The 71,686-nt window shown below is 45.9% G+C and overlaps 1 protein-coding gene across 12 annotated transcripts; it reads right to left on the reverse strand.

The window, feature by feature from the left end:
- Positions 1 to 718: 718 nt before the first annotated feature.
- NARS2 (asparaginyl-tRNA synthetase 2, mitochondrial) lies at positions 719 to 52,907 on the reverse strand. 12 transcript variants are annotated; one of them, XM_086481665.1, is made up of 15 exons: positions 52,776 to 52,907; positions 50,105 to 50,214; positions 49,075 to 49,195; positions 48,245 to 48,385; positions 44,608 to 44,700; positions 41,799 to 41,813; positions 35,036 to 35,103; positions 21,074 to 21,206; positions 14,479 to 14,577; positions 14,021 to 14,058; positions 12,178 to 12,244; positions 10,557 to 10,694; positions 9,310 to 9,407; positions 7,149 to 7,175; positions 719 to 1,039 (listed from the first exon to the last, which is right to left on the reverse strand). In XM_086481665.1, exons 1-15 carry the CDS (start codon positions 52,905 to 52,907, stop codon positions 895 to 897), a joined length of 1,425 nt encoding a protein of 474 aa, XP_086337791.1. In that variant the 3' UTR covers positions 719 to 894. The 12 variants fall into 12 exon arrangements, with proteins under 12 accessions (XP_086337791.1, XP_086337787.1, XP_086337790.1 ...); XM_086481661.1 differs by having other exon boundaries at positions 10,557 to 10,789; positions 12,171 to 12,244; XM_086481664.1 differs by lacking the exon at positions 41,799 to 41,813 and having other exon boundaries at positions 14,021 to 14,065; positions 14,480 to 14,577; positions 35,036 to 35,136; positions 44,620 to 44,700.
- Between the last annotated feature and the right edge of the window lie 18,779 nt (positions 52,908 to 71,686).

A 71,686-nucleotide genomic window follows, 5' to 3' on the forward strand; every position in this document is an offset into this window, starting at 1 on the left:
CCATAAACCACCAGTAAACTGCAAGTGGGCTCTGGAGACATGAGTGAACTCTCGTCTAACGGAACATTTCTTTCTGCTATGAACACGTGCTCTCTTGGAGACAGAAAACAGATTTCTCCTGCAGAAGTTGTGCAACTAATTTGGGTATACAGAAAAGGAAACATCTACCAAAGACGCTGAAGGAAACACTATGATGCGGAGTGCCACAGTTTTACAACAGAAGAAGAAACCATACAGAGTTACAAAACAACCCAGCGCACACCTTTATTGATGATTCACAAAAATCAAACATCATTCACCTGATTCACTCCAGCAGCTCCAGTACGGCCTCTTTCCATACTAGGTTTGGCTGATTTTTCCAAGGTAAAACAGTATTTGCTTTTAACCCGGGGTGGGGAAAATCATGCTTTACAGTTGCCATTTTGTAAGAGCAAACGCATCAGGGCCATCACAATACTTTGCAATTTTGTAACACTCAATCTTCAAAGCGCTGTGCAGGCATTTAATTAAAGCCTATTAAAGCCTCACAGCAGTGCTGCCTCCCAGTCCATTTTAGGTCACACCTCCTTATTAATATTTCACACAAAACCCCCTCTACCTCCCAACAATGCTCACTCAGTACATCCATGGCTTGTACTACTCTCACGAGAACCTTAACCCTTTTGTTAAGTGGGATTTATTAACACTCCTGAAGCGCACTGAAGACACGAGCTGCTTCCATAACCTCACCAGAACATGTATTTTTTTCAATAAGCCAGTAGTAAATTTACCAAGGGTTTCACAGATACAAAAATTATCTTGATTTCCCACTAAAACACACGTAGTCACACATCCTAGTACGTTATATACATATAGCCACACCGGCAGTTTTCTCTGCGTGAGTCAACTGCTGAGCTATAGGAGACAGGAGTGAGAAAACCTGGGGAAAGGAATAACATCTTTGATGTTGTCAACTCCCAAGATGTACTGCAGGTAGCGTTCAAACCCCATTCCGAAGCCTCCATGAGGAACTGAGCCGAATTTTCGGAGGTCTAGATACCTGTAATTTAAACAGACAGTTACATTTGCAGCACGGTTACGCTGATGTAATTAGAGAGAGCTTTTTATCCAGGGTTTTGCTTTCCATCTTTATTACTTCCCTTTGACTCTAACCACTGTGGATTTCTGCAAACACAGCCGGCGTTGGTCAGGGGTGTGAAGAGGGGCTGCTCCCTGGCAGGCAGCCTTGTATTAGCAGAAACTCCCAGTGCAAACGAATTTAAACCAGCACAGCTACGCTTTGCCAATACGCTAGAGCCCGTTTTGTTTAAGAGCGAGAACTTATTTGGGTATGAAGAACAGCTTGAACATCATAGCTCTGCTCGCACTGAGAGCATCTTTGTAACTTTTAGTATCTAAAATATTCCTAGCGGAGGCACAAGCTCAGGTTCCTACAGAATCACAAAACTTTTCCACTGTCGAGAGATGGAGTTGCCTGCTTGGGCTTGTTTAGCCCTTGTCACGCTGGTGCTGAAATCTGCCCTACAATAAATTCTTTCATTTTCTGTCTTCTTTTCAGTAGTCTCAAGTCATTTCATTTCCAGTAATTTCTTCAGAAGCCTAAACAGGTCTTGCTGTCTGATGAATATTCCTCCAGGTTTTTTCTTTTAAGGTAGTTACGATGGCTTTACGTTACTTTTCCCCCAATCACTCTTACGACCATTTATTTCCGCAGTAAGACAGCAAAAAAACCTTGGACATATCTTTTCCAAAAATGAGATCTGGAACAAGACATTTCATTTTGGGGAACAGCACCTGCTGTGCACACAAAACTCAGAAAATGTTTGGACGCCGATACTCCAAATATACGGGTGTCAACAAGATTGCGATGGTTCTCCTTTAGAGTTCCCAGTTCTCCAGCTGGACTGTAGCTGATGTGATACACAGGAACTATATTTGCAGCTATAAATTATCACCAACAGTTTTATTTTAATAGGAGTGAAAAACATCTCAGTGGTTCTATTGATTTATGGGGCCACTTCAGAGCTTGCTGAGGCCACAAAGTTATTCTTTATATGAATGTACTAGTAAGGGATCGAGCGACTCCAGATGTATTACATGCTTCTAATCTTTTATCATTCCAGTTTAAAAAATAAAATCAAGTACACTTAAATATAAATAGATATATATGTTTTACTACTTAGGCAGTAGAGCGGAGGGCAAAAAGCACTGCGAAAAAAATTTAAGATTGGATTGATTGTAATACATGGCTTCCCAAATTTTAACTACTGCTAATGAACCACAAGGAAGAAGTGTATTTTGCAATGTCTGTATATATATGCACACACATTTATGTATTTTTATATGTATGTTTATATCTATTTATATGTAAAATAGACACTATATATATTTAAGGGTACTTGCTTAAATATATATACGTGTACTTGCTTGGACTTCTTTCCATGTGCTTCAGAACCTTGTTGGCTTGAAGACTAGATTTTAACAAAAGCAAAGCCAAAGTAATGCCACTGATGACTTCTACTTGCAAAACAGAAGTACTCTCCAACAAATGCTACAGCTGCAAGAGACGGCCCTGGCAGACTCGGTTGGACAGTACGCCTTTTCTACCATGAAATATTATTTTTCCTTGCAGTTCATTAACAATATTTAAAATTCGGGAAGCCATTTATTACACTCAATCCAATCTTCAGGTTTTTTTTCCCCTCCACTCCACTGCCCAAGTAGTAAAACCAGAAGCAGAACCTCACAGAATCACAGAATTTCTTACCTCTTCCTACGAGCACTGACACACAAAGCGCAGTTACGCCTATACTGTGGGCTCCAGGTGGAACAAACCTTTTCTGACCCCTGCGACCCACGTGCTTTGTGCCCGTGCTGCTGGGTCTTAGCTTGGCTTGCTAAAGCCACACCTTGTGACAAAGGTTATGCTTAGGATACGAACACCTAGGCTGTGCTACAGCAGGGCGGTCTTCATCTCTATCCACCTCACACAAACTGCATTAATAAGACCTTGAGTTTCTGCTAATGCACTGGGAACTGCCCCTGGGAAGCTCCACTTTGCAGCTTTTCAAGGGTTTGCCAGGCAGATGATGGGCAGATCTGAATGCTGAGGGTGGTGACTTGTGAAATAGGAAAGACCTCGGAAATGTGGGGGATAGAGCTGCTGGCTGTGGCAGCTCACTCTGTACCAGCTCAGTAATTCTGGTGACAACTCCAGCTGCAACCAGTGCTATAAGTAACAGCACAAACACTTCTGATGACGTCCACCTCAGCCTGTGCAAAGACTGCTGAGACCAAGCCTAGCATCTTTTCTCTCCTTTTGCTGGCAAGAGGGTTTATAAAGTCACTGTGAGGAGATGAAATAACTCAGCTTCTTCCAGATGAACAATAATAGTAAATTCTACTCTTGCTTACCCAGGGCTTTCATCTGTAGATCTCAAAGCACTTTGAGAAGCCATTTTGGCAAAAGGAGAGAAACAAAACCCGTTAAAGTTAATGGAAAAAGTCCATTGAATTAAACGTGCTGAGGATTCAAGACTGTGAATCCTTTCTGATGAATGCGCTTCGAAAAAGCAAAGGAACTGAGAAATCTTCCATTCTTCCCAGATGAAAGAGAAAGTAACTGCCTGCAGACGAAGAGAAAATTCCCTTTAGGCTGGAAAATGCTCCCTGATGTTTTCCTTCATTCAATAGCCTCCAGACATTGGACATTTCTCACCTCAAAAACAGTCATGAACTGGTCTAGCTATTTCTCCTAGTAGCTCATACCTAAGAGGAGAGCTGAGCCCTCCATTGGCGACTGGGGGTCCGTGCAGCATTATTCCATGGGGGAAATAAGTTTCTGCAACCCCAGCTAGACCCTGAGTTCATGTTCTGGACCTGGAGGACTAGTAGTTCTTCAGAGATTTGAATCTGACTAAACTATGTGCTGCAACAACATCCCCCGGCAATGAATTCCAGGAGCTTGTTATGTGCCAAGTTGGAAGAGCATTTCCTTTCATCCTTTAAAAAAATCTATACTCTTTTAACATCATCATGAGCTCCTGTGTTGCATGGCAAGGCACTATGAAGATCAGTGCTCTGTAAGTGACCATTCATAAGCAGAATGTATTCTTTTCAGTCCCCTTTCAAAACAAATATAATCTTGATCTTTTATGTAACCCTCTCGTTATACTGAAGCCTCTGCAGCCAGTTTGAAAAATGTAAGGCTGAAAGAACAAAGATATTGCAGTCCATGAAGTTGAATGTTCTACTGGAAAAAAGAAAAAAAAAGGAAAAAAACAAGGGTAATGAAAAACTGCTAGTGAAACGACATTTGAAAGACCATTTTGTTCAATGTCTCAGGAAATAAACATGCAAAGCATTGCCAGGATCTGATGCTGAGTAAAATGCTGCCTTTGGTTTCAGGCAGCTTCTGCTCTGCTACCACTTTTTGGGAATCCACAAAAAAACCCCCAACATTCAGAGAGGTCAAACTAAACCAGTCCCATTGACACGAGCGGGGTTTGCGCACATGTTGGCTGGCTTCAGCACCGACTTTCTCCCTGCCTCTGGATGGCCCAGCACAGCGCTCCGGTTTCTCCCCAAAGCAGGAGTACTAGGACCATGCGCCTGCCAAGGAGAGCAAAGGGCTACCTTTTTTCGCTGGGCTCTGAAGGAGGTGAAAGGATGCCACGAATGCTGTCCCTGGCCACGGATTGCAAGTGGCTCACCTTGTGCTGCTGTTCCTTAAGCCCAACTCCTCCTCTCTACCTCACCGCGCAAGCGCCCAACAGAATACTCTGGCATTCAAGCTTCAATGAAAATTATAAATTAAAGAGCCCAACACAGCTCAATCTTCTCCATCCAGAGCAGGGGCAAGGCCAAGACAACACAGTAATAAACATTCTAAGACAGCAGCTAACACCTGCTCTGCCACTGTGTGCTTTCACCAGCGTTACACCAGCAGATCAGAAAGGTACCTGGACTGTAAAGGGGTCAGTATGAGGCCACCTTCTGCATTGATGCGTATGATGACGATCAGAGTGAAGAAATGGGTGCCCCGCATGTACAAAGACTGTCTGAAATGCTGCTCAAGCTGCTGGTAGCAGGAACACGTTGTTCATTACAAACTACCTGCTTTGTTATTGCTCATGCTAAGCTGGGCACTCGGAGGCTGCAAACAGGATCAGGTGCCCTGTTTACAAGGCAATATACTTAATACTCCCCGGTCACAGAGAAAGCAAGTGAATTCCCAGATGAACTCTGATCACCTGACTCTCCCACCTCACTTCCACAGACCTCTCTCAGTCTAGCCAAGATCACCATCTACAGCACCGAGCTCTTTTCTATCTACAGTTCATAGGAAGGAGTGGGAAAATAAGATAAAACAAAGTGTGCAAAATCAAGCCAAATACTTCTCCAATTCATACTCTCTATGGAAAGAAACCCGCACAACAGGAAAGATGTAGTAAACTGAAGATTCAGAGGACTTTGACCAAGCCCCTTTATCTACTTCTATTAAAAAGCTTTCTAAAAGGTGGGAAGGGGGAGAAGCAAAACAGTATTTCAGATCATCAGCTGCCTCTTTGCCCAGTGATTCTTCCACAAACAAAGCAGTCCTGAAGCTGTTCTAGAAGTAGTCAGCCCCCACAATGTCCTCATGCTTAGTGAGAGAGAGAAATACAGCAATATATAAGGGATTTCCAAAGGGACCACATCTCATACAGCTGCCCATTCTAAAGTCAGCAAATATTGGATTTCAAAAGGAATGACTCAACTGTTCTTCAAGGCATTTGAAAGCCACCTTTGGAGACTAAATTCAATCACTAAATTGGAGGAGATTAATTTCAGTCTCTCCTGCCACCTCCACTAAAAAGATGGATGCTGGCAAACCACCTCCCTGTTTTCTGGCAGATTCTGGACTGCAGATCAGAGGCATCCAGGATTAACTCCTATCCCGCACCTTCCTAGGGCACCAGAGCCTGCTACGGCAGGGGCTAACAACAGTTTTAATCTTCTCTGGGAAGTTACATCAGCTATGATGGAGTGGAGGGAATAGAGGAGGAAATAGTCTCCAAAACGAGATCACAGGAGGAAAGAATTCCCAGAATGTGATTGCTACATATCACATGGAAATGCAGATGGCTGACAGGCAACGTCTTAATCTTCCCTCTTGAGGGAAGCACGAGGCAGAGCTGAGCTCTCTTAGTAGCGCTGGAAGGCTCTGCTGCTGAACGCCAGACTTCCTCAGGCTGTATCTCAGCATCTAACCACACAACGGATCACCCTTGGTGAGGATAATCCTTCCTTCAGATGAAATGATAGGGTGTACTCTGGCCCATAAATGCAAACAATAAAGGAAGACATTTCATTCACCCTGTTTGCAAACGGATGATGTTAAGGTGTGCCATGCGCTGGGCTGTTCCTCAGTGATTTCACGTTGTGGGAAGAGGAGAGTGAAGAATCCTAAACTTACTCTGCTTTTTTTCAAGGCAGCCTCCCTAATGATCAATCCAAATACTGCAGAATGTACTCTTTTAAATTTAAAATTCTCTGCACTATCACCTCTCAGTAGCTATGACGAAGCACATACCAAGAAACACTTGCCAAGAGGAACCCTAAGATCCTTCTGTCATTTTAATGGGCTAAACCATTAATTCAAAGGTTGATCTGTCTCCTTAGCAGGACAGTTTTAATTGCTTCAACCGCTTTGTTAGGGAAGATTTTTCAACCCAATTGCCCTGTTAATTGCAAAGGGAGTTATTCATAGAGCTGTTAAAGGTCACAGATTGCTTATGGTTCTGCAGCCTGTTTATCTCATGCAATGGCAGTCAGAATCTATTCAACTTCGAACACAGCCTAACGATTTAATATCAAAAAACCAATTTAATATCAAAAATCATGATGGGTTGTAAATTAATCTGCTTCATGCAATCCTGAAAGGAATGACCTGTGCTGTGAGTGGACAAATTGGGAAGATAAACTAAGCAGCATTAGATTAAACTTTGCTTAAATGAACTGGCTGTTCCATTTAGACTGGCAGTGATGGCAGGGCAACTGGGCCAAGAAGTGTTCCCTTGAGAAGAGGATAACAAAAAAAAAATCAAATAGCTGTTTAAAGAATCAGAAAGGAAGAAATAGAGCTTGCAGACCGAGATATGTCTTACCATTGGTAGGCCTCTGCGAGTCCTAATCTGTGGAACAAGAAGAAAACCCTTTGTAAGTAAAGGAACCGAGGAGATGCACACATGCAGCACTTGCCTGGAAGTGAATGCTAGAAGAAAAGGGAGGGTCTGATGACTAAACTCAGTCCAAAAAGGAAAGGCAGAAAAGTACGGGAAGACATGATCAGTGACTGTCAGTTCTGGTAATTGGTAGATAATCTTGAACAACTCCCGACATGCTTCTTAAAATGCAAAGTTTGTTTTGTCAACACACAGGGTTGATCCCAGCGTCATGCAAAGACTCGTGTATATATTCTTAACTTTGAGCATATCAGTGAACTCTACTTGTGAATGTTCGGAGAGTACAGGCCTGAATATTAAATTTACAATGACATGCAGCCAAACCTTATATTTATGAGTCAGAATCTCTTCACATGTGTGGCTACGTGGCTCCCCTTCCACAGTGCACAAACGCACTGGAGTCCCATAGCTTTATTAAGGTGTGTCAACTTCTGTAAAACTACTAAATAAAATAGATCGTCTTCTAACTGCCACCAGTGCACCCTCTCTCCTGTTCCTGCCCTGGCAAGAACCACAGCAAAGTTGTTGGTTTTATTTTCCATTTCTCTGAACAGGAACAGAAAACTCTGTAGGCAAAGAGAGATCAGTTCTCTCATCTTCAGTGCATCGCAGCTGTCCCTGACTGGGACTTTGAGAGCTATTGTATTAAGTGTGTACGAGGAGACAAGAATCCCATTCTTTATCTCGCTCAGTTATGCTGGGTCTGCAGGAAGTAGAATTTGAAAGCTTTAACCAAGTATTTGGGCTCAGCAGATCAGATCCTGAGGACTCAAAATTGAGAAAAACATCTGAAAAGAGGTGTTATTTTTCCAGGTAATCTTCAATGCAGAGACGTACTTTAAGGTCACTGAAGAAACACCTCATTTGTAGCTTGAAATACTTCTGTGACTTTCCTGACAAACAAGAAAGTCTGGCTTCAACCTCCACACAGACCCCTCCTCCAGCCCCACACCCTGAGGGCTGCGGACTCTGGATCTCACTGGCAAAAAATTTCAAGTGAAGAAGTGCAGCAGGCAACACTGTGCTTCGCTTCAGCTGAAGCATGCCTGCTTCGGGAGAGCTCGCAGAGAGACTAACAGGAAGCACAGGGAATAAAATCATCCTACACCACAGATTGAGAACCAATGTTCTGGTGGATTTAATTGTCCTGTGCCTTTTGGATTCATTATGCTGAAATGGGTTTTGCTCTTCTCCACTGAGTAGATCTATCTCTGTGAGCATGTGGCTGATTTAAGCAACAAATTCATTCCCAATGTGCAAATGATGTTACTCTGAGATTAATCCTCCTCCAAAATTGCTTTGCACAAGTGTATGACTGCCCCAAATGGACTCGTCTGAGTTATGAAAGGTTCTCTGGAACAATCAGACAGGATCCAGGGAGTAATTGTCTATGGAGAATTACCTCATCTATAATGTCAATTATTGTTAACTAAACAGCAGCTTTGATGTTTGGACATGGAATTTAGCCTAAAATTATTCAAAGTCACATGATCCAGAATTAAGCACGAGGGAAAGAGCCATACGACTTAGTACGGGTCCCAGCCACTTCCAGTGAAGCTTCCCACCAAACTGTTAGCAAAGAACTGTATTCTCTTAAATGATGCCACTGAGGCCAGCTGCACCACAGCTAGCAAAGCTTCCGACCAAAACTGCAGTTCATCAGTTACACAATGTGATGACAAATGTATCTAAGCTCGGTCTATGTGACAACTTCCACCTTCGCAATCCACCCTCAGCCACAAAAGCCGCAAAGAAAAGGTTCGAGGATGAAGTGCCTCACATCGGATCCTGTTCCAGACAGTCCCAGCAGAGCTGAGGCATTCTGCTGCCCTGGCCTCCTAGCATAAAATAAACTCTTCCTCTCTGATGAGCTAAAACAGAGAGGCAGCTTCCATACCTACCAGAGAAGTACAAGAACTTCTTCACCAGTTTGCAATCACCTACTCAGATAAACAGATATCTCAAAGACAAAACCAGGCTTTTTAAACATAGCATTAGTTGCCCTTCCACTCCTTTGTCTTGCCAACTGCTGAGAGCTGCCAAAACAGTCTCTTGTCTCCTGGCACCTGTGGGTTTTCCGTACCTCTGCAAGCGTGATTCGAGGAAGGGCAGTCGCTCCTCTCTCAAGCTGCCTCCACACAACTCCCCTATTCCTGGTACGAGGAGATCCACAGCTGCAACCTTAAAAGAAAGAAATTTAACATAAGTCATGCCATGTAGCCATACAGTCTACATCAGAAGTACAGTCGACACTGGATGGCTGTAAAAAACTATCATAATTATTTTACTGAGTCCAGGATACTTAGGTAAGTATTTGCAAAAACTTGAAAAGTCCCTTCTTGACAAGAGAAGGCTGGGAGGGAACTTTACAGTTCAGTAAGCCTCCAAAAGACCTAAACAAGCGCCGTGGCGTTCCAGACTGAGGACATCTTACAGCAGGTGGTGTGAACCGAATCCCACCAGGTTACTCCGGTGACAACCTGTGCATGCCTGCAGGCAAGCCTGCGCAAGGTATAGAGAACCCAACAGCAGCTCACAAGGAGACACAGACACACGGGCAAGTTTCCTGAAGCCCTGGTGCCCTTAGAGTTTAAGCTGCTCTGATACTGGTAACTCGTGTTTACCCTGTCTGAACCCATTCCTTAAACCAGCTCTAGTGACGACGACACCGATGGATCAATGGCACTGACGTGCTGAAGAAGCGTTAGGATCCCACGTGTTCCCCTGTGCCGCGTTTGGGCTGGTTTTCTTCTCCGTTTTGTTTTGCAGAGTTACTTCTCTTACCCCATAGCTGAACTGTTGTCAGGATTAAAGCCAGTGAAGCGGCAGTGGCACACAGTGGGGTAGCCGCTCTTTCTAGGAGAAGCAATGATTCAGGTTGTCTCAGTTTAACTGGGAACCCACACCTTCAAAGCGTGAGACTTGTGGAGCAAGAGTTTACATCTTGTGTCCACCTGCTATTGGAGGATTACACAGATGGCAGATTTAGATGACAAGAGAATCACAGGCTGCTTGAGCCACACAATTCTAGGCATTTTCCCTAGCAGTCAAGTCTACCAGAAAAAGAAATAAACTATGGCAAATCTGTCTTAAAGGACTCCAGGGAAAACTTAACGCTACCCAACTCCTGAATACTTCTCCCATTTTTCCTGCTTTGGGGATTTCTTCTACAACAGGAAAATGACCGAACAGGATCACCAGATGGTCACTTCTTATCTTGGACTTCTTGACTGGAGGCCCAGCAGAAGATTGTCCTCATCTGTCTGTCTATCACTAGGCTAAGGCACATACCTAGCCAAAAAGAGGTGGAAGTGTGAGCTATGGACTCACTGTGTGTTGAGGTCCATCTTCGTTGTCCCTCATGTAGAAAGGTTTGAGGTCGTATGGGTAGTTAATCACAAACACGGGAACCTCCCCACAGTGCTTCACCAGGTGCTTTTCATGTTCTGTCTGGAAGTCACAGCCCCACTGTAAAGACAGCAAAAGGGACTTGGGATCCTGCTTTGGTGCATCCCGCCTGTGGCAAGAGCACAGCAAAATCCCTGCGTAGGAGAGACATGCAGCTCTGAATAGCGTGAAACCAAGCACAGCAACTCCTCACACAGGCCACTGGGAAAATGTGCTAAGCAAGAAGAGTTTCACGAGTTTTAAGGCAGAGCAAAGCAACGAAAAACAACGTGGTTTCACTTCCACAGAAAGGGCCAGATCATCCCTGCATCAAGCCCAAGCATCTGGTATCGAATCAGGAAAAAAACCCAAACAAACAAATAAAAACCCCAAACCCACACTCTGCATAGCTTAAGGGAAATAGGCACCTATCCAAAATCAGCTTACTCAACCCAGCAAACCAGCCTTATTTCGGTATTACCTTTGGTATATTACCCTTGCTAGGCTGACTGCTCTCTTCCCTGCTGTGTCCTGTTACATGCTACATTAATTCTCATTTAAGAAAACACAGTATCCTATCAATCAGTTCTTTGTTATCAGAAACCCTGGGCATTTGCAACATCCTTCTCCTTTCTTCCAGCAAAGTTGTAAATTCTCTGGCTTTTGACTAGAAGCCTGCAGTCCATTACAGGATGTGCAAAGCATATTGGGGGAGTGGATGGGGAAGAGGGGAACAGATACTCTTCAGACTCTCCTCATCCGAAAATATCCTGAGTTTGCTGTCTCGGATCAAGCTAGTACAGATACAGGATTTGAGGTTCTACACCCACTGGTACACAGAGATGAGACAGCTACCCAATTGGCTATGAAGGCAGCTTCAGCCAGAGGGTTATTTTCCTCAAAGCATCAGAACGAGATAAAGATTCATCAGTACACACGTGAGATGGGCACCACCATAAACACTCTCCCTGCTGGGGTGTGTGTGTTTGAAACTAGGCAATATACCATTTTCAGAAAACCATAATCTAACAGTCTTAGAAACACTAACATGTGATTCTTTTTCCAAGTCAACATGCATCCTTTGGAAAGACAACGGATTCCCTTTACCTACATCTATTACACGGTATTTTGACATGGTTTTGACTTACTAGTCCTTGTCAAACTTTTGATGCTGTCCTAATATCATGGCTTTATCCGAGAACTATTACAGCAATCCTCCTCAGATGACTGTTACTGAATCCACCACACACTTGGCACTACTTGCATACAGGAAAGAGAAGTGCTTTCGCCAAAGCCTTCGTCCTTCAACAGCAAACTCATCACTTCCTTCCCTGCAAACGCTACATGTTCTTCTGCCTCAGAACTCACTCCTTATATTGCTCCCATTTCACCCCAAAGGGCAAAAGTTATACCTGGGTTACGTCCGAGCAAACACCCCAGGAGGCAGATAACCTGTGCAAAGTAACAACTCTTGTGTTATCAGAAAGAGAAGTGACACCTACGAAGGTCAGGCTGGCCGTGTGCATGAACAGGCACAGGGACAAACCACCAGGCAACTACCTACCTCTGGCTTGAAAGTGAAAGTCTGAGAAGCTTGCTTCAAAATTTCCACTGCTTCATTGTAGGAAATTCTGCAAGAGGAAAACAAAAAAAAAAGTCTTTAAGATAACTACAAAAGGAATAACAAGAAAGTTTTCTGGCTAAGCGCCGCACTGGAAAATTAAGGAGGCATTTCCCCATCACCATGCCAACTTGTGCTGTGATGTCAGACTTCCCAGCAATGCTGCTTTGGACTGAAACCAAAACCGATTTTATATGGCAAGAACCCTATGTTTTCCTGTGCTTCAGCTACATGCAGGGCAGGAAGAGCTAAGCTCTCAAGACACATTATTGCAATGTTGCATTTCAGTCAGAAATGAGCTCTGCAGAAACCTGCTTCGTAGAAATCTGTGGATTTTTTTTAAGAAAACAATAAGCCCTCATCGGCACAGCCCAACAACATAGCTCCACTGTTCAGCATGGTGTTCGGCAAAAATCACAGCCCAGAGTGCAAAGGGCTTGTAACTCAAACACTGCCATTTTACTTTGCAAAAACTGTGATATTTATTTCCAGCAATGTTCCTCTACTCATCTGACAGATCTGAGAGCAGATTCTCCACCAACCTCCACCAGTACAAAACAGTATCATCATGGCAGAGCAAACAGAAAAAGTGCAGTGAAAGATGCTGCAGGTTTGAGAAACTGGAAATCAAGACTCAACGGAAGATACTTTTCAGACAAGTTTTCCACATACCAAGCAAATGTTGTGGACAGAGAGAAGAAAGAATAACCTGATCACAATAATTTCATCTCTCTGTACCATTGGCTAAATCCAATTAGAAACCAAACTCCCTAAAAAAGCCCAAGCTCTTTACACCCAGCTACAAGGTTTCACTAATACAGGGAAGGCTTCTGGAGGAAATACCTCAAGCAGGAACACATGGCTCCACGTGTTTGGGTTACGTGAGGCCATGGTCCAGATGAGGTATATCGCTGCACAGGTTCAACACATGTAACTGAGGTGTGTAAGCCAGGAATGCCCCAGATCTGCCAGCAGCTGAAGAGACAGTCAGATGGGCTGACTCCTTCTCTTTGTCCTTGGATCACGGGAGAAGCTGAGTGCAGCTCTGTCCTCTCAGGAATCTCAGTTAGGTCCAAAGAGAGAAGGACTGAAATGGGGAGACAGTGACTTCACTGAGGTCTCTCTTATGCAAGCACAAGGCACAGGGAGGATCTTTCATGATCCTGTTGCCCAAGCGTGGCTGTAGCTGCTTAACAGGAAAACCAGTTGGAGGCTGAGCAGTCCTACCACGTTCTGTGGGGTGAACGGAAAGCACTGCTATTTGAAGAGACAGGCAAGGGCAGAGGAGAGGAGGTATTCTTGGTGGCCAAGGAGGGAAACCAAAACTCTTCAGTTCTTGAGCACACAGAGAACTGGGAAAAGGAGTTGCACAAGCAATCGGGAATAGAAAACCAATCAGGATTTTTAAGTATCAAAAAATAGTTTCACAAAAAGGGAGCCACTGGAATGGAAGTCTGAAGGAAGGCAGAACATCAGAGCCAAAACCAAGCAATACATTGAGCAAACCACTGTGCAGGTACACGCTGGAAAGAGAGGACACCCTTACAGAAAGAGGATCTCGTCCAGGGAAGCAAAAGTCAAAGGCCATCAGATTCAGAGGTCAGCCTCATGCAGAGAGGAAAGGGCAACCGGCAAACAGTACAAAGGGAACTGCAATTCATGCTCTTCTGGAGACATTATGCTAACTCAGAAGACATTGAGTTGGGAAAGAAAAAGAACACGTACAAAATAGGAACTCTTTCCCCAAAAGCCCTCTTCCAGATCATTTTGAAATTGAAGTACTTACGTCACAAATTTGTTCTTCAGCATTTGTTCCAACCTATCCTTGGTCAAAACAAGAAAAAAATGAAAATGTAAAGCCGTTCTTAAGGGTTCAGGGGCCCAGAGGAAACTCAGCCAAGCTACCTCCCTCTATTTCAATTTGCAGACCCGCACTGTGATCTAGATATGGGTCAAAAGCCACTCCCGGCCATTCAGTGCTAAAAGGGTACCCGACTAACGGAACTGATGACTCAGAGGCTGCTAGACGATGTGACAGCCACCACACTTGGTACCAGCTACAGAAAGTTGTGTCCTCTCTCTGTTGGTCTGAACAATCACCTAAACTCAGGCTGGCTTTTAGCTCTTCACAGTTTGTTAACACAGGACAACACAGTAAAAAACAACGCTAAAAAAATCAACCCTCCCTACAGCCAAAAGCCCCAAAAATGCAGGATTGCAGCTCTTTCCTGTCACATTTATTACCTTCTGGGCAGGAGCTATGTATTTATGAAAAAGCTCTACATCACGAGGACATTTGGAGAGCACAGTACTTGTCACTGTCTTGAAAAGATCTTCCATAACCTAATAGAGAAAACAGGAGTGCATGAAAAATTAACACTGCTTAGATGTCCCAGACTATAAATAAAACACGGTACACATCAGCCAAAGGGTACAGAAGGAGCTGCTGTCCTTCTGCACGGTCAGACTGCATAAGGGGGTACCAGCTCGCTAATGCTCCTAATTAGCAGGCTTCCTCAGTAGCTGAAGAGGTCTGGAACCTGTATTTCTGCTATAGGTTTGTGGCTTCAGCATCTGCTGATGGGCTCATCATCTTCAGTCAGATATCTCCAGCGAATAAAGCACACCTAAAATATTCCAGCAGCAGAATATGGTCAGCCACAAACACACGCTACAACCCTTTGTGGTGACTGGTCTCAGATTAGTTATTAGTGAGTGTGTCTGTCCCATAATGAGCAATTCTGGTTTTCTGCTTTGTTGTTCGAAGAGGCAGAACTGAAGGGGAGGAGAATAAACATGTACTGTGTACAGCCAGCCCCTCAAACAGATCCCAGCCAGAGAAACCCTGTGCAGTAAGAGCAAAGCAAAGAGAACATGCACAGAGATGAGCAGAGAGCTAAAGCGGAGGACCCATCAATGCAGAGGTGTTTGAGAAACTAAAAAAAGATGTGGTTTCATTTCCCTAAACTAATGTGGATTAACTAAATGACATTATCATCCAATTTGGGTATACTTACCCAGTAAAATGGGCTTCACTTCATGAAGAAGTTAAAATGCCACTTTAGTTCTAAACAAAAAAGTCCCCACGTGGGATGCCACTGCATTTTGATCAACCTGTTTTAAGAGTAATTTTCTCTTTTGGTTAAGCAAAGCAGAGCATCCAAGACACTGGCTGTTGTGCAGATTAAGAGTTCCAAGACTACAAGACTCCTTGCAGTCTTACCTGCACAAAGCAAGCAGTCAGTACCTGTGTAGTACTGACGATTCCAATTCTTCTTCAAAATCATCCTCCTCATTCTCATTTCCTTTGTAAGGAACAGAGCAAGGCAGCTGGGCTGTACGTCATCTCAGCCTGGGATGGGACCAGGTTTTTCCCAACAAAAGGCACCTCTGAAAGTCCTGGCACATTCCCATTTTTTTCTGTGAGCATAACAACTGCTTCATGAATGGCAGAGTTGAAAGAAGCGAAGTATGCACCCACGACATCTAGGCGAGGAGCAGTCCCTAGACACCGCAAAGCCTGGGGGAGACTAACTGTGGAAAGATGAACCTGACATTCAGTCAGCAGATCTGAGGAAGAAACGGGTCTCTGCCTTGCAAGGAACCAGATCTTACAGGGTAAGAGGAACAAACGGCACAGAAAAGCAGCAGCTGGGCTGCTGACATAGCCAAGATGAGATTTGAGACACACGGTTCAAACTCTCACATTTAGGAGAACGTCCTTCATCACCTGTCCCAAACCGCTGACACGCTGCTCTGTGCTGACAAACAACCTCTTGCACCCCACCAGCCCAGGGAAGCTGGTAGCTCAGTCCACTTTGACTCCTCTGGAGCCAAACTCAGCCTCCAGACTGCTGCATCAATCTGGGCCCTCCTTTTTAAAAAGGGAAGATCCAAATAAAGGAATGACATTATCATCCGCAGATGAACAGTTCTACCCCTACTGGTACTCAAACCCAGAGGAAATGAAAAGCTAGCGATCCTGCTGCTGAGTGGCAAACAACCAAACATTCAGCTTTGAACTTTCTTCAAAGTAGCTAGAAAAAGGCTTATGCAAATGAAATTAGAAAACTTCTTGGCAATTCATCTGGTTTCACCAGGCAGAGACGAAGGGATTTTACATTAAGCTTCCTCTTTCTAGAAAATGAAAGTATCATCTGGTTTCAGAAAAGCATGTTGTTTAATTAGCACTTTTTTTCCCCCTCACTGTGCGATAAAGTAACAATTAGGTTCCCACAGCATTCAACATAAGCAGCTTCCTCTTGTGGAAAAAAAGATGTGGGTGGTATGGGAAAAACAATCTGAGAAATATTTCCAGGTTTGAGACTGAGGTTTTATCCTGGCAAAAAAAGACAGACGCATGGGTCATGCATTGCCCTCCTCACTGCTCTTATTCTTATTTATGCCAAACGCGTACTAGGCATGAACAGTGGAGGAAAAAAAGAAAAGGGGGGAAAAAAAATAAAGCTCTTGAACTGAGAAGTTACGGCTTTAAGCTGATAATATAATTAAGGACTGGAAAGTAGACTATATGAATTAGTGGAGAAGCATAACCACCTGCTTGCTGGAAAACATGAGCTGGAGACATGGGTGAAGTGATTGGTTTGAACGTACCCTAAAAGAAACATATTTGTTCAGAGACAAGGGAAGGAGCCATTGGAATCACAGCAAATAGCTCATCTCAGAGGTGGGACTCCTCAAGTCCAAAAGTCCATTAATTTGGTTGCTTCATAATGGAAACGTAGAAATTGTGCTGGCAGGAGGGCAGGTGAGGAGGACATGGGTCAAAGTTTTCCCTCTTCCCTCATCCCTCCCAGTCTCTGTCTTGATTTTCACCTTTCAAAGTAGCTCAGCGGTATCAGTCTTGGCCTTCCCCGATGTTGCTGTGGAACTTAATGGGTAACTGTCCAATTTTGATCAGGAGCAGCTCCCACCTGCATTGTTTAATTTTAACTTGGATCTTTTGATACTGCAACTTACCCTCTTCCCAAATACAGTTATGACCAGAGTTGAAACAGAGTAGTATCAACAAAAGAGCAGTAAGTGTCAGCTGCAGCAATGGAAGGTGCTGGGCACTACAAGAAGGGTTCAAATCACCATCTTTATTACATAAGACACTTTCAGAAAAATCACCAGAACTGCCAGTAGGATTTTTGTTTATGTATTTACCTGGGGCATGCATATGGATGCAGTGGAGAGCACAGGGTATTTGCATATGAAACATTCATCAAGCGGACCATTACTTCTTGCCTTCATGCTTGCTCACACACACCGTACGTGTGTGCACATATACACACACACACAGAGGGGAGATTCGCATCTGATCTTGGTCATAAAGTCTCCTCTCTCAGCTGTATAACCAACCTACTCTGGAGAGATGCTGCCTTATGAAAGGGAGGAGACTCTTGTCCGTCAGACCACTGCTTCACTGGCCATCGAAGCTGAACAATAAATGCTGAGGGAAGTCAGGAAACAGAAGGAGCCTCAGCTATAGGAGCTGGATGCCACTTCAAAGAAGGAACCTATAGCCCTGCAGATACCCCAGTGTCCCTAAAGGCCGCTGGAACACTTGGAACAAACCTTTCCCATGTGATTGTTTCCTTGAGACCGCAGTCAGATGTGCCCAACTGTCTCAGCCTTGGCACTGAAGACAAAGTACTCTGAGTGCAAACTCTTCTGGAAATCAAACCGTGCCCATGTTTCAGATCTAAGGTCCCTGAAAACTGACGTCCAAAATCAGTGCTACTGTTGATTTCGTTTCATGCCTGAATTCCCTTCTGTAAAACGGAGGTAACAACGCTGTATGTCACCGTGCTGTAATGACAGCAAATTAATTTTGACAAAGTACATAACCAGTGGAAGACAATACTTCTGCCCTCAGGACAGAGCTCAAATACTGTGTGTTAAATTGGATTCTCCGCCTTAACAAGATACATTCTCCAGCTCTTAAAGAGACAGTGGTGCTAGGATGCGATCTTGTTAACGAAGACTAACACTATGCATAAACTCCCAAAAATGCCCTCAGGAAAACCTCCTTCTGGCATTTCCTAACTTTATAACCCAAACAATGTCTTTTTTCAGCATGGTTTTGTATGTGTGTTTGATGAAATTAGATAATAACTGCATTGTACGGCCTCTTTTAGACCCCACTAGTGTCATGAGTGAAGTGGGATCCTTTAAATCCACTGCATTGCCAAGACAGTGGAACAAAACAAAAGATAATGACCTACAAATATGCCTACATGACACAGTACTGAAGAGAGGGAGAGGGTGGCAGCAGATATCTCAGAGGACAGGTGAGACTGGAGACCCTGGACCTCCAAATCAGGGACTGGAGGGACGATGGCTCCAGTGAATCCATACAAATTGGACCCCTTCCACCGTCTTACCTAACCTTCTTCTAACTCCCTCTTTCTCTCAGCCAGTTTGGAGGAAAAGCGCCTTGGGGCAACTTAACTCAACTTCATGACTAGACTTATGGGAAGAGGCCACAGAGGCCTCTCCTTAGATACACTGACAGATACCCTGTACACTAAAGTAGTAATACTATCACCCCGCCATGCAGCACAGAGTACTGCACTGAGCCCACGGGACTTTCCACTAACAGTATTGTGAAACCAGTATTGGAGGAGTTTAAGCTTCTTTGAAAAAACACATTTTGGCACAGAACAGGAATTCAGATTGCATGATCAAGATGAATGAGACTTCACAAGAACTGTGCTACAAATTTAGGCATCACTGAGCCCTACTCTATGCAATCACAATGGGGGAAGAAAGGCTGTTGCTCCAAGTTTTCAGGCCCTTTGCTCCCAAATACATGTAACTTCGTTATTACATCATCTTCTTCGTTTTGTAAGGAAAGCTGTGTTTCTTTTGGAGCTTTGGCTGAGAGAAAGACCTCAAGCCTCAGCAGTGAATGGCAAACGTGTACATTGTTGTAGAGAGGCTCTTCTTTAACAGTATCTAAACAAATATCTCAACATGTCCCTGAAGAAGCTGAGCACTCCCAGCAGACTAACTTGATGAATTGAGAGGTATTCAGTCCAAATGCTGAATACCAATTTCAAAAATAACTTTTAAACAATCCGGCTCTTTATAGGAGGACAGAGTTCAGATGCTAACGCTGGCCAAGAGCCCCCAAGGCTTTCAACTGGGCGTTTTGCACCGAACAAAGAACTTGCAGATGACGACAAACAGACAAATTGCCCAACAGGCAGATATATGAGAGAACACTGAATTTAGGTCAGTTATGCAGAGAAAAAGATACTTGGGCTTTAGAGCAGCTGTCAGTTCTTTTTTTTTTTTTTTTTTTTTTTTTTTTAAAGAGAGATTGCCCAAGGATTTAAAAATAAACAAAACAGGAACTCCACTTCTGCCAATGAGAACATCACAGAAGTAAGCATGTTGCAACGCAGGCTTGCTATGAGGAGTGCAAAACGATGGCTGCTAGGGGACTTGCTGTTATTTGGAAAGATGCTTGTCAAAGACTTTGGGACAGGGGGAAGAAGCGAAAGAAGAGAGCACAAGCTGAGACTTCCCAAGATGTTTAGCAACAACAAAAACCAAGCCAAGGCGGGGGGGTTGGGGGGAAGAGTTCCTCCTTTCTCTCCAAATAAAAGCCCTACACCTTCCAGAACAGTTCTGAAATCTAATTCTCTGAATTGTGTGTACTTCAGGAGCCAAGAAATTAGGGTTCGCAGCACAACAGTATAGGTATGTTCATGCTGTGTTCAAGGGCTCAAACACCACGTAACAGAAGACCTTGCTCATTATACCAGATAAAAGCAGTGAAGCTTTCCATCAGCTCCTGATTACCCAGGCAAACAGGGGGCTCAGGAAGTAAGGCATAAACATATACATGTGCTATGCTCAAAGTTGTTCTGAAGAAAAGGAGAGAGAAAAGAAACAGTGGGATGCCATTAATGATGGCTGCCATTAATGATGGCTGCCATTAATGATGGCTGCCATTAATGATGGAGCAGGTCAGGCCACACAGCCCAGTGCCATCCAGACATCCAGGACGCAGAAGCAGCACGCACACAACAGCCAGAGTATGCCAGCCCTGCTGTCAGGCCGTACTGACTCAGCAGGCTGGGTACGATCCGGGCTGAGGAAACCACCACCTGGATGTCATTTTATAAATCTGTAGCCAGTGCCTCAGGTCTTTTTCTTTTTCAGACTATTTCTCCAATAGCTTTCCAAGGAACTTATCTGATATATGACAGTGTGCCTAGATGTTTACTCACAAGGCCTACTGGGCATAAGCTGGCTTATGATGAGACTAGTAAGATGCATTAGCATCCACCATGTGGTTAAACTGCAACTGAGAGGTCAATCCTGAAAAATCAAAAGCTGGCTGACTAAGGATTTCTGTCAGTCTTCTGCTAAAGCCGCAGTGAATAGTGTAGGCCAGGAACTGCTGTTTCTACTCGAGATTTCAGTGCAGGTTTCAAGGAGCTCTTTACAGAGCACTCTGAGGGACCCACTGCATAAATACTACTCAGATTCACTGGAGAGATGCTGAAGGTTTTGAAGGGGACCATGCCACTTTCATTAGCATCAGACAAGCACATTTACACATTTCCTGGCAATACAGCAACTGTGCAGCCTCCCATTCAGATGAGGGCTGTGTTTGCACCTATACCTTCCCTTCCCAATCCCCTCCCCGTGGCCTCACCTCTGCTGAGCAAACCCTGATCCTCGGGAAGTCCCCACGCAACCTCTACCCAGCTCACCCAGGGCCAGAGGAGCTGCAACCTCAGTTGAGGGCAGGGAGAACAGCTCAGCAAGGAGGAAGAAGTTCTGGCACCGGTTCTGCATAGACATTCGGAGCGCTCACCTGCATGATGTCTTGGAGGCTTTCAGTGAAGGAGAGCTCAGCCTCCACCATATAGAACTCTGACAGGTGCCGGCGACTCTGCGAGTTTTCCGCTCGGAAGGTCGGGCCGAAGGTGAACACGTGGGTAAAAGCCCTGCAAGGTGACAAGAAACAGGTAGGTCAGGCCCAGGACACAAGCGTGTCTGTTAACACTTAAAGCCCCCACTTTTCTCCCAGGATCTAGAAGCATGTTTCCATTCCTTCTTTGACCAGTTTAATGGCGCTGCTGGGTATGCTGCCGTTAGATTCCTTCATCCAGGCATGGAGAGGGGTTATTCACACCTCTCCACGACTCAGGGTGGCTGCACAACCCCTCTTCAGCTTTCACTGAACATCATTCGTGCTCAGGACACTTTTTGTAACTGCGTGGGAATAAAAAGTGACATTCTGCAGAAACAGATCACTGGAGAAGCATCCGGACATCGCACGAGTCAGGCTCCCCTCGTCCACGTCCCTTCCCACTTGTTTGGCTGCAAGGTCTGATCTTTATGGGTGCTGTGACACCCCAGAGCTCAACAGAGCAGGCAGGGGTCCTGCTGCTGGAGTTGCTGGGCTGGTGTTAGCACTGAGAGGCGGCTGGCGAAGCCCGGCAGGATGGACTCACGGTGTGCGGCTTGCAGTCCCCCTCTAGTGGCAAGACCAAAGTTTATTGCCAAAAGAGCCTCCACGATAGAGAGCTGGGCTCCTTCCACGCAGCTAAAAAATGGTTCAGCTAAAAGGGGTCCCTACTGCACAGAACACGTCTGGGATATCATTTTATGCCAAAGCAACCAATGCATTTCCTATTGTGAAGCTATTTCTCCAGCAACCTTCTGGGGAGTCTATTTAAATACATCCTCTCTTGTTCTGCAGTCACGTCATGCTGTGTTACACAGGATACAAAAGCCTTCTTGATTCTCCACTTCCATCATAAGAAACCAAACAGCAACCCACCTTTAAAAGTTTTATTTCTACTGTAGCAAAGCTGCGCTCCAAGCAATACATTTTACGCTGTGGGCCACGAGCAGTTGGGCTCCTGGACATCCACAAGCCGGCGAGAGCTGCTCAAACAGATGCCGTGACAGCTGTGTTTCCTCTCATGCTACATGGGAAGCAAACCACGATCGGGGAGATAGCAAGCTGCTTCAGAAAAACCATGGACTGGGCATCTGTTATCTTTGGTACATCTTTAACTTGACATTATTTTTAGCTGTAGCAGATGTAGGAGAAAGAACCTGATCGGTAGAGATTAAGCACAGTTTAACACTCATGAAAGGAAGCGTGCTAATTGCTGGGGTTGGCATTTGACTTGCATCTTGCCCTGCAAGCTTTCAACATAAAGAGGATGTTCACTGCAGTTTCTGCACACGCTAACTTTGTTAAACTGGAGTTTAAATAAGCAACGCCACAAAAAGCAGCGTTTTTCCTTTGCCCCTTATGGAGGCATCTGCACCGCAAATAAAGGAACACACATATTCTGCTTCACTCATCTGTTCCCCCACGTCACATGATGGTTAAAGGTTACGATCCAAAGAAACAGCACTTTCTTTCTCCTTGAGCTGCTGTAGTAAACACCCCAGAAGAAAGTTCCAGGTCAAGTCTCCGAATACATAGCCTGTCTTTTCCCCGCGGGCTCTGCTTTCCCTGCTCCTCCAAACACGCTTCCTGCCTCTGCTTTGCTCCCGTACTTGCACTTTCTCATGCACGACCACAGCATCTATGATGCCAACCAGATTTTGCAGCAAACATCTTTCCTCAAGCATCATTTTCAGCAGGCATCTTTTCCCTCCGCTGCCTTTCTTGCTTGCTGCAATGTTACTGTAAACTTCTGCCCTCGCCTGGATCATCCTCCTTCAAACTGCCCTTTGCTATAGTGTCTATAAAACCTCAGCAATGTTTAGATAAGTGATGTACCAAGACTATTACTCACTGCACAGGTCAGTATTATCTCATCAGTTCCTTGTGCTCCCCCATCTGTAGCCATCTGTTGTCTTGGGTTATACAGAAACGCATGTTCTTGCTCACAAGGCCTTTTTGTCGTTTGTTTGGTTTTTGGTTTTGTTTTTGTTTCCCCCCCCCCCCCCGTTCCTACAACACCTGGCACAACAAGGTCTTGGATCCAAAGCTCAAGAGCCTCAATTGCTATAGCAATACAAACAACAAACGCGAAACAATGAGTCACTTGGCCAAAATTGTTCAATGTTTAAGGCAGAGCTGGTCAAAAACTTTTGCTTGCCAGGCCATGGAGCTTGGCCTGCAGCGGGGAACAGGAGACGCAGGTTCCTGTGCTACCTGTGCCCATGTTTCAGGCTATTGCCAAAATATTTCACTTTGGGGCTCTTCAGTTAAAGAAAGAATTTTCCCTAAATAAATGAGCTGAGTCACAAGTTCAGATCGTGACTGGGCCAGGACTGGACACAAGACGAAAATATTTTGCAAAGCTTGTAGTTGCTGAAGCACCTGCTCAGGTCTGCTTGATCTGATGTGCAGCCTCCCATTTCTCCCTGACATGAAGTCCTCAAAGTAACACTTAAAACTACAGCGTGATACCAGCTGCCTAGCAGGAGATCCTGTCCCCGAGAGCAACAGTCTGGCTCCAGTGAGAGACCTATTTCTCAGCAGCTGTCCAGGCACAGGCACTGACACTTCAGCTACTGTAGGTTACCGTGGCAGATGACAGTCTCCAGCAACGCAGGCTACTAGGAGCGCTTTGAACTGGACTTATTTCCTACTGAATGGCAGCCCAAGCATGACGACTAGTTAGTTATCTTCCCAGGGGCTCGCTGGCTGTAAAATACCTAAAAATAGTAAAAAAAAAAAAACCCTGCTCCAAGATGTCAACGGTGGTCAAACACATCACAGTCACAGATTGATTTTGTGCTGCAAGAATAAAGCCTTTCTGTGCCTGAGACTGAGCTTTTGGGGAGGACAAGTGCAGAACAACTCCCATGGGAACTAACATCGGTCTTTTCTCCGCTCTAGGAATGCTGTCAGGACCAATCTTTTCTAACCTGTACACCAAGCACCACCTACGTTTACAAAACGAACCGTTAGCACTGCAACTTCATGGCCTATCTCAAGGTGGTCAGCAACAGCAGGGGTAAGGGCTTTGTGGCAGCCTGTAGAGAACCTAGCATCACGGGTGGAGGGCTGAACTTACCTGCCTGTCCCTTGGAAGAAGGGGCGGGGGGGGGAGAACCAAAACCAAAGCCACATCTGCAGGGAGGGGAGGAATCATTCATTTCTCAGGCTAATTGTACAGGGGAAAAAAGATAGATACAAATAACTGTGAGAACTTCACCAGAATCCCGGGACCTTGGCGAAGGGAAACTAGCCAGATGTCACGCTGGCAAAGCGATCAAAGGAGCGCAGTAAATGCAAGTCCTCTGGTAATGGCAATGCAGCCCTGACCAGAGGCCCGGACATACAGAGAAACACAGCTAAAAATACATCGTCACTGGTATCAACTCCAAGCGTGAACAACTATTTTTCATCCAGGCATTCATATACTGCTTACTGTGCTCCGCCATTCAAGACACTAAGCAAACGCACACTACACAAATCCGACCTTTATTTCTTCATCTGCTATTAAAAAAACATATCTGGGATTTGATACACTGCTGTAATCACATCGAGCACATCTAAATACATTAGAAATGAGGGATGGGCGCTGACTCCGCTCCGACTTCATGGTACCGAGGGCAAAACCAGTCATTTTGTTCTGTGTGCATTCAGCACCTAGCACAATGGAGCCTCAGTCCAGGGCTGTGACTCCTATGCTCTACGATGCAAATAATCAATCATTTAACATTCCCAGACTTCAGCAAGACTTCCAGCATTTAAAAATAACTTGGAAAATTCTGGCAAAGTCTCCAAAAGTGCCTAGGTCAGCTGGGGTTGTGGGCACTCAAGGGTCTTAAAAAAAAATAAAAATCAGTAGTGCTCATTCCTCATCTCCGACAAAAGCACACACACAGGAGGGGAAAAGAAAAAAACAGGCAAGCCCAATAATCTGTCGAGCCCTTTCCCTTAGCCAGTACAGGCAGAGCAGTAACGTCTGCCACGCTGTCCTTGTACGTGCTACCAAAGAACACAAGAGAGGCTTTGAAACGGGTCCCTTTGCAGTCAGCTTCACCCAGCTCAGAGCTCTGGACTGCAAGCCCAAGCGCATTTATGCAGTTTCGCAGGCGTTGCTGGGGTCAACACCAGAAGGCGGCACAGAGCTGCTTAATTAATTGCTCCCTTTCTGGGACTGCATTTCGCTCTGCCCAGTTCTCTGGGAAAATCTGAGAGCTTAACGTGGAGACCAAGAGAATACCCACAGCACTCCCCCCACGACACACCGAAATGCTGCAAAAGCCAGGGCCCCATCCTGGAAAATGCTGAGCTTGCCCGCCCCAGGCCAGCGAAGGGCTTCGCCACTTCTAGGTACAGACTCACAAGAGTCCCTTTGGAGACAGGGAGCGGCACTTGGACGCGTTGCTGGAGCACAGGTGTCCTCTGCACGGCCAGCCGCTTGGTGGAGGCTCATTCTTGCATAGGTTGCACTTGTGATCTCCACCCTGTGAACACACAGGAAGGGAGAAACTTCCCCCTTTTCACCCTTTTTTTTACATACTACTAAAACCCTCTTCAGAAGCAGCTACCTCTCCCCCTTGGAGAGCTTTATGCCATGCAGAATGAAAGCTCATTTCATTTGAACTCGTTGACAATTCATTACTGAGGCAGTGATGGAAACCAATAGAGAAGTATACAGTATCTGTGCCCAAAGCTGCTTAAAATCCTCCTTTTAATTAAACCCACGCAATGTTTGTAGGCCTGAGTGTCTCTGCCTTACTGGCAATTTTTACACTGCAATCCAAATATAACTAATGGTGCTGAGGGCTCCCAAGCCAGGAACGGGTTGTGCTCCTTTCCTGAGCCAGGACTCCACGCTGCTACCAGGGTAATGAAGACTCATTTGTGCTGTCGAACCAAGGGGATCTAACTCTGAGCAAGGCTATTAATCAAGAAGCTGCAATCCCTGCACAGTCAGCTCAAAGCCTGCGCCAAGGTCACACCACACGGTAGTGACACAGCCGGAGGCAGAAGCTGGTTGTTGTGACTCAGGGCTAAGGACGAAACCACGCCAGCACACACAGCTATTCGGTTGTACGGTGCTCTCCTCCTCACCCCAAAACGCTGCAGGTGTCCGCATAAACACAAACACAGGGATTACTCTGACCAGGTCTGCAGTGAAGAGTTAAGCTGAAAGGTGATTTGTGTCAAATCTTACCTTAGGTCATGCTAAACGAACGCAGCACGTGACCCTTCAACACAGTACGTTCCCCTGCATCATCGTCCACCAACACCCCCCACCCCCAAATCCAGATTGCAAGAAAATCTAGAAACAACGGCTTCTAACCCAAGGACAAACCAACACACGATGTCAGCAGAAGAGGAAAGCAGAGCAAGGTGACCCTAAAGCCCAGGAGCTTCGCTTTGTCAGCCACACTGTCCTTTCCCTTAGGAAGGGAAGAAATTAATAAAGCGAGCCATCTGATTTAATTCCAGTCTGTTCCAGCATGACCATATTCATTTTGAGCATGGAGGACCTGCCTGCTCCACTGAAATAAGCAGATGACTTTGCTTCGCTCCCAGGAGAGACCAGTTGGCTGCAGTGCTTGACCCAAGCACGACTGGGATTGTTCAAGGATGCTGAAATTCGTAGGTTGAAAGATGTTTTGTCCCGGCACATGAAACCACATGCACGCACACAACCCACCATTCAAACATACCGATCCAATGCCTCCAGGGTCCAGTTTTTAGAGGAGCTGGAAACCCAGGGCTCCTCATGATGCCAGTGCCCAGCAGTTTAGAGAAGACAGAGAATATTTTACATGCTTGAGCTGGATAGACTGTTAAAATAAAAACCTCAGAGTTGGACAGAAATACCTATTTTAACCTCAATGTAAAAATAATACTCCCATTACTATTTTTTGGTGGTTTGGATTTTGCACAATGAAAATGCACATGTTTCTTTGAAAAGGCGGCAAGGGGGACTGAATTTTATCCAGAAAAAAAAAAAACAAAAAGGGCAGAAAAACGAGTTTTAAAAGATTCCTCATAGAACACGCCACTTCTGTCTGCCCTCTGAGGAAGCGCAGACGAGAAAAGCTGCATCTTGACAAGGGCTTTTATAGTCGTTCGTGAGGCTTAGGCCTGGGCAGCAGAGCTGGTGTGCTGAGTGCTAAGGTTTCAATTCATGCTGCAATGAGATGGGACTGTACTTCCTTTTGTAAGCAGCCAAAAATAAATACATAAATTATAAAAAAAATGCTGTCTAAGTTCCCAGACAGCGACTGGGAAGTGCCAACTTCCCCCCCCCCCAGCCACTCAGACTGAAGCAACGCAGCAGTTTCCCTCGCTGCAACCTCCAAACGGCAGAGTCCTACTATGCCTGCAAGGTCGTGTGTGCACCAGCACGCTCCAGCCACGCTCCAGGATAAGCTCTCCCCCGTCACGTCCTCTGCTCCGGCTTCAGCAGCAAGAAAAGGTGATGATGGGACAAGATGCCTCCCCAGGTCAGCCACCTCTGCTTGAAAATGATCCAGGCACACTTGAGTAGTTAACAACATGACCCATATACCCTAATTATTTGGTAAAGCACCCAGCATTTTGTTTATTAAACCTCACGGCACACCTAGACACTGTCTTGTTAGTTTACACATGGCAGAATAGGGGAAAATCGAGACAAAGGAAATAGAGTTACTCAGAGCCACACGATGTCTTCGGCTCCAGGCTCAGAGATCTCACCAGCCTGGGTCCTCTGCCCCTTTTATGCAACACTGTTGTATTCTCAGTGGAGTCTTGTTTTTTTTCTATTTTTGATACTATTATTTCTAATTAAAAATGATTTATTAGCAACGATAACTCAAGCTGGGTTGATGAAAGCCACCAGAGTAGTTAAGCATTTATTCAAATAACCATTTCCTATGCCCCAGCTAACAGATCTTCTACAAAGCAGTGATACAAAATGCTTCAAAGATTTAAATAAAACAGGGACCAGAGATAGTTTTTGAAACTTAATCATCCCAGTGACTCCTACTTTAAGCCATAAAAATACATTATCAGCATGGAGGGGGGAGCAATTGGGTTAAATGTTTTTCCTTTCAGAGGGGAAAAAAAGGTATGTTCTCCAGAAACTATTATAATAGCTATGAAGAGAAAAATATTTTTCAATCTTTCTTCCTTTTTTTTTTTTTTTTTTTTTCTCCTCTACATGGACACCGGTTCTACAAACTCCAGAAATACGAATCACAGCAAGAAACGGCATTGGTGCATTACTGCACAAAGGGAGTCATGGTTTAGGCCACTTTGCAAAGTTTGGGTGTAGCTATTTAAAATCTCCAAGGCCTCAAATTCTACATTAACTCAACAAAATAAATAACTGCACAAAAAAAAAATATTACTAAGAGCTATATTAAGTGCAACACATTCCAGCTGACAGTGACACATATCTATATCCATATTCTACTTCAGTGTAACGACAGCAAACCCTTGAAGAAACTCGGGGCACATGCTATTGGATCGGCACATCTATTTTAAGGAAAGCTGTGGGAGCTGCCTGAACATCTCACACTGGAGCCCTTCTTGGGGCATAAAGGCCCCCTGAGAAGCAGGAGCTGAGTCTGCCGTGGTGTTGTAAGCCGCCAGCGGTCAGCTGAGCTGCAGGAACAGCCCGCCCGCAGGCTTCCCGCTTGCCTCGGCCCTAAAGCGCCATCAGTTCGCAGAAGCCACCGTGAATGTGGCTCCTGTGGTAGGGGGAACACGCGGGCAGCGGGCTGAAACAGCCCCATTGTCACTCACAAAGCCACCGTTTCTGAACCCCCTGCAACTGTCACAGTTTTGTCTGGGCACACGTGGGAAACTGAGCTGCAAGGGCCTACACAAACCCGGATGGTGGGATCTTCTGACATGGATCTATCTTCTGACACGGATCCTACAGCACCCACTACTGCTTCAAACAGGGATGACAAGACATTCAGAGAAGGAAAAGGAACCACGCAGTGGATTCTAAGACAGAAACGTAATGGTTTACCTCAGCTTACTTGTAGAAGGAGGACCTAGAATCTCAGCTGATGACACCTTTCACCAGATGAGCGTAAAACCTGTTCTTCTGTTGCTACCTGCACTCGACTTTTACAGTCAGGAGCTAAAATAAGGAGCACATGGTCCAATATGCTGCTGGGATTGCGCTCAGCCCTTCATGCATGGATCCCAGGCACACGGCCGAACTGCAGCTGCTCTCAGCACACTCACTGTGCTTCTTGCAAGGGAATTACCTGCCACCCCTCCCAAAAAAGCGGAGAGAGAAAGGACCACCAGCATATCCATGCAGACTGTAAAGCTGCAACCAGCCAAGCGACTCCAGGCTCACTGTTGTACCTACGAAGTTCATGCATTTGGCCTCCCAGTAATACAAAGTCATTAACAATCACTGCAGCAGTCATGAACCAGACTGAAGCATGTGGTAATTGATTAAAACCAGACATGTCACAGTCGCTTTTTATAGCTCCAATTAAGCGTCAGCCTAATTAATGGAAGTTAGTGTGCTAATTATAAGAGTCTGCGTTGTGAGTCAGACTCAAACAAATGTTGCGCAAGAAATGTCAGAGATTTTTTTCAGGCATCCAAGATAAATAATTACACTTATTTTTGTTACTTCTTAGCAACAAATGTTGTACAACTGGACATCATTCCTGCAGCTGCATTCAGAAGTATTTACAATTGTACAATGTAGAGCAAATATTTGCTTAAAGACAATGCAATCTGCTCCATCATTAGCAAGTCATTTTGGAATCAAATTTTAAGGCTGCGCTTGCCAGGCTGCTGAAAACGAAGCCTCTTTTATGGAAGGCAGCCTCAAACACATCGCTTTTCAGCTCTGCAGTGTTTTGTTGAATACTCAACCCAAAATGACAGCTAGCTCTCTCCATCTCTTCCACGCTTTGAAAAGTAGTCAAGTACCGGCATTTTAAAAGTGAAATCAGTGTGATTTCATCAACTTCTGAAACCAACGGAAAATTCACTTTGTTCAGCTCTCTACAAACTCAGGCAGACACAGCTAAAATGGTCTGGGTGACAGATTTCTTTTTTAAAGCCTCTCTACAACCAGACAAAACAGCTGCAGGATTGCAAAGAGTATCTAGAATAGGCAAACCAGTAGCATAATCCATGACTGTTTAGAAATCAAGGGGATGTGCTTGAGAGGGGAGTGGGATTAATTATCTTTCAACTAAACCAAGTCTGATAGCCAGACCCTAACAGGCAGTATGAAAGGCTGAGATTTTAAGTTAGGCAGAAAAATACAGGTTCTGGGCAGAGATGCTGAACGGAAAGTGAACTAGAGAGGTAATTCACCAAGACGCTCTTGTGGATGCAATTGGTGGAGAGGTAAATGAGAATGAAGCCAAGAATAAACTTAGAAGGACAGAATAATCCAGGTTGGAAATGACCTCAGGAGGTCGCTGGTCCAGTTATCTGTTCAAAGCAGGGTCAGCAAGAAGGTCAGACCAGGTTGCTCAAGGCTTTATCTAGATGGGTCTCGAAATCCTCTAAGGATGAAGAGTGCACAGTCCCTCTCAGCAATCTTTTCCAATGCTTGATTGATCTCTTAGTAATTTCCCCCTGCTATACCCACTCAGAACTTCTCCTGCTTCAACCTATCCCCATTGTCTCTTGTCCTCCTGCCATTCCCCATTGCAAAGATCGGGCTTGTCTTCTTGACAACCTCCTCACAGGTCCTAGCAGGCTGCTATTAGGTTGCCCCTGAGCCTTTTACCCATTTGCAGGGAACTTCAAGAGAATGCGCGATGAACAAGGGAGGAGAAACCTACTGAAGGCCTGCTAAGAGAAAAGAAACAGAGCTAGGGATGGCAAGGAACAAGGAGATAACTTACTCTGCCATTTAGGGAGGGGGTAGGCCCCCAAGCTTTTAGAAAGAGTAGCTTTAGTTAAGCTCATGACACAAAAGGCAGGACAGTGCCTGGGATGAAACATGGCACAAGGAAAATCAACGCAAAACAATGATGTAAACAATTAGCAAGAGGGGCTGAAAGGAGAGGAGCAGGCAGCACTTGCGGGAAGTGCAGACAGGTGATAGGAGAAAAAAAAGTTACAAGTAAATAACTCCTAAGCACAGCCAGTGAGCTGTGCTGCTTGGCAACTTGTTTTGGCTGTCTCCAGTGTGTCTCTGAGTCATCTTCAGCTGTCACAGACCCTCCAGCCTAGTTCAGGTCCCCAAAGAGGCCTTTATCCTCACTGGAAGATCATGAGGCAAGGAAATACCACAAGGACTTCACAGCAAACCAACGACATTTAAAACCAGCTATCGGGACACACACAGTCCTACAAACTTCTATATACTTTGGTTACTGACTCATCTGAGACCGAGAAGACTGAAGGGGAGAGCTGTATTACTGAACGAAGACTTTTCTGGAGGCCTTAAAGAGCCTACGGATTTATAGCAGCTGACAATGATTCAGACACTCTGAGCAGTCAACCTAGATGCCGTCACTGCAAAGATGAAGTACAATGAAATGAGAAGTTGTGCCAACTAGGCTGTTGGTGTCATACTGAGAGAGAAGATGAACTTCTCTGACCTTGCCTTCAATAACAAGCATACACAGCGCAGCAGACAGTCAATAAATGCAGGAACACCTCTCTTCCCATTTTTCCTCAAAGAAAAAGGTTAAAAACTCACAAATTACAAATGGCTCACTGTTCTCTCCTGTAATCAGGAATAGCACAAAGCAGCCCTGAACCCTGGACAACATGCAGGCACAGGTACTCAGATGACATCCTGTGGGCTGCAGGTGAACTCTCAGCAAGGACAGCAGAAGACTTGGTTCCAGACACATCTGGTAAGTCTCCTCTGTAACTCCCCTGCCTAGACTTTTCCATCCACAGCTTGGAGGTTGCTCATGAGCACTATAAAGCTAAAAGCTAACTCCAAAGAGACACGACTACCTAGCTGGCTTTCTGTTCCCTACTACATACACCCCATGGACAAATTCCTCCCTGCCTCATACCTGTCTTGCTCCACCCCTGGTTTCTAATGGACTTCTGCAGGATCTGTCTCTGCACTCCCGTGTCTCACAGCAAGTCACAACAGGACACAGGTCAAGACTGGATAAGGAAGGGTCTCCCAAGCATTTCTACCTTGGTCTCCTCCCACAAATTCTCAGGGACCAGTTGTTCCTGAAAGCCAGCCTCAAGACTGCAGCAAGTCAACACTTTAATTTAAGCTAAAGATAAGTTTTGAAGAATAGTTGCTTTTCTGGACATAAAAAAAAAAAATTTAGTCTGGCTAAAACAAAGGGTAAATTTCACAGGATCAAATCCAAACCATATAAATCTTTACTGTTTTGGCTGCTTTGTTTACTGGGAAGACCAGAACATTTCAATTTTGAGGGGAGATGGACTCCCACTTTTTACTACTCCGAACACATCACCACAACACACTCATTTGCCAAGCAGCTCTGGTTACTATTATGCACTTCTGTTCTCTGATCATGTAGGAGTCCGACTCACAGAGTAAGACCCAACTTGACAACCATAGATAAAACCTTCACAGTATCTAGAGGGTTTCACAGTATCTAGAGGGTTAATACTGTGATGCATCACTATGGCGCTCCTGCATCTAGAAGAGGTCGATCTATTTTTGAAGACTGAAAGGATTCAATACCACTTGAGCTGTAGGCCTCAAAAATTCAGTGTCCTTAAGTAAAATAAAAATAAAAAGAGCAGGTTCACAGAACAGCTATGCCCTATTATGAATAAACACAGCTTATCTAAATTTGGATGGCGCTGGATCCATTTAGAATGCCTGCAAGAACAATACACTACTGTAAAATAGGAACCCAGAGCTGTAATGTAATGTAATGTACTGCATGCTGAAGAGCATTGATTATTTCTACCCATCCTCAGAGAGCAAGGTGAGCCTGAGTGATATCAGTGGAAAAAACATCCAGCAGACAGGTCTTGCATCTGCCCAGTTTAGCCTTCTGCTCCATCCCAGAGCAGGCTGCGTACTATTTAAAGGGAACAGACTGATGCAGGAGAGTGAGATTGCATTTCAAGTTAATCATTACAACCCATACTTTTTCTTTGGACTTATTTGATTCATGGAATTACATCTTTCAATAAAGGTCACAATGCATGACATTTAATGAAGTCTAACACGTGCAAATGCATGCCATCCCATCTTCTTTCAGGGACGCAAAAACTCCACCACCCTACAGTTAAACAAACCTCTTCCTCATTAACTGTCCCCAGCTAATGTCCGAGATGATGCATCAGCCTTTGGCTGCCAAGTGACCTGCGCTTCGGTCACAGCAGCCAGGGCACCACGTGAGAAACATCCTGTCCATCGAGAACCTTTAGCTTGAGTATTTCAGTAGACCACAGCCGTCCAGGCGGTTTGAGACGGCGTCTCTCAGAAAGAACAAGCCAGGAGGAAAACAGCTTTCTGAAGGAATTTATACCTGTTGATTTATATGTAAAACTTGCCCTTTGAACAATTCCACTGCGGCTATTTACCAGCAGCCAGTTAAACTGTGCAATAGTGATTAAATAAAAAACATTGGTTCTCAACACTGGATATGAGGCATGGACAGCAAATAGTAAGACTATTATAAATACCATCAAAACCTCCACATGAAAAGGCAAACCTTCCAAGTTCACATTTTCTAAAGCTAGGACTTTATCCCTCTTGTCTTCAGGGGATTCACACTGGACAGTAACTAACCACTTTAGAAGTGACTTTAAAGTCACTGTAAGTGCATGATGAACCCCCCTGGCAAGTGGCAAACAACTGCAGTGCTACCTGCCTGAGATCTGGTCTCTGAAAGGCTTTATTCAGCTGGCAAGCAGTGATCTGTCTGAAGTACCATGTCTGAGGAGAACCCACGTTGCAAGCACTCAGAAAACTGTGCCTTCAAATAAGGGATTGTGCCGATTTGACTCCATCTGTTTAATGTACTAATTTAGTTAATTTATTAGGAAAATTCAGTGTAGATGAGGACCAAACCCCCTAATCAAAGGGAACTGCCTCTCTGACTGACTGACACTTTCACCCCTAACAATCTCAGTGAACTATTAACATTAAAAGCTTAAGAATATATATTTTTTTAAATCAAAGTCAGTATTAACTGTTTGACTGTGATCACTTTCACGGCTAGAATGAACAAAGACTAGATTTAAGGAACACATATTTTTACAACAAGGGTGGTGAGACACTGGCACAGGCTGTGCAGAGAGGTGGTAGATGCCCCATCCCTGGAAACATTTATGGTCAGGTTGGACGGGGCTCTGAGTGACCTGATCTAGTTGAAGATGTGCCTGCTCATTGCAGGATGAGTTGGACTAGGGTAGGTCCCTTCCAACCCGACCATGCTATGATTCTATTCTGTGATAAAGAATTGTGAAAGCCATGAAACAGGAGAAATGAAAATTGGCAGAAGGAAGAAACACAACAGGAAGACTGAAGGAGACAGAAAAAGGAAGCTTGGCAAAAAAAAAAAAAGAGAAAACAGGACAGGAATGGGATGTCGAAAATGAAAGATTTTCTTGATGAGACATGCCAGATGTGAACAGAGATACTTAAGTATTACAGTTATTAGCAACAATCCTACAGTTATTCCCATAAAGATTACATCACCATCCAATATTCCCAATCCATGGCAAGTGGAAGACTCCTAGTATTTAGAACTAGTTCACAGACCAGACTGAAAAAGCAGTCTAATTTTCCCCTGCTTAGGCTGGCCTGTCACACCATCATCCAGCCACTACTGCTCAGTTTGTTTCTGGCATACGTGGCAGATATCTAATGGATACCAACAGAACAAAATTACCAACCAAGAAGATCCACAGATCAAGCCAAAAACTTCTCATTTTGCTCACCCTGCCATCACTTCCAAATGGAGCTGGCCAGAAACTGTCAGGAAGGCAGGCACATTGAAGAAATGGGTCTTTTCTGCAGATTCCTTTGCCTCATTTGGCGTCTGAAAGTCAAAAAGTGAGCAAGAAGTCAGACTATCAGCGTTTGAATAAAAAGCACAGCTCCTGGCTTATTTTCCCTTTTTTTCTCTCCTAAAAAATTCCACAAGATTCAACCTGAACGTGGCTGAGATTGAATCCAACAGCGTGGTATGTCATAATAGAACACTCCCCATCTTTGCTCAGACTGCCAACGGGCTCTAAAACTTATTCAAGCAAAACCCGACAAGATAAAGCATTCCAAGGGCCTTCTCTTTCTAGGGGTCCGATGCAAACAATACGTGCAGTGAAAAGCCATCCTTTAAGTGGGAAAGACCACAGCTCCCACCTGGATTTTCAGTGACTTATGAGGATATGGGTTGTAGAGATCCCAACTTGCAGAACAAGTTTGTCAGCTGTGACACATACCCCCGGTGTCACCAGCAAAGCTTGGACACATCAGCACAGAGGAAGGACACACAGTTCTTTCAGAGATTTCTCAAGCTAACAGGGATTGGAAACTGGATGCCCAGCAATTAGTTATATCAGTTCAACTGAGTGGGAAGTAACTTCTTAAGACCGTACAGCCTCATGGGGTTTGACTGTTTGCCCGAAACTTTGTGGGCAGCACAGAGTTTGTACAAAGCTAGAAAAATATTTGGCTCTTCACTTCTCACCTCTTGCCTTTGTACATGGGTATGTCAGGAGCTCTAAATTCTACTCAAAGAAAAGAATTGTGTAACTTATGTGTTTAAACATCCATGAGTTGAATTAGGAATAACGCTGTAGAAACGAAGGAGGTTAACAAAATATAAAATAAAATGTCAGTAAGAACATATTCACCATTTTACAAGCAAGTCTGAGAAAAAGAGTGGTAGAAATACAGATTTTCTAGAGTAGCCCCTGATTTTTGGCTCCCCGGTAAAGTTAACACGTACACAGCTAAGAACTCTGTTTACCTGGGAGTCTGGGAACAGAGGGGAAACCACATCTCCTGTTTCTAGGAGATGCAGACATAAAAAAATAAAATCCCTCCAGAAAATCTGTTGAGGAACACTTTGCCTAGCAATATAGAAAAGGAAGATGCCAGCCTATCAACCTGGTCTCCCAAGGTAAGTATTAATTTTCAATCTCCTACCAAGATGAACAGTGAGGGGGAAGGGAAGAAACTCTCTCATTTGGAAGTTTGAAGCTTCACAGAGCACTGCCTTTGAAATTCAATTTCAAGTCTGATGAGAAAATGGAGGAATATTTTCCATGTCAGGTGCACTGACTTTTAGCAAAGTCTTTTAAAACCAGTGTTATTTCCTTTCCATGGGCAAATTAATTTGTTTCCATTGCAAAAAGACAAACAGTAATCAGAAAAAAACACCCAGGAATGCAATATCCTCTTAAAACTTGTTATTCAGTCTTCAAAAAAAGCAGAACTGAAACAATATGGAGTTGGAAACATCACAGCTTACACATTATATAGGCACTGAAAAACAAACTACGTTTCATTTCAGCTTTTGCATATTTTTTCAGGTCACCAGATATTTCAAGCATAAAAAACTAAGTGGTGGAAAGTTCAGTGTTTCATTATGAAAAACTGTCTAAAAAAGTCCCATTAAAGTGATGGTATATTTTTGCTACTTAATTTACAGGCACAAAAGAAAAATTAGAAGACCTCTGTGTCATGCACTTTAAGAGTCACAGAATCACAGAATGGCAGGGGTTGGAAGGGACCTCGAAAGACCATCCAGTCCAACCCCCTTGCCAGAGCCGGACCACCTAGAGTAGGTCACACAGGAACGTGTCCAGGAGGGTTTTGAATGTCTCCAGAGAAGGAGACTCCACAGCCTCTCTGGGCAGCCTGTTCCAGTGCTCTGTCACCCTCACAGTGAAAAAGTTTTTCCTTATGTTCATGTGGAACCTCCTGTGCTCCAGCTTGCACCCGTTGCCCCTTGTCCTGTCATTGGCCATCACCGAGAAGAGCCTGGCTCCATCCTCCTGACACTCACCCTTTACGTATTTATAACCATTGATGAGGTCACCCCTCAGTCTCCTCTTCTCCAAGCTCCAGTCCTGGGAGCATAAGGACCATTCACCCTTTCCCTGGCAGACACCAAGCTGACCGTAAGGCAGCAAGGAGCCCTCATGGCAAAGGAGGTCACCAGCCTCCTGGGCTACCTTAGGCAGAGCACAGCCAGCAGGTCAAGGGAGGGGATCCCTCCCCTCTGCACAGCACTGGTGATTCACAAGATTGCTGGGTGAAGTGCTCACTTCCCCAGTACAAGAGAGACATGGACATATCAGAGTGAGTCCAGCAAAGGGCCACAAAGATGATTAATGGACCAGAGCATCTTTCACATGAGGCAAGACAGAAAGCTGGGACTATGCAGCAGGGAGAAGAGACGGCTCAGGGGGTGGGTCTTGTCCTTGTATATAAATACTTGATGGAAGGGAATGAAGAAGGAACCAGACTCATCCCAGCTGTGCCTCACTGAGAGGACAAGAGGCAACGGGCATAGATGTTAAAACATACACACACAATTTCATCTGAAAACAAGAATAAACTTCTTTATTTACTGTGAGGGTGGTCAAACACAGGTTGCCCAGAGAGGCTGTGAAGTCTCCATCTGGGGAGACGTTAAAAACTCAGCAGGACAGAGTCCTGGGCAACCTGCTCTAGCTGACCCTGTTTGAGCATGGTGAGATGGATTAGATGATGTCTAGAGGTCAGAATTCTGTGACTTTTAAAAAAACCCATGAAGATAAATGTGTTGTTTCAGCATTTTCTATATGTCAATGTCATCCCTAAGCTTTGGAGGAGTCAAAGGTTCAGGAGAAAGAAGGAAACTTCAGACGCTAACCTGAGGTTTGGCTGATCTACACTCACTTCCAGGCAAATACTTTCTTCTCAGATAAGTTTGAAATACCCACTTTTCAAAAGTGTCGTTCCTAGGAGTTATGCTAAGTGTTGCCAGCTCAGCTAAGTATGCCACTGCCTCCAGCCACCCTACTCCCCAACCTGCTTTGTCACAGGGAGGTTGCTACTGCTCAGGCTTGTTTGCCAGCCTTTGATATTCTACAACCTGCCATTTTTCTCAATGAGACAGAAGGTGTTGCTTTTGTTCGCAAAAAGCTCTGCTGCTCATCACAAAGATAAAACAGAGACTGCCAAAGACCTCAGATCACAAGGCAGTTTTATCTCTTCACAGCTTCACGCTAAAGAAAAGAGCAAGCTTGCCTTGCTCCACAGAGATCAAGGCAAGTATGACAATTTGTGGCTGCAACCCCGGGCCTGCTTCCTTTGTTTCATAGGTTTTGCAGTTCTAAAAAAACCAAACGACAAAAACCCAAGGATGCAGAAGCAGGCCCCTATTGTTTTCTTCAAATAAACCCAGAGTATTTGCTCAAAAACAATAAGAATATTAATAAACACACAAACATCCACATACCACAGCCCCAGAGCCATGGCCAGAACACTAAAGAGGAGAGCCATGCACCACTCCCGTTTCTCCTACTGCAAACTTAGTTTAGCTACATTCCTTGTTCCACCAGTGAAAAATCCCACCTAATCCTGTAGGATGCAACTTCTAAACAACGAGAAAAGAGACAGACTGGAAGCAGGAAAAGAACAGAAGAAATCAGCCATGAAATCTCAACACTTCCCCCCAAATCCACAAACAGGATACAGCTGTCTCCAGGAGCTGGGGCTTAGTTTATTTATAATGACTTTGTGTCATTTTTCATTCTCCAAATCAGATGTAATCTCAGGGAGGCAAAGGGAGGAAAAAAAAAAAGAAAGACACACCAGTAAGTGACTGGAGGAACTTCTACAGCTCAACTGGACTTGCAAAACCTGCAGCCAGCTTTGAGAGGCCACCGAGAGATCCCGAGAGGTGTGTCTGCATTGTGAGCAGCTCCTGTACAGCTTCCAAGAGAAGGTGAAGAGTGAACATAGCAATATTGAGAAAAAACACTTTACTCCCCCATCACCATCCGATCACATCCCCTCTCCACAGCTGCCCACTTCCTCTCCTTCATTTTGAGGCCCAAAGTTTGATCAATGGGTGTTGTGAGCTGCAAAAGTCAACCCACTCATAGGCAGGGAAAATGAAACACCTTCTTGCTGAAGGGGTCCCTTCTGAAGGAAATGGGAGGCATCCCGTTAATAACAGCTTTACATTTCCATGTACAAATATCAACTAACCCAACAGAAGTACTTCTTCCACTTCATGCAGTCAAGCACAGGGTCAGGCCAGTGTTTTCAAGTGCCCGTGCCCCAGATTTATGCTCAGCCTTTTAGATCAAGCTTGCTTCTGTATTATAAACAACCACAGCCACTGGTAGAAGACAAGTAATAAATAGTAGGTGATGCTATCCCTTCACTGCCGACACGGAGCGAGATTCTTTTTTGTGTCCCCGACTAGCAACATGAAGTGACAACATCGTGGTGCTTTTATTTCAATCAGATACACTTTTCTCCCACTTTCCAACCCCAAAACACCTACTTGATAAAAGATTAGGGGGGGAATAAGGTGTTTACTTTCAAGTTCTCTCCACTCCCTAGTCGAAAACTACCCAAATTACAATGGGGAAAGAGGGAGGGAGAATCTATATGAAACATCTTGGTGTCTCAGAGTAAACGTGCTATAAACATACTAGGATTCAACATCAACATCAAAGGCTTTTTATTCTCATTCTAAATACGGGAATAACTGGATTTAGTACCTGTTTTGTTCTCCATCTCCTCAAATGTCTAACGATTTAATTTAAAAGTATTCCCTTTGATGTCAGTCTTGTATTAACTTTTACTGGAGGCAATTAGCTTCAGGAGAGTACAAACCGTTTGATTCTGTCTTTCACTCTATGCAAGCCAAATGCATGAAAGGATCAGAGAAGACTTGAAAAGCTCACAGAAATCACTGCTGTAGCTCTAGCCCAGGCCTACAACACTGTGCTGCTGAAGCTTCACAGCACCACATCTTTAATCCAGACCTGCCCTCTGTGGTGTCCCATTATAAACATGATTGGGATTTCCTTTTCAGACCACCACTGCAAGATTCCTAACTTCCAAGAAGTCCTCCTTGCAATTCCAGTCCTCATTCTGATCAGCTGGACTTGCACTGGGCAATAGCAGGTGGTTCTGCCGAGACAAACATCTCGTAAATATGGACTGGAATTACAGGCAGAGATGAGCCAGGTAGAAACAAGCAGGAACTGGGAGAGCTAGAAGATGCAAGAGCAAGCCCTCCTTCAGCTCAGTTCCAGCTTACCCTCACCCCTCCTGAGCACCTCTCTGAAGTCCCAGTCTCCCAGGACCTGGCTGCCTCCCAGACTGTGATGCATCTCTAAAGGGGAAAACACTTGACAGACACCAGCACTGTTGCATTTAGCTGTGATTCTCCCCAGCAGATCCCTGCCTTCCTTGGTGCTGACAAAGTTATTTTTCAGCAGTACCGAAGGAACAGTAAGAGCAAGTTTCTGCATCTTCTGCAGCAGGCACATATTTCTGGTGCCACAGCAGGCACAGCCATGAACTTGCACTCTTCAGGGATCTACAAACTTTTACATTCACTCCTGCGAGCAGGTGGCAAAAAAAAACCCCAAAGCCAAACACCGTACGATATTGGGATACATTTTAGAGAAGAACAATACCTGGATGGTTCTTCAGGTTTACAGTTAAGTATCCTTTCAAACAGCGAAATATCCTGATCCAGACCCTGGGTTCAGTCAAACACCACTCAGATGCAATGAGGTATGAGTGTGGGAAGAGACAGGGCTGATGTAGAGCACATATTACCTCTGCTGGAGCCGACAGGTAGAGTGCAGCACTCCTTACACCTAGAGCAAGGTCCCCAGGAAAGAATAAGGCCACAGGCAATACAAAACACATGTGAAATCCACTTTAAAGAGCTGTGAAGGCCAATACAGCTGTTGTGCTTTGTCACTCACTGCATGCTGAGGTCTTTTAGAAGGCTGCAGCTGGGCAGCAGGGAAAGGGGCTGTCCAGGGTCACACCGTACTGGCTGGAGTGTCCTGGGCCAGAGAGATTCTTCCAGAGCACGAGGAGCCTCCACCTCCTCCACAGCAGCTGAGGACAGTCAAACAAGGAAACCTTCCAAGGAGCAAAGTGGAAAAGACAGAACAAGACAGCCAGAAAGCACAGAGTCTTCAACACTGCAGACAGAGTGGGAGGCTACTGAAAATAGCAGGGAACAGACACGCAGCTGGGTCACACAGACAAAAGAAAGGCAGATTTCCTAGGAAGCAGCCCCAGAAGGGGACTGGGTAAAGTTTCTTGCAACATACAAAGCTGCTAAGAATTTTAGACTTCAGAAGACAAAAAGAAAAAGCAAAGAAAGGATCTGCCCTGAGGTGCTAAGACTGCTGGTACAGAGGAATTATTCTCAGATGAAATTAAAATAAAAAGGGCCATCCCACCCTGCTGATCTGTGTTGCCCCTATTTCAAGAATTATCTCATCCTACTTTGCATTGTACTAAACCCCAGCTTTCAATAGTCAAAGACCTTTTGCTGTTTTCAGTAACCTTACTATAAATAAGGCAGCACAAGCAAGACGCTTCCCCCCCCCTCCAGGGTTCCACCAAAGGCAGACACCGTCAAAGGTGCCGAAACCCACACGCTGGTGTTGCTGCTGATGTTTTCTGTGTAGGTTAGGGTCTGCCTGGCTGTTTTCACACTTCTGGCAGTTTATCCTCAAACCTACACTTTTCAGGTGTAGAAAGTCACAAGTGCAAAATATTTCTCTGGAGTTCTTGCCACCTTGTGATCTATTTATTTTAAAAAATAATCTCTGCTTACTGCTCTCTTCACTATTAGCGTAAATCATTTTAAAAATATTTAGCTGAATTGAATTTCCCAGCAGACAGGGGAGGGATTCTCCCCCCATCCCAAGTCCTAGTATGAGAACAACCCAGCCAAAGCTATGTACAGACTAATCAGTACACCCAAACCCAAATGAAGGTAATGAGGAAGCTGAACATACAAACATATACAAGATGGAAAGATCACATGCCTTCAAAGAGCCTTTTCCTTCTAACTCAAGATACGTTTTCCCCCCCCATCTCTTCAAGTCTCATGTAAAAAGAGATTCCTACTCTATTCACTTTCCACCATTTCCAAAGAAGGCACGTGCCTGAGCAGCCATCAGACACCAGTCAGAGGATTAAAACTGTACCAGTCAGGAGAAGACAGCTATTAAAAGGCAATGGTCCACAGTGGGTGCAAAAGCAGCCTCTACTTTGGTCCTAAAGGCTGCTCAACCAAAGCTTTCAACTTATTCCACCTGCAGCAGGACAGCTAAACTAGTGTGATCATCAGCTTTATAGATCACCCAAGGGAGCTCAAAAAAAAAAACAACCCGTAAGCAGCCGGTGTATTTAACCACTACAAATTCAGGAGCAATAGGACACCAATTTATATTCTGGTTGCAACTGGACGATAGGTCTTAAAGCTTTAAGTACAGGATTTAAGCATTTTTTTTTTTTTTTAAATCGAAGAATCTAATTTGCAGGTTGCTTTCACTGATTCCCATCACCGTAATTCTTGGCTAGTGCTCAAATACAAGAGGAACAGGAATTTATTGACTCCCTTTGCCTGTGCAAGCAGTGCATTAAGGGCTAGTTTAAAAAGTGACTGAATACAGCCGACAGGGAATGTCTTGATGGTTGGTTTGATTAAAAGCATATAGAGATTCCGGGCTTCGCTGCAAATACCACACCCTTATTTTTATGTCTGACGTCCTTCTGTCACCCTTATTTTTATGTCTGACAGCCTCACATGCACAGCCCAAGGCAGGCTTAATCTCCCCCAGATTTCCACTGTCAAGAAACAGTGCCACTGCTCCAGTGAAGAGGTCACAGGAGGATAGCAAGTGATCTCGGATCTCTGTTAGCCAACACCAATTCTGAGCAGAGCTTTGCAGAAACAAAACCAAGTCCTAAATCAGGCCAGACAACAAAGCGGCACTCCAGAAGAAACAGGAAATGAGGGAGAACTTCCCACTTCCCAGCAGCAAGTGGGCTTCTGAAGGCCTTTCTTTGTGGCACGGGCCATTTAATGGGATCTGACTTGGCACTTACTCCACACCTTTCAAGCACAGCTTTCACTACGTTTCTCCAAGACAGGTCTTCTTTACACCTAAGCAATCACACTGGAGGGAGACAGAGAGACTTGCCTTCAGCTATGCATTTAGGTAAGATCCAGCTTACACAAGACTCAGAGTTTGGCACCTCAATCAACACTTGCATCAGTGCTACTACTACCACCCACCTACGCCGCAGCCCTGCATCCTCTACAGCTTTCAAGTGGATACAATTTGTACCGAAGACGTAACGCACTGTACAGCTGCAAACTGTATAATGTTCTCATCATCAAGTGTCACTTGTTTTCACATCTTAATTTGCATGCAACAGCTTGGAACGAACCTTTGGTAGCATTAAGGGATCTCAATTAAACAGGAACAATTTAGTTTCGCTAATCAGCTCTATTGTCCCAGCAAGCAAAGAGCTGAGCCACATGTACTGGTCTGGAAGGGAATCACTAGTAGGCACAGGTTAGACCTTGAGATCCTGAACCAGTACATGGAGGCTTTTTGTCATGAGGCCGTGCTGAGAGTGGAAGATGGGACTCCGCAGCAAGCAATTGCTACCTCAACAATTTTTCTTTTGCTTACAGATGATTCACCAGCAAGGCTGGAGCCAATAAGCATAAGTAGCAATGGATGCAATTGTTTGAGACAGAAGAGAGAATTTCAAATACAGAAGTATAAAAGGCAGATGGAATTTCTTATGATTCATGGATATGGGGGTTCAGAATCATGACAGAACTGTGGGGAAGATCTTAGTGGTTGTAGCTGTATTTAAGTTTCACAGGAGGTTTTGACCCAAGACATGCAGTACATCATATAACGATAGATTGTGGCAGTAATTTGATGGATGGATGGGGAGACTTGGAAATACTAGGGGAGAATTCCAACATACAACAGGAGCAGCTTGTAGGGAGGAATATGTACACAGGTGGAAAGGAAAAAGGAGTTATAGGTATTGCTGACTTTCTTTTAAGGAGTTCTCATGGTAAGTTATAGTGTTCCTTTCAAGGCCAAGAAATATTTGCACATAGTAGCCTGTCTTGAATGCCCCAGCCCATCTCTTGGGCTCTTATGATCACAACTTTCTGTTCACTAAGATGTTCCACCTCCCTCTGTGGTTCTTTGTAAACTTTTCCACAGCACCAGGGATAGAAAAACCTCATCAGTACAAAAGGTGCTGATTAATGTACAAAACAGCAATTAAAAACAAACAAACAAAAAGAGTAGTAATGCTTAACTCTCTCTAAACTATTAGTTGAAGCAGAGGACTGACATAGTAAAAAAATAATCACAGAAGTACATAAAGGAAAAGTTTTGTAAAGACAAACATTTCCTCTAACCTTCAATGACTCCAGAATTGCTCTGCAAGCAGAAAAAAAAAATCAAAACAAACTTTACACAACCCAACTTACCTCAATCTGAAAGAGCTCTCCAGCACCTTCACAGTCATTTGATGTAATTATGGGGGTATGAATATGCACATAGCCATTATCCTGGAACAGACAGAACACTGAAGTTAACTAGTTTCTAGCTATAAAGATATCAAATGTCAACTTCAAGGATGACATCAACCAGCACACATCATAACTCAGCCATTAGCCCCCAACCAGGACAGCATATGTACTCTTTCAGACAACTTCTGCCTTACATGGACAAAGACAGAGGACTAACTAAATGCTAGCATGATTTACAAATCAGTGTTCACTATTTGTGCTTTTTCCTCCATATTTCAAGCAGAAATGAGATTTTTCACAACTGCCCATTTCCACACTATTCCCCTTTCCTCTCACCTCCTCCAGTATTTCTATATTTTTTGGCAGTTGCAATCAAATTCACCCCTATGGCCTCAACACTCCAGTTTCTTCCAGCTTTTTGGAGGATGGTGATCAGGCAGAGGACATTCTCTCAAGTGTTCTCCACTCAGAGAAATGCTCAAGTGTGTTAGATGACACAGACGACACACTGCATGGGAGACGGGCCTTAAAAACATCCATCCACTATGAAAATGTCAGTCCCACCTCACATCTTCTGAGATATTGAAGTCAAACGGATTTTAAAAGACAGAGTATACTCTAGCTTGGTCATGCTCTAGGTAGCTGGAGAATTAACTATTCACGTAACAGTTCATAGATCCAGCAGAGGCCTCTGAGGCCAGGAAGGCTGTACGAAGAAAAAGCCCCTATTCTCTGGGTTCCTCTGCAGGGTAGATGTAGACTTTTAAACCAGCTGCAACCCAGTTTTCAGTGGGGGGTGTACATCAAGCAGATCTCAATCACATGCAGCACGTTAGAGTCAATCAGGAACAGAACTCTATTAATGTCCCCTTCCTAACTTAGTCTCACTACAGAGATCACTGGTGGAGCACAGAGCTGGGCTGGAACTAGCTGACTTCAGCTGCGAATAAAGGATTTGTTTTCTCTTGCATCACTGTGATGTTTCGCACAAAGGGAACCCCTTTAAAATCAAGGTGTGCCAGCATTAGCATGATACAGGCAACGATGTGGCATAGCCCGTTGTCTGTTTACACAAAACACTAACAGAAAAAAAAAAAAAGATAGAAAAGCAAACGTTTGTAAAAGGTTAGTTTCACAGCTTTTACCAGAATAATACAAATTGACCATTCACATGAGAGTCCTGGTCCTTGTCACCAGCCAGTTAAAAGGCGAGGAAGACAGGAGCAGTATTTCCTGCCCATCCTGAGACTCAAACTAAAAATAATTTGCACCAAAGGGTTTGTATGGACACACAATGTCATAACCCAACCAAGAGGGAGCAAAGTCCCTGCAGTCAGCTCGAGGCTGCCTCGGTTGCAGGTGCAAAGACCTCGGCACGCCGAGTGCCCGGCAGGAGCTCCTCACCGAGATCCAGTTACTACACAGAACTTCTGGAGACAGAACTACTTGCTTTGCCTGGGGAGGGTAGTTTCAGCCTACCAATACAAAATGCAGGTCTCTGGCACAATTCCATGCATACTCCAGAGACCTGCTGGTCACGTGGCCTCCCAGCCCTACATGAGACTTTGGAAAATTCCCAGAGTTCCTCATACAGTGGTAGCAGTTGCTGTAAAGAAGCACATTTCACCCAGAAGACCCCTCATGTGCTTTGGAAAGGAATGGGGACTGCACAGGTCTGAAAGATGAGAATCCCATGAAAACCTCTCGGGTAGTTCCCCTTGTAAAAGCTCCTAAAACGCTTCAAGTCACATTACTGGCTCTGAGAAACCCAGAAGTTAACATGCAAAGTGGAGGCTGCCATCCACATCACAACTATTTTACTGTGCCTAGGAACAGTGTTCCTATCCCACATGGACCAGGGAAATCAGGAGAAGATTTAAAGACGACATTTTAACCTTCAACATCCAAACTCAAGGCATTTGGCATGAGTCATTCACTGCTGGAAATGAATAGGCTAAAAAAAAAAAAAATTTTTAAAGTTACAGAGAGTTTAGATCATTTTAAGCGTGTACTCAAAAAAACCCCACTTATTTTCTTTCACCATTAGGCTCATCACACCTTTGCACAGGGAAAACACTCTGATTATACTTTCCAGTTATGGTATGTTCTGACATTGTCAAGTTGGAAATTCCAGCGTTCTTGGGGCGCTGTAGGTAGCAATTCAAAGACTTCTTTCATTCCATCAGAAACGGAGCAAACCACACACAGTCCTGGTGCCAGGAGAGTTGTGACATAACCCTTTGCAAATATCAGGTCTGGGACCAAATCTTCCTTAACACTTAAAAAATAACTTTAGCATAGCATAAAGTAATGATACGTCATAATTTTAACACTGCTCAGCTCTTCAGCATTTTAAACAGGAAGGTATGTCAGAGTGGGAGCTGGGGTTAATTTGGAGAAGTAAAGCCTTTGTCAGAGTAAGATGCTTTTTTTGTGCCTGGGCTGGCTTCCCGGTCCACGTTCGAAGTCACAAATCGCTGTAGGCAATGCCATCTAGTGGCTCGACACCAGCAAAGACCGACTCCCAGTAGAGCTGGGTTCTGCCTTAGCACCTGGCACAACGCTGACACCACCAGCAGCTTTACCTGACACAGCATCCCTACCAGGCTCTTAAAAAAAAAATAAAAATAATAGAAGTCTTTTTAATACCATGCAATTCCATACAGATAACTCTTAGAGCAAGCAAACCTTCTTTGCCACTGCAGGCAACAAGTACCACCATACTTGGGACCAGAAATTAATTCTCAGCTATTCTGACCTGTTCTTTGGGCTGTGCTAATTTCTGCGTACGAATTTCGTAATCAGAATGCTCTGAATATGATTCTGCTCCAGCTAAACCCAGTCTGTCTAAACGAAAACATTTTTATTTCAATGAACAGCTTTAAAAGAAAGGGCTCAGGTGCACTAGAGGACTTGCTACTCATGCAAAGAACCCCAGTGCCTCTATACAGCACCTGGAATCAGAGTTAATTCCCTGCCCCCACAGCCTGCACAAAGTCTGTACCACACCCACAGCTTGAGTGACACATTCCTAAAACACTGGTGCCTCCCACCCATCAGTCTGAAGTGCATCAGAACAGGAGGCTCTGAATCTCAGCTAACAGCATCCACACAGCCTTGTGACGCAGCAAGAGAAAGGTAAGAACCGAGGAGAGGAACACGAAGCTCTGAGTCCGTCTGTCGGGAGCCTTCCTGCGTCACAGATCCTTCCGTGGGAGAGGAGGCTTCTGCCCAAGGACCTCGAGGTCACTGCTTGAGGATGGTTAAACAACACCACATGATGTTGCGTTCCACAGACCACACACACTCGCAGGCAATTACATTTGCAACTTAGTGAAAGGGATAAAACAGTCAACAGGGAACGGGTGGAAAGATGGTAACAAGATGTGCTAACCTGACCATAAGCAACAGTCTAGCCAAGGCCTCAGCCAGGCCCAAGCCCGGAATGAAAACCACCCTGTCCAAAATCCACACCCTGCAGTCAAGACATCACGCTCCCTCCCTCTTCTCCCTCCTAATGTGCTCCCATGGAGCCCGACCAGAGAAGCACTGGACACCTAAGGCTCGCTACAGAAGGGACTACCTGGAAGAAGGAGTGGATGGCTGCAGTGGCTTCGCTGCGGATTCTCAAGAGCGAGCCGAGCGTGTTGGTCCTGCACCGCAGGTGAGGGAACTGTCGGACATACTCCAGCGGGTGCCTCTCCTTTATTTTCAGGGGGAAGGACTGAAAACAACAAGGAAAGAAAAATAAGATGATGAGAATTTGCAGTCAACGTAGTTTTGTTGCTATTCATGGAATACCATCTCTGTCTGCTAAAATTAAGTTGTGATTACAGAGCAGAGAAGAACTAGATGCTTTCTGCCTACCTTTTCTAGTTATTTTGTGGATTTTGGAATGCTTACAGCAGAGCCAGAGCCATGAACACCACAGAAGGCAGAAGCGCTCTGAAATGCTCCACCTTTTGGACGGTGAGCCCCTTTGAAAGCCAGCTGTTCATCTCACTGCTGCAACAGCGAGCGGGTTCCAAACGTGCCCGTGGCAGATACAGTTCTTCCATCTGCACAACCTGGAGCATTTTGCCAGTCTCACTGCTTCTCCAATTCATATCCCAGCCGGATTGACCAGCTGAACCACAGGGAAGTGCTTCAGGGTGGGACAAACACACTCTTAGCTGCCAGCACGTGCGCCAGTTTCCATGTAGAAACAGCTCTGCCCCAGTTGAGAGCTTTCATGGTGATCGCATGTTTCTCCTTTGATGTACCCCACAGACACCCCTGACAAATCAAAGCCTGCCCAACCACTCAGACTTAAGGGAAAATATATTTTGAAGCACACTTTGCTGAATACTTGGACCTTTTGAAATTCATTTCCAAAGCAGTCCTACCAGCTGGACTCCCGCTGCAGTGACATACCAAAGTATCACAAGGTCCCACCACACGGATGGTTTCGGCTTTCAGCTCCATGTTTTGCATCCTGTGAGGACTTCTGACCAGTTCCCCTTGCACTTCCACTGCGCTTCCAAAAGTCAAGTCTCTACGAAACCAAGAAAAAACAGCAGCTTAACTAGGTGCTGATACAACGTCAACTACACTCAAAAAGAGAGACTCCCGTTAACCCAGCTGGACCACTTGAGATCACAAGAGATAACGTAGCCATAGGGCTTAATTGATGAAATAAAAAATTTTAAATGTATACGTGGGAATGCAAATAGATTCACAAAGCTATAGAAGAATTTAGGACAAGGTAGGAATGTTGGACAAGTGAGGGGGGGGGAGGGAAAGAGACAGGCTTTTATTTGAAGGGGCTCTTGGTGAGGACAAACCAGGCTTATAGAAAAAAAACCCACAACAAAAAAGATTTAAAAAAAAAAAAACCATCAAGTTACACACAGAAGGTTCCTGGATCATCCCCAAACTCCCAACCCTAGTCCAAAGAACAACTGAGAGTAACAAACAAAATGAAGCTGTAAAACAGGTGCATTGTTTTACTAGAACAGAACAGGTCTGCCTATCTAGGGGATGTGCCTGCCTATCTAGGGGGGGGGTGCCTGCCTGCCAAGCCAGCCCTGAAGCAGTTCTAGGAAGAGTAACAGTGCTCTCCAAAATCTGGCGGACAGTTATCCCTGCCTACGTGGTGTGATTTCCACGCAAGTCAAACAGTAGCCCAGAATGCCCACGCTGCTACAGCTATTAACAAAATAAGGTCCAAATTAATCTCACAGGACAACCAACTGAACCACAAGGCCTCAGCTAAGTGGAGACAGAGAATTCGGACACTCTCCATCCTAAAAACACACCCAGAGACCCCAGACTGCAGCAGTGCCTTTCCTGTGGTCAGGTGCCAGCTGCTGGTGAGCCACTGGCACAGGAAAGGAGACCTGAGCAGACCCCTCCAAGCACTGCTCAACACAGATACTTCTGCAGGTGTCTCAAACTGACCAACCTATTTTCCAGGCTGGGATCAGCAACCACCTGGAGGTTTTCCAGAGAACTCCCATCATTTATATGCAGGAACAAAATCTCCTTCTGAGATCGGACCGAGCGGACCCAGCCCTAGAGGTAAAAGAAAAAGAAATATTGTTATTTCTTGGTGTGGACTCTCCGCAGTCATGCTCTTCTTCCGGCTGAGCTGGACATGCTACTTCAGGCCTATTTCAACTTCTTATTGAAATCAAATGAAATATTTCTTTAGGGGCAACAAAAATAAAAAATAATAAAAAAACCCAAGTCAGTGTCAGTTTTTCTACTGAGTTTTTCAAAGCAAAGAGAAACAAATCCTTCAGTAGAGAGATCAGCTCTCCTCCCGAGTATAGCAGGGATAACTAAGATCTACATGCATCTCTGGGAAGCTGAGAATACAGAAAGCAGCAAAGTGCTCTGAAGATGAAGAGCATTTTAGCAAAGTACACATTCTTAGCAGTGATGTCCCTTCAAAACTCTTCTTACTGAAACGGGAGAGACCAACAATGCACAGTTGTTTAGGTGCGTGCTCATCTTATACTAATACTGTAGAGAACAATCAAACCAGTGCTGACTAAACAACCAAACTGCCTCTTTTCCAATCAGTTTTGTCCTTTGCTCGACTGTAAGCGCCCAAGTACTTCCAATGACTTCAAACTGCACAAGTGCTTTAGGGATTTTATACCAGACAAACCAATGTGAATCAATCTGCTTCTGTCATCGAGACTGAACAAACTTCAGGCTTCACACAGTACCAAAAATAGAGCATTCATGACTGCTAACACAGAGAAGGAATTAGACAGGCTCGTATACCAGGGAGAGGACACTGCATACAAGAACTGTAGAAGATTTTAAAGCCATGAACCTAATAATGAAGCTTCAGCTTTTGCTAGAGCCTCACAATTTCAGACAGGCATTTACCTAAAGGACCTCTGCAGGGCGTTCCACCTGAGGCAAGGACTAATGCAAGAAACAAGAGTCTAATACTAAAGTCTGATCATCTGGGCACCCTCATGTTCTTATGGCTAAACCACAGGTGTTTAAAAGGTATTTCGTACAATAACATGCCTGAAGCTGTTGTGCTTATCCTCTGTATTCCAGTAAATCCCCAGGACACATCATACACGTTATACTTGATGTGTGATATTTATTGTATAATGGCAGACGGTTTTCTTAGTTTCTTTTCTCGTAAGTGCTCCTTAACAAAACACAGAAAACCCCCTGAACAAAGAAATGTTCTCAAGAGCTTTTTTTCCCCACCTCATCAGGCTGTTCTGGGATCTGTTAACTAAGGAGAGGAGTCTTGCATCCTGCAATAGGAAGTATGAGCACACCCACAGGCTTGTACTGGAGCACCAGAGGCCGTGGCAGCAATGTTTCAACCTCTTCACACCTCACCACCATCAATGTGTAGTGACAATCTTGACTCAGACCAGACTGCATATTCCAATAACCTGGCCATAATAAGGTTGGGTTTAAGCCAGACCAGCTCCTCAACCCAGTTTAATACAAAAAACATTTTTGCCAGCACAGGGGAAGGGCAACAAAGCAGCAAGGACCTGGGACAAAAACAAAAAAACAACAACAAAAAAAGGTATTGCCAATTTTGGCATCAGTTTATTCCAACTTACATTATTTATTAAACTACATCCAAAAAGCACCTATACAGGATGAACTTTTTCCTACCTTACTAGGCTTCATCTATGTGTGTGCAGGAGTACCAGTGGGCTACAAGGCGGTTTTTGGGTCTGCAGAATCATAGCATGGTTTGGGTTGGAAGGAACCTTCAAATACCACCTAGTTCCAACCCCCTGCCCACCTTCCACTAGACCAGGTTGCTCCAAGCCCCATCCAACCTGGCCTTGAGCACTGCCAGGGAGGGGGCAGCCACAGCTTCCCTGGGCAACTCCAGCGTCTCACCACCCTTATTGTAACTTCTTCCTTATAAATCTAAATCTACTCTTCTTCAGTTCAGTTTAAAACTGTTACCAAGTCCTTGACAGATTTATCCAGAAATACTGACAGCTGCACAGTTCTACCCAAGGGCCTTGCACTAAAACATGGACTATGTGCCTGCAACTCTGTCAGTCAGAGCACCAGAAAACAGGGGAGCACACAACCTTGTGCTGAGGAAAGGGAAAGAGCTCCATGGCTAAAAAGTCCATTTATCCCCATCTACCTTGGCTCACAAGAGGAGCCAGACACGAACATCAATGAAACTGTTATCACTGGCTCTACCCAACACCGCTATAAACCTAGAGGTGGAACAAGACGTTAACCAAATCTTTAAAGACATCAGCACAGAGGCAATGGTTCACTCTCCCAAACCAAACTGGTGATAAAACCAAAACCGGACAGAGCACGCTTCAGTATAACCCATCACAGCAACAGCCTTTCCCGGCATGTGCCCCGAGCAACGTCAAAGCTTCGGGTCTGCTCCAACAACGGCAAACCGAAAAAACAGAGCCCGAGCTGGCTCCAGGGACTGTGCAGACCTGCAAGCTCAGCAGAACGCGCTGCAGAGGCTTTAGCTCTTCTCCCTGTCGCTGAGGCAGCGAAACCGGCGTGCGCCTCGCCGCTCCAGCTCCCGTCCCTGCCCTCAAGGCTCCGGGCCGGGTCACTGCCAGGCGCACCGCGACCTCCCGGCCACACACCTGCACTTTCACCTCGCCGGCCGGCTCCCGGGCCCCCAGCGCCTCGCGGACCCGCAGCCGCACGGCCCGCTGAGCCTGAGGCAGGGAGGAGCACCGGCGGAGGGCCTGCCACCCGCCCCGGGCCCCCAGCATGGCGAAGGCCTAGCGGGCCCGCTCCCGCCGGCGGGCCTGCTGCCTCCGGCCGTCCGGCCTCATCCCGCTCCCGTAAGGCGACGCCCCTCCCGCCGCCTCACGTGACCGCCTCACCCAATGGCCGCTGTGCGGGCTTCCCCGGCGAGCCAATCGGAACGGAAGAAAGCCCACCCACCCTTCTCGAAGGTCCGCCTTTTCCGCCGCCTGGGCGCAAGGGCCTCTGGGAAATGTAGTTCGCGGCGTGAGGTGCGGCGGGGTGGGGTTATGGCGCCAGGCGGGGCACAGGGGGGCGGGATCCCCAGTGCCGCTGGAGGGATCCCCACGTTGGGAGACAAGGGATCCCCGTGGCGGGGATAAGGGATCCTGCTGCTTTCTGGGACCTCGGCAGTGCTGTCTCTGCCTCCTCTGCCTCAGGAGCCCCAGCTGGGCTCCCACAGCCTTCACCGCACGAGGGGGCTGGGGACGGGCCAGGCCGAAGCCTCTGGGAAAAAAAAAAAAAAAACAGTTGTGTCACCTCGGCTCTCAGCCAGGGCAAACTGCAGCCCTGCTCCTCACCCGGCCCAAGGAGCGCTTGTGGGAGCAGGCTGAAGGGAGAGGATGCCCTCCCCCGCGGCAGCGCGGTCTGGGGACGGTGTGCTGTGGATCTGAGGGACCATCTGCCACTCTCCTGTCCTCCTGGGGCCCTCTCTGGCTTGAGATGCCCCGTGTCAGTCTGTGCTTTTCCTCATCAGGGTTGCAGGACTCGGTTCTGGTCTGTAAACCTCGCTGGGGGTCAAGACCCTTCTCCTGTCCCTTTTTCAGCTGTATGATCCTGTGCCTCTTCCAGCTCCTCTGAGCGGCAGGTGAGACGCAGCCGTCGAGAAGGCAAATGTCTCCAGCCCTGCAGAGAAGGATTTTGGGACACTGGTGGGCAAAAAATTGGACATGAGGCAGCAATGTGTGTTTGCAGCCCGGAAAGCCAACTGTGTCCTGGGCTGCATCAAAAGCAGCGTGGCCAGCGGGTCGAGGGAGGTGATTCTGCCCCTCTGCTCCGCTCTGGTGAGACCCCACCTGCAGTGCTGCATCCAGCTCTGGGGTCCCGATGACGAGAAAGACATGGATATGCTGGAGTGGGTCCAGAGGAGGCCACAAAGATGATCAGGGGGCTGGAGCACCTCCCCTATGAGGACAGGCCGAGAGAGTTGGGGTTGTTCAGCCTGGAAAAGAGAAGGCTCTGGGGAGACCTTATAGCAGCCTTCCAGTGCTTAAAGGGCACTTATAAGACAGAGAGAGAGTTTTTGCTAAGGCCTGAAGTGAGAGGGTAAGGGATAACGGAGTAAGGGATAATGGTTTTAAACTGTAGGAGTGTAGATTTACATTGGCCATAAGGAAGAAATTTTTTACAATGAGGGTGTTGAGACACTGGCACAGGTTGCCCAGAGAAGCTGTAGCTGCCCCCTCCCTGGCAGTGCTCAAGGTCAGGTTGGATGGGGCTTGGAGCAACCTGGTTCAATAAAAGACATCCCTGCTCATTGCAGCAGGGTTGGACTTGATGATCTTTGAAGGTCCCTTCCAACCCAAACCATTCTATGCTGCCATGAAAATGACGTGAAGTCAGTGCTGCTTCCCCACACAGCCCAGACTTTGCCGCTTTACTCTGCCCTTTGCCTGGTCCGTGCGCGCCCCTCTTCTGTGCAGTCACGCTGCAGGGACGCAGCGGCTGAACATGTCCGCTGTGCTTGTGGTCAGAGGTTGTCTCGTTCCTGTGCGTTGATCTTTGGAGTACAGTGGGTGAAATGAGACAGCAGTGCGATGCCCCAGGGCCGGGAGGTGCTGAGAGGCAGCTTTGGCAGTGACACTGCTTGTCGGGAGGCAAATCCCTGCCTTGCTGCAAAGTCTCAGGGAAGAAAAGAAGTGCTGGCCAGAGACCTCATTTAAAAGGAAGAAGCAGGGCTCATGGGAAAGAGAAAAGGAAAGCTTTGTAGATGCCTGGTTTTGACTTTCCCCCGTGGTGCTTTTTATCTGTGCATGAAAAGCTTCTTGTCCTCAAAGTCCCTATGCTGCTTGCCAGGGCCTTCCTTCACCTCTGCCTTTGCTCCCAGTAAGCCGATGTCCCCACCCGTGGCTCTCGGTCTAGACCTGAGCTCTGCCTTGAAAATCCATCCTGAGGAATTAGAGCTGCAGAGCAGGGGCACGGGCAGAACGGGGTGGATGAGGAAGACATCCAGAGGAAGGACAGGAGACCCCTGGGAGAGGTGCAGGGAGGGTAGCTGAAAACTGGGCTAGAAGTGCGTCCTCAGCCAACGAGGATGACTTGTCCAATGTCCCTCCTCTGTGCTACTGCAAGGAATCGGGCAGACCTCCTGGACACATGCAGGTTACTGCCTCAGCGCTGGAATGAAACACAGGGACACACATGTCTTGGTGCTCCTGAGTGAGCAAAATTAATTTTGTTTTAGTGCCAATCACCATCCCCTCCTGTAAGGGCCAGCATTGAGCTGTGCTGTGTGTTGGTACAGCGTTGTGATGTGGTTTCTTAGAGAACCACAGCGCAGGAAGGAGCTGGTACTGCTGCAGTGTCAGGCAGAGATACAGGATGTAAATTGGTAGGAAATTAGGGCTCTATCGTTCAGGGATCTCCTGGCTTAATGTGAGAATTAAATGAGTATGTAATGACTGTTCAGTGCATGTTACATGTTCTCTCTGCCCGGTCACAGATGGTGCATTTATTACTGCTCTCAGCTATAGGTTTTTCCTCTTCTGTTCAGCCCATACTGCCCAGGACTTTTTTTTTCCAGGGTTATTTGATTCATAAAATCCTCTCCAGGCCAGATAAACAATTAATTTAGGGAATAATTAGGGAGTAACTTCAATGAAAGTGTCTAAACACACCAGGAAAGAGGTAAGGTCCTTCCCCTCAGACCCATCTGCTCCAGGGCAAGCTGTGGGTCACTGGAGGGAAGGGGGTGACACAGGGAAGTCTGGCCTCAAATTTCTAGGACTAGACTTCAGCTTTCCCCATCCAGCTGAATATCCTTCCTTCCAAAGACCCAATGGTACCGTGGGAGAGGGCAGTAATCTGGCCCACCAGTCCCCAAAAGAAAATTGTGATGAAGCCCTAGCAGAGTGCAAAGCTGACAGTCTCTCAGATGGCTTTTCTGCCCTTGGAGCTCAGCTCTACATCAGCTGCTGTTCCATACACCCTGATCTGCTCCATACTCCCTTTCGCTGAGTTCCTCACCTGGGACCAGTGCTGCCGAGACTTACTTATGTTGCTGTGAGCTGTTCCGAGCTCCTGGAGTGCTGTGTTCATGTGCTGACAGGCACAGTCTCCAGCCATTTTTTTTTAAGATGGCAGCGGGACAGACAGGGGTTACTGTGTTCGCAGGGCTCTCGAACAAACTTCAGTTCGTTCCCAACAGAGCTGACCATCCTCTTTTCACTGCTGGGTGCTGTCCTCACTGGCAAGCAGTTTGACAACATCAATACCGTGAACCATAGCCCCAGTGGTGACCACAGATCTCAGGTTGTTTCAGTAGGTCCGTATGGGTCCATGCAGCGCTGGAGCTAACTCACAGCTCTGTTCCCTCTCTGGTACATGAACTGGGGGGTTTGGAGCAGTTTCAGGTGTCTGCAAAGACGTGGCAGTGTCTGAATATGTGTTTTGTTTCTTTCCCTGCAGAGCAGAGCTCTTCTAAAAGCTCTCCAGAGGGCACTGGTGCCATTTGTGGAACAGATTTGTAATGTAAGTGTGGGCTGGGGTGCAGGAAGCCAGTTGTCAAGGCGTCCTCAGGGAGGGAGGTTTAAAAGATGGTGAAAAATGATGATTCTCCTGTACTCCCAGCTGGATGTAGCAGCTGAGCGTGGAGCAGTGGTGGGAAAGGGCTTCCAAACAGGCAGTGTCAGTTTTTGGGCAGGAGTGGAGAATCAGCCTTATGCTTGTCGGGCGTCACCTCCTTGGCACCATCCATATAGCAATGCCCAGCCTTCACCTGGCAGGAAAAGTGCTCTGAAATGCCTCCTCTGTGGATGTTTCAGTGTGGTACTTTAGCTCCAGACTGTCTTCACATGGAAACTCCTCACCCACACCCTCTGCATCTTTCCGTTCCTTCACTTCGTCCTTTCTAGTGGGTGGAGGGGGAACAGCTCCACACAGTTCTGCTTTTGAAGTGAACCTGTGCTCGTTCCCATCTGATTTTTGAGGCTTTTAGCCTCAGGTCCTCCAGATCTGGCCAGGGAGTGGGGCTCCTAGGAAAGACAAGGAACAGGGTGGGAGTGGTACGAAGCAAGAAATCAAATCTTGCCTCCTCCAACATGACTGTCATCTGTCTGGTGTGTGATGACACGAACTGGGTTTGTCCGCATGGTTTGGAGTTGGGGGTGCTGCTACAGAAAAACTCTTCCCTCAGGCCCGGACATGTGGAAATCTCCTCTCTCTCCTTCTGAGAGCCCTGGAGATGTATTTCCCTGCAGTGGCATTTCTTTCTGATTTCAAGGGGTCTTTCAGTGAGGGCTTTCATCAGCAATGGTGTCCACTGTCCCTGGACCTCTGATCTGGAGTCCTGAGCACCCCCAGAAAGTCCAGCATCCTTTTGACTACATTGCCAGGAGATCAACTTATACCTTCTACTTGAAGCTTGGCGCAGTGCCTTCTGGGCAGATAAAGGACTATGCGCACAGGGCATGAGTATGTCCTCCCAAAAGAAAGAAGAGTGAGGCAGATAAATCCGTGTTAACCTGTGGATAATATGCAGTTCTCCAATCTGACAGACTCCCCACAGTTATGAAGTCTCGCTGCATCAGCGGATGCCCTTTGGTGTCCTTAAAGGTCCTAGTTTGAAACTTAGATGCACAAGATAGTCAACATCCTGCTGTGCCTTAGATGTAGGAATGGGGACACTGTGATGAGAAAGTGCTGGCCTTTTTTTCAGTGATATCTTGGTAACCTGAAATGAAGCATGTTTGTCTTTATTTCAAAGTAAAGGATTTGTATTTCTTTCTTTCACAGCAGCAACTTTCCAATGGAATAAGATACAACGGTTAACACATTCCTTCTAATAAATAAGATTGATTTTCCCTAAGCAAACCACTAGTTTAGATATTTCATTCTTTCTGTTTCAACTTCCAGGTTTTTTTTTCTGAGCCCTTCACTGAAAACAAAACCAAAGCAGATGTAAAACCTGCTTCTTACCATGTCCTTCAAATTTTTCTTTATGTTTCCCAGCAGATGAAGAAAAGGGAAGACCCTTCTGTCAGAGTGTAACACATGACTTGGTCTGGCTGACTTTAGGTTTCAGGATGAGGCCAGCTTTGTGGTGCCACCCTTTGCCCAGGCTGGTGGGTGAGTAAACACAATGCTCAGAGGTGCTCTAACCTTGCTCTGCTGGGGCTAGGCTGTATTCACAGTCCTCTGAGAGCACGCCTGGGTCCCAGGAAGGAGCCAGCCTAGAGATAACACCCCAAGGATGAAGCCCTGGGAGTTGCACAGTGGGATCTGAGCTGCTTTGTTGACTGCTCTGATAGTGGTCATTTGTGGTATCTGGTGATGAAACCCTTCCTCCAGAAAAGGTGCTAATGAAAGGCAGAAATGGAACCCTTTCCTGCCTGGTTACCAGCGATGTTGCCCAGTTCTGGTACTGAGTGGATCTGCAGTGATGGACTGTCCAGTCCCCTTAGTGTTTGGGAACTTCTTCAAGTTCCTCCACTCAGAGCTTTGCTGAGAAGTTCCCATTTTGACCTGAGATGTGGTTGCTAGCAGTCTAGCTCTCTCTTGAAACTTTTTTTTTTTCCCCCACCTGAGCAACAACGGCCTCTCTGGGGAATCCTGTGTTCAAAACCTCCTGATTTGTGACTCTAGCCGTGATGACAGGGGTGAGGAGCAATATGGCTCTTCATACAGACCCTACAGGTGAGCAGAGATCCTGGATATTCAGGGACAAGGGAAAGCAGCAGCAAGATATCCATCCTGACCTCATCCCATGTGGCTCCACCCAGAGCATTTCCTGCTGCAGCGAAAACAGGAGTGTCACCACACGAATGGCACTCAGCAGGGCGAGGTACCTGGACAGGTTCATCTGGGCCCAGGAGGAGATCTGTTCCTGTGCCAGTGAGGTGGGTTTCAATGTGGCCTGCACAGAGGTGGGATGGGCAGTTGCTGAGTATTGGAACAGGCTGCAGTGGCTTCAAGGGAGAAATATTGCAGCTACAAATGGAGGAGGACTCAGAGTGTGACGGACAGGGACCTTTACCCTCTGGACTGCTCTTCCAACAGAAACATGCTCTGGATCTGCTGTGAGCCAGAAGGTGGCTAGAACGCTGGGCTTTGTGCTGGACTTAGGCTTCATCGTGGTGGTGCTTGTCATCTATCAGAAGAAAAAGAAAGGTGAATTATTCATGAGCTGAGTAGAAACCCGTTCTTAATGGGTCTGCAGAGAGATGTTTTAAAGCCTGTAAGGCTTCACTAGAATTTAGATTTACCATGATAATTTCCTTGGGTTCCCAGCATTCAAGTGGGTTTTATATGGCCTAATCCAATATCTGCAGAAGCCAGTGATAGCTTTTAATTTATTTTAACTGATGTTAGATTGGGCTTTCAGTGATGAGAAGCCATTTCAGAGCTATCATCAGCTGCTGAAAGGTCAGCCCAGTCCTCTGAGATACAGTCCTAGGCTGTGGTTATGGTTTCTTATGAGTATCAAATTAGCTACTTCATTCCCAAATGTCTCCACATTGCTTTGTTGCAGACATATTTTGTAGACTCTAGAAGCAAATACATTCATACTTATTTATAGAAGGATTAAATACCTTTCTTTTGAAACTGTGCAGGGGAAAAAAGAGAGAACATTATCTTCCAGAAAGCCGCATTCTTGTTCTCCAAATGTTGGTTTGCTGAGCAACAGCATCTTATCCCAGCCTTTGCTTTCTCCTTTCTAATAATTTAAGGTTATTAGAATCACAAACAGGTACTGGGCAAGTCATTGTTGTGTGATATCTTTCATGGTGCAACGAGGAATATCCCTCAGCTTAATCCTGTACTGCTGTTTTTTCCTAAACTATCTCCCTTAAGCCGTATCCAACGTAGCCCTTTGTTCCCATTAATTCTCAGCCTATGGGTTTATGTCACCAGCATCAGGAGGACCTGAATTCCTTGCCCACCGTCACAACTAGGGAAGAGAAGGCTTGGTGCTGAAAATGCTGAATCCCCCTTCCTTAAACCCAAACATTGGTTTTCCAGGGAACTATGAGAACAGCATACGGATTTGACTTTACAGGAATGAGGTCTCCAGTCTGCCTAGAGCCTGAGCTTGTTGCACCTGTGTTGTTTAGGGCCTCACATTACCCAAGTTATAAACGCTTTGGGTAGGTCTCCAAGGTTGTCTCAGAAACTGCATTCCTCCGCCGTAAATAAATCCCCTGCCAGAACAGCCCCTGGCAGGGCTGCCATGGGCTCTCTCAAGCTCAACTGATGCCATGGATCTTAGCAGCTCTGTGTGGTGGCTTGGCATGGGACCACCATGCACTTGGAGAAGACTGGTAGCTGCTCCAGGACTTCAGAGCAGAGATACATCCACGGGCTGTTAGGATGAAGACGGAAACCACAGGAAAATCATTCAAGGGGGTGAATGTGGGAGACCTTGCCAGCAGGAGCCTGAAGGAGCTTGTTCTGCCCCTCCATCTAGCTGGCACGGTGATTGGCAATGCTCCAAGGCCTCCATGAGAAATTCCTCTACCTATTTCTGCTCTTTTTTTCCCACAGGGCTGCCATGCCTGTCTGCTGCAGCTACAGAGGAGGGCGCCATGGAAAGGGACACGCTTCTGGGTGACTAAGTCCACAGCAAACCTCTGAGAATCTGTTTCCGTCTCAGAGTTAAGAGGAGATGGTGCTCCGTGCTTTTTTCCAGCACTGTTCCTTTTCCTCCTAGTGTCGCCCATGTTAGCAGGGTAATGCCCCTTCCCCTCTCAGAACTGTGAATCTGCAAATTGGCAGGCTTGCAAATTCGAGGGTAATCTCAGGGACTGACGCCAGGCCGTTGAGGCTCGGATGGACTCTTGCATGAAGCTGAAGGAGAAAAGCTAGAGCTTCCCAGCCCTGCACCCACCTGGAGAGAGAAGAGGGGAATAAATAATAGCATTTCTAAGGAATGTTTTGTACTTTGAGCGTTTTATCTAAGGGTTGAAAGGATTTAATAACTGGGAGCTAATTAAATGTACTAATTAACCTGGTGTTTAATCTCAGCTCTTCGCTAGCTTTCTGTGCTGCTGAAGCAGAGATGTAGTCCCATATATCATGACATCCAGCCACTTTGCTTAATTGTGATTCCTCTGCACATGATGCAGGCACTCAGCCGCTAAGGTGATGAGGGGAACACGAAAGCCCACGTACAGGAGAAAATTAGAGGGGCGAAGCCAGCTCTGTGTGACTAACAACCTGTGAGATTATTTCCATGAAGAGGATATTGACAGTCTAATTTGTTTCCCCTCCCCATTATCACTGGTTTGTTCTCATTGACACCACTGTTTTGCTGAGGGGGATGGGAACAATGTGTTTCTGGGCACGATGACAAAACAGCCATGTTATTCCTTGGTCCCATCCCTGTCACCATGGCTCTGAGCTGCTCTGCTACAGCCAGGAGGAGGAGGCTACTCACTTTCTCTTCTCACCATACTCCACCATGGACTTGCTTTTCTGTGAGGGTTTATACTGGTGCTACTGGTACTGTTTTGGTGTATAACCCACACAGCCAACTGTAGGTCTTCATGAGCTGTTTCTTCAGTGCCACAGAAGAAGGGACATCTGAAGTGACTGCCCAGAGCCAGCTCAGCCCAGCACTAGAGCAGGAGCAATGTGCCTTTCCTGCTTCCAGGGCTAAATAATTCCTCCTTGGTTCTGGAGCTGTCGGGGACCCTGGACCAGGTCGGTGGGTTGGTGGATCATGGTGGGCCCAGGAGAAGGTGTGCTTCACAGGAGAAACAGGGACAGAGGACTCAGAAGACAAAAAATCCTGGTACATCACAGAGGCCGTCATCCTGAGACACACTCCTTATGGATGCCGTATTTAGTGGGGGACATCTGAAATCCTGTCATTGCTTCTTCTCACAGCTGGCATGGAAACTATGCCTGGGAAGCTACCAAGAACCACAGACTGCCCAACCTAGGGCAGAATAATTGCCCCCAGCAGCACTATTTAAACCAGCAGCTTCAGCTTGTTCCCAGCTGTAACTCCGTCTACACACTGTTCATTTATCACTGTTAATATAAACATGGGATGGAGGTGAGCTTTTCTCAGGCCCATGACCTCAGCTTGGGGTCACAACTCCTTCTTTAAGAGCTACTAGTTTAAAGGTGGTTGGAAATGAGTCTGTGTGAGCACACGGTTGTTGAATTAGCTGGCGAAACGGGCTGCAGTGTGGGGATGCGGCAGTCACCTTCAATGGAAATCACCAAGGGAAAACCAGGCACGGATCTCTCCGCGGTGTCTTAGGAGAATGAATCAGACCTGCCAGGATGTGGGGAGAGGGGGGAGACGACCCACCAGGGTTGGTTTTTTTTTTGAACTGAACAAGAAAACGATTTTACGGAACCATCGATCCCCCAGTGTCTCTTTGCGCAGCCCTATGCAGCCAGCGGAGGAAATTGGTAACTGTTCCCAGCAAGCCTGTTTTTAATTAACAAATAATTATCTACAAATTGCTGTAATTATTGCCTTGGATTCCAGAGGATGGGGACGTTAGCACGAGATGAGCATAGTTTCCTTGCGAGTGAAATATTTTCCCTGCCTTATCTCCAGCGCCCTGCTGCTGTGAGGTTTGGGGACTCGTCAGCGCTTTCCTTTTGAGAAAGTGATAAAACAGCTCAGGCTGCCTGGAAGGGGAAGCGTGGTGAAAAAGGCACCGAAGGGAAAGCAGGTTCTTGTGTTTATTGGGTTGTCTACCCTCATGCTGAAGTGGTTTGGGCGATGCCAATTAAGACATAAACCCCAGCACCGAACGCCAGGAGGAGGGTGCTTGCATGCCGGTGAGCTGGTGGAGCAAAGTGAGTCCTGGTTTGCGATCTTTCAATGAGGAGGGGATAAAACCAGGTTTGGAAAAAGGGGATTAGCGTTAATTCAGATCAAACAGAGAGCATGGAGCTGCCCTGAGCCTTCACCACTGAGGGATGGTGGTCTGGTGAGGATGCAGCACTGGCCATGACTTTCTGGACCACGTTTTGGAGGGAGGGTGGTGTGTGCAGAGCCCTTCCACCGCTTTTCCTTCATGTTCACTTCCAAACCTCATGGTGGATATCCTCAACAACCACCTTCTGTGGTTACAAAATGTCTCCCCCATCGTAGCTTAAGTAATAACACATGAGGATGTTTATTGTCCGGAAGGGCTCATACCCTTTCAACAGGTCTACAGGTGAAAATCCACTCCAGTTTGCAGGAAAGATGCTGGAAGACTCTGAGATGTCCCGGGCTGGATGGGCAACCTGCTGAAGAGTTCCTTAGCCCAAACTTCAGCGTGTTTAATCTCTGAATGCTGCCACCTCCCAAGAAACGGTGCCCTTTTTTCTATTGCTCTTAAGCGATTCCTATAAACGATGCCGCTCGCTGCCAGGGTTTCCATGACAGCCTCCGCTTCAAGCAACCAGGGTGCTTTTTATTATTCAGCCGTGGTATATTTACCTGAGGTGAGCTGCGTGTGCCATGCGCCGCTGTGAAATGTTGCCTTTGTTTACCACGACTATGTCTTTCCACTTCTCAGTGCAGACATTAACCATTTTGGGTTGGGGGGCCCTTCAGCCCCTTCCAAGGCGATGTGGGGTGCATTGCCAACTCTTGCAGCATCCCTTCAGCTGTAAGAAAATCCTTTCTCAACAGGGAGATTTTGTGAGGAGGATTGTCCTTGCTGAGGAGGAGCGTAAAGAACAAGGCAAGCTGAGACCTTGGCCCTGCTACCACCCTCAATTTTACCAGCAGGACAGCATAGGAGCCCTTAATCCTGCTCAGAAATATCCCACTTATCCTTAAAACATAGTCATGGAAGCTGCTTTTCTGCTACTTTCTAGAGTAGCAGGAGGAATTTGTTTGGATACATGAACCTATGTCACTACTGGATGCCCAACTTGGTCCCCAGCATTGGCTAGTCTTGAGGAGCTTCATGCTCCTCAGAGCCCCTGAAGTTTAAGCTCCTGGCATGAACTCATCTTTTTCAGAGGTCACATTAGGACCTCAGCAGGTGCAGAAAGGGGTTTCTCAATCATTTCAGGGCTTGTTGTCAAGCTTTGCTTGCCAATTGTGTGAGAGAAAACTTGCCTGCTGTGAAAGCTGAGTCTTTGCCCTTAGTGTGGTGCCCTAGATGCTGGGACCTTGTTGAGCATCCGTAATGCTCCTGCCTTATTCAAGGCATGGCTGTGCCTCAAATATGTGACTCTAGCAGGAAAACCAAGAAAATTAGACCATGCTTTGGCATTAGGATCAAGAAGTGTCTTTTTTGGTTTTTAATACCTACCCGTCTCCCATGCACTGCGGCCTTTAAATAGATGGTTTCTAATGAATGGAAATAGTTCATAGACAAAGAAGCTGTCAGAAGAAATGATTGATTGTGCTTAATATTTTATTTTCAAGACTTAAAAGGAAATCTCTGAAATATCCTTTGGCAGGTCTGTGAACCTAATGAAGTGATTCATAGAGATACAGAAGGAACCGAGGGCCTGTTACCAGCAGAGCGGGACAGCGTTGGTAGTGTTTCTGTTGCAACATTGCTGAAGAATAATGTGAGGGAAAGGCGAACAAAGGCAAAATTCAAATTCAGTTGCTTCAGCCCTGCTGACAAGAGAAAAACTAAGCTTTTCTAACCACTGTGCGCTAATAGTATTTAAAAATTAGGGGGAGGAAACCAGCTCTTTGTGGGTGAAACCCAAATTTTCTTTGAAATTGGAGTATCTGCAGGCTGCTGCGCCCAGCATCACTGTGGTGTTTTATGCCACCAAACTTTAATACCTTTGGAGAGTTCCCATGGGAAACCAGTGTCCTGTTGTGCTACTGGGCTACACTGGTGAAATGACTTGTCCTAAATCACACAAAAGGTCAAGGTCACACATGGGATTTGAATTCTGACCTTCTGATGTCTTGTTCTGTGCACGCACCATCAGCTCTTGTTTTTCTCATGCCTCATTTCACTCCAGATAGTTTCTGCTGCCTTCAACCTCTCCCAGCTGCCAAGGATGCTCTTTGCTGCCTCCACCACGTCCCCATAGGGGACATGTCCCCATACAGGACATGTCCCCAAAAGGCTGGAGGAGCTCCTTGCTCCATGTGAAGGAAGAAGCCGCCTCATGGTCAGCTGCTCTGCGGGATGGTCAGTTTGAGCTTTCCCCCTGCAAAATCAGGAAAAATGAGGATAGGGGTAATAAGGTTTCAGGAGAAATTCCGACCTGTTGTCCAGGTGAGTGTCCCCTTCCAGTTAAGGGACAGCAGCCATCTCACCTAACTCTAGAGTGCTGCCTGTAGGTGTCTATGTCTGAGCTGTTGTTCACATTCCCTTTATAGATAATGGAGACAAATAAGCTCCTCTAGGGAGCAAGGTGTCCTACCCTGAAGCAGACATCTGAAATAACTTAAGTGCACGCTCACAGGAGTGCCTATGGTGGCAATTTCAGATGGTGAAGCCTCAATAGTTAGGAGGCTTGTACCCATTTGAGGTATGTCGGCTGTAGGCGATGCTTGAGGAGTTAGAGCAACCCTGCAGTGCAGGGGGGAATATCTTGAAAAACATCTCAACTGGCTCTGCGTGTACAGGTGAGACCTCACTGCTGCTCGTGAGCTCCAGGTGTTCAAAACACACAGTTCTCGGCTTCCCCTGCACTGACATTTCTTTCATCCCAAGATTTTCGGGTTTTTTTTTGCGGCTACTTCTTCTCTTTCGTCACTAGATGACAGCAGAGGTCTCATAACATCACACCAAAGACTGCTCTGAACCCAGGGCGGGTCACTGCTTCTGTACCAGGCTGTTCATGGCTGGGGCAGCCTGCTGGGTGCCCCAAATCATCCTGACGACTTTTAACAACTCTTTATCTCCTTATTTATCTGGCAGTTTATGTACAAACACGATATTTAAGCAACAACTTTTTGTGTGGAGCTACTTGTGTGCGTTTTTGTGCTTCATCACCCCCATCATCCCCATCCTATTTTTAAGAATTTCTTTCACACCTACTCGATGCCGTTTGTTTTAAACTAGGCTTGTGCTCTCCAAAGAAAGATGGACACTACCCACCTCATTTAATCCAAGAGGAACACTCACACATACAGGCATCTGGAATACCCTCCAGCCCTGTACAACCTGCTCCTATGCAACATTTGCAGACACAGAGCTGAGCTCCCAAGGAATAGGTGGCTCCTGGGGGGAGGATTTCTGTGATAGTTGGGAATTGGCACTGAAATATGAGCATAAATACTTTAGACAGGATGGATGGATGGATGGATAGATTTTAGTGTGTGCAGTAATTACTCTTCTCGGTGGAATATAGGCCAGATAATTGAGAGAGTTAGATAAGGGGTAGAACAGGGGATTTTTTAAAAAATAATTATTTAATTATAAATTATTCTGTTATTGGGAATACCTTTACCACGTGCAGATAACAAGGAAGAAAAGGCTAGGGGTTTTGACACGTGAGTCAATGAAAGGGGTGATTTCTGTACCTGGGGTGCTATGAAGGGGACTGATTCAGGCTGTGGTCTAGCAGGGAGCTCTGCATGAGCGCATGGACCTTGTTGGATTATTAACTGAACCAGGTCTTTGGTCTGTACAAAGGTAGTCTGTGGGGAGGATGTGATCTATGCTCTTAGGAGAGGCCAGGACACTTTAGGAGACACTCTGTGTGATTTATTCATAGTTTCATAGGAGATTCTGGGACAATATTTCACAAGGAGGGTTTTCATTACAAAATTCTCAAACCTAAATCCCCAACAGCAATCTTCGGTGCCTGCAGCTCTTGGGCATGGTCCAGGATTTTGCCCTTGTCAAAACCAGAGCAGAGGAGATGCTGAAACCATTTGAAACTTTCAGGTATTGCAAAACTAGAAAATGTGTTTCAAGCTTCTTGTCAGTGACTAGAAGAAGCTTCCACATTGTTTGTTATGGAGACTGTGGCTGTTGCCTTTGTTTTCCCTGCAGTATAATTTTTACTCTCAAAGGCAGCGATAACGTACAGATACTGGTAGCTCTTCAGCATCAGTCCTTGGCCCTCTGCTCCTGTTGACTTGAACTGTGGAGGATCACAGCCCTGAAGAGCTGTTGTAGTACATTATGATGGAAAACGAAAACAGACAGCATTTTCATTTCTGATCACTTGGTCTCCAGCCCACAGCTGGATGAAGGAGAGAAGATGATATTGTTTCTTTGGTGTCATGCTCTACCTGTTCCTGGTGGTGGAGATGGAGGTTTCTAGGGGATGATGCTTCCCAGTTCATTGCAGCAATCTAAATATTAGCAGTCAAACTAAGCTGTCACTATAGGATCCCCATATGATGAAACAGGCAGGTAGATAACTCCACCAAATAGTTCCGCTCTTCTCAAAATTAATAGCTAAAATAGGAGTTAGGAGGCGTCAAAAGAAGCTTGTGTCTCTCAGATGGCATGAAGGGAAAGCTTAGATGAGTCACTTAGAGTAATTGCTGACACCCAGGTGAGATGAATCCCATCCCTGGGAAGGAGGAGCTCAGAGATAGTTTGCTGTGTGTCCTGAGGAGCCCAGTGTGTGTCCACCTGAATCCCATGAAATAATAGGCCAGGGTAGGGTAGGATAGGGTAGGGTATGGATGGAGAGGGGAGGGGAGGGGAGGGGAGGGGAGAGGAGGGGAGGGGAGGGGAGGGGAGAGGAGAGGAGAGGAGAGGAGAGGAGAGGAGAGGAGAGGAGAGGAGAGGAGAGGAGAGGAGAGGAGAGGAGAGGAGAGGAGAGGAGAGGAGAGGAGAGGAGAGGAGAGGAGAGGAGAGGAGAGGAGAGGAGAGAGGAGAGGAGAGGAGAGGAGAGGAGAGGAGAGGAGAGGAGAGGAGAGGAGAGGAGAGGAGAGGAGAGGAGAGGAGAGGAGAGGAGAGGAGAGGAGAGGAGAGGATGGAATGGCATAGCAGACTGAGAAAGATGTTTAAGCTCCTGCAGCTATAGGTAGGTGGAATATTCATAAACAACCACGCAGGTGCCTCTTTCCCACTGAAGTCACTGATTATGCTTTTCCCCCGATGTCACATGCTTCATCCTCAAATGGGAGCTGCCCCATCCCTAGGAGACATGGCTCAGGTGGTGGCTGATGGGTCACAGGGAGAGCCTGGCTTTTTTTGGGAGCTGGTCCATCACCAGCAGAGGACCTTGAACTTTGCTTGACATATCGCAGAGCGTGAAGCAGTTCCTATGTGAACTAGCTAGGATCTGTCCATCTGTTTCATGTCCTGTTTTAGAAACTGTGAATCAAGGTAAAACCCATCCTAGAGGTGACAAGTATCTAGGTCACCCTGGCCATGTCCACAGCTGGCAGAGTGGTGAAGGGAGGGGAGAAGGGTGATGCTTGCTGATAAATCAGAGCTGAAGGCAGACCTTTAGAGACACTGGTACAGCCTGGATGTTATAGATCAGCTACTGCTGACCTAAAACGTTCACCTTGAGGTTCAAAGGATGACTTCTAAGCCTTGTTACTGCAGTTTTGGGACTAAGAGGGGTCCTGAGAAGCCCCCACAGGCTGAGTCTCAGGAGGAACAGCCTGCAGTTAGGTAGCTACGTGTCTGTAGTATCAATCGAGCTTTTAAATCTGGAAGCATCTGCCCCAGCAGTGATTTGATTTTATGCAATGTGTCTCATGCTACCGTATTGCTAAGCATGTCACTAAATCCTTGCACATCAAAGGAACAAAGTAAATCAAGCAAAACTGCATAAGCCACATTACAATTCAGTTTTGGCAAAAGGTGCTTAGACAACCCTGGAGGCTGCAGTCCTCTAGCAAGCAGCAAAACTCACATAAGCCCAGAAGCAATGTGTTTTTTCCTGTGCCACCAGGACGAAAGGCTTGCAGCTAAGGATGGATTAGGTACTGGCCTGGAGTCAAGTGGTCCAGAGATCTAGTACTGAGTCTGATCATAATTTTCCAGGTGGACTGAAGCATTATACTTAACCTTTTTGTGCTTTCATTTCCTGGTCCATAATTTTTTTCCCCTGTCTTCCATGGGGGACATGAGGATTAATTAGATAAGGCTGTTTAGTGAAGACCGAAAAGCTTTGCAATTGTTAAAGGCTCAGGTTGACCCTTTGCTAGGCTGGCTCGCTTGAATTCCTGGGAGTCGGTGTTGCAGTGCAGAATTTGACCACAATATTTCTGTTAATATTCACTATTTGTACTCCTGATCATACGAGGACTGATGCCGTTTGCTGCTTTGCGGGCGTTGGTAGGAAAAGAAAATGGTACTTCAGAAGTCCAGCAGCTATCTCACTCCCTGGGGCCATGTTCCAGCAGGAGAGCTGTCATCCACCGACACACGCTGGAGATAGAAATCCCTGAGACAGGTTACTCATTTGGGTGACAAGTGTGCACAGACTGCGTGAAGGCTGGGTAGAGGCCACCGCGGGCCATAGTGGAGAGGATGCTGTGGTGGCTGTGGTGGAGAAGATGCGGTGCAGAAAGTTGTGTGACTGAATGACAAGGTGAACTTCTTACCATTCCCTCCGCTGATGATGGGGGAAACCCAGGGGCCTGGCTTAGGCTAGATGCCCGCTACTAGATGGTTTGCATTAAGTCAATGGAGATTTAAGGCTCATTGCATTGCCTAGGTGGAAGTTCTCAGTGCAATACAGAGGCCATGGGGTACCTGGGACACCTGAAAGAGGGCTGATAGGTCTGATACAGAATCTATGAGACATTTGTGCACTCCTAGGTTAGCAACTGGAGATCAGAGTAGGGCACCAGAGCATCTCAAATGCACTGAACCCATATGTGTGGGCAGCTAAATAGAGCTGCTAGTCAATACACCCCTTGGAGGCTGGAGAGCAATTCAGCCTGTATGGAAGCAGACCCCAACATCTGCATGGCTCAATTGCTTTTCTAGCTGCACAAGTGCCCTAACTAGGTCTTCACGTACTTCAGCAGGAACTCATGCACATGGCTAATGTAGACACCTATGTGCAGAGCTGAAACCAACCTCTGTGCTCCTTCTAATTCAGATCCTCCAGCAGCAATGCTGAGATCCTCCACAGAAGAAAAGAGAGATCCACTCTGGAGGCTGACCATATTTCCCACAGCAAAAGGAGGTAGGAGCAGGGTTCTCAGGGGGTTGTTCTTGCCCCCAGGTAGGTTCCCATTGGAGACTTTCCAGGTCAGGACGGTTAGAGAATGCTCAATCCCTCGTGCTTAGAGCCCTTTATACTGTAATTCCCTAGATTTCCTTTCTTCTTGCCTGAAGTCCTCTCTGTCACAAATCTAACACAGAAACTCAAGACCTCTCTTCCAGATATCCCAAGACCTCTTGTCCCATGCCAACTCTTTATTCTTCTTTTTGCCATAATACACTGGTAATCATGTCTGTCCCACAATAAATGGACTACAGTCGCCAATGTCATTTAACGTGGGTAATGTCAAACCCAGTTACTACTTTTGGTCACTCCTGGACTAGAGCATATTGACATTTATAGACCACCGTCCCCATACAGAACATTACACAAGAAACAAATGCAGTGTTTCTCCCAGGGATCTTTTCCTCCAGAGAATCCAGACGCTTTCCAGGCGCCTGGTAACAGTACAAAATAGTCTGCTATTAAAATTCAAAAGCAAGTAAAATAGCCCTTCCCTGCAGGCTTTCTTTCTATGAGGCATTTCTGATGCGAATCCAGAGTCTCTGCAGAGGCCTGGCACACGAAATCCAAATTATATAGCTAGCATTCCCCTCTTTAGAAGTGGCTGTGTGAAGCACAAAAGCCCTTCGCAATTCTCTCTGGTGATGAGAGGCAGCTCCTTATGTTTGGACCGCTCCTCTCAGCACGCCTTGGGCTGAAGGCCTGCAAGGCTTGTAGCCGAGGAGCTACCTCCCCTTCCCATGGTCTTCCCAGCTCAGGGGAGAGCCCATCTCCTACATCCTTCAGAGCACGGTGGAGGGTCCATAGGCAGAATGAACCTCTTGCTTTCTCCAGCCCCCTGGAAACACCCTGGAACGGCATCTGTCTTTCCATCCCCACCTCTGGAGCCTTCCCGCTGACGTCTGAAAGGGCACGTCTACAACTACACATTTTGGGCTATTTTGTCGTGGGGATAGGTTAAAAATGAGTCATGGTCATTTTCATGAATTACTCGCACAGCGGAGTTTTTCCACGCAGTGAGCCATTATGAACCCATAGGTGGAGAAGATAATTATGGCTGGTGTGAAGCTGTGCCTAATTTCCCACTCCATAAAGGGGAGACAATAACTCCCTCTCCTCATGGAGGTGTGTGACGATTTAATCACAAGGGGAGCTCTGTATTTATAGATTTTTAAAGACACCACTATGATTATATAGTCCCACCTTCTGCATAACAAAGCACAAAGAACATCAGCCATTAACGTCTGTGTCAAGTTCATAATTTTTGCTTGAGTTTGTAGCACATCTCTTAGATATTCACGTGTCCAACCTGAATGTATGTGTGTCAAGTTATGAACCCCATTTTCTATGTTCACTTACACACAGTGTTGTCATTTCAATTTATTAAATCCACTTTGGGAGTAAAATATCCATTTCGTGTTATCTGTTGTTTTTATACTTACTCCCTGTTCACTGCAAGATCAGAGTAATATCAGACAGTCAGTGCCCT

Source organism: Leptosomus discolor, chromosome 1 (assembly GCF_034619465.1).
Source record: "Leptosomus discolor isolate bLepDis1 chromosome 1, bLepDis1.hap2, whole genome shotgun sequence".
Taxonomy (NCBI): domain Eukaryota; kingdom Metazoa; phylum Chordata; class Aves; order Leptosomiformes; family Leptosomidae; genus Leptosomus; species Leptosomus discolor.

Bases quoted from the DNA above. Each gene is read 5' to 3' on its own strand.
- NARS2 (XM_086481661.1), bottom strand. From the start codon at position 52,907: ATGCTGGGGGCCCGGGGCGGGTGGCAGGCCCTCCGCCGGTGCTCCTCC. The intron at 14,578-21,073 runs GTGAGCGCTCCG...TTTCTCTATTAG, and splicing joins GCCTCCAAGACATCATGCAG to GTTATGGAAGATCTTTTCAA. The intron at 14,059-14,478 runs GTAATAAATGTG...GTTTTGACCAAG, and splicing joins ACATAGCTCCTGCCCAGAAG to GATAGGTTGGAACAAATGCT.